The 71,579-nt window shown below is 33.2% G+C and overlaps 7 protein-coding genes across 7 annotated transcripts in view; 6 read left to right on the top strand and 1 right to left on the bottom strand.

Annotated features, from left to right (window-relative positions):
- Positions 1-865: 865 nt before the first annotated feature.
- Positions 866-4,336, top strand: LOC115991136 (cysteine-rich receptor-like protein kinase 10). Its single transcript, XM_031114878.1, has 7 exons — positions 866-1,643; positions 1,738-1,845; positions 2,354-2,559; positions 2,853-3,063; positions 3,211-3,448; positions 3,644-3,794; positions 3,885-4,336. The coding sequence occupies exons 1-7, from the start codon at positions 866-868 to the stop codon at positions 4,182-4,184; spliced, it is 1,992 nt and encodes a 663-aa protein (XP_030970738.1). The 3' UTR covers positions 4,185-4,336.
- A 6,845-nt stretch (positions 4,337-11,181) lies between these two features.
- LOC115992883 (cysteine-rich receptor-like protein kinase 15) lies at positions 11,182-14,881 on the top strand. Its single transcript, XM_031117126.1, has 7 exons — positions 11,182-11,956; positions 12,185-12,305; positions 12,369-12,573; positions 13,139-13,349; positions 13,465-13,702; positions 13,828-13,978; positions 14,582-14,881. The coding sequence occupies exons 1-7, from the start codon at positions 11,182-11,184 to the stop codon at positions 14,879-14,881; spliced, it is 2,001 nt and encodes a 666-aa protein (XP_030972986.1).
- Positions 14,882-19,326: 4,445 nt separating this feature from the next.
- Positions 19,327-22,454, top strand: LOC115991137 (putative receptor-like protein kinase At4g00960). Its single transcript, XM_031114879.1, has 7 exons — positions 19,327-20,092; positions 20,199-20,315; positions 20,411-20,532; positions 20,835-21,045; positions 21,187-21,424; positions 21,930-22,077; positions 22,158-22,454. The coding sequence occupies exons 1-7, from the start codon at positions 19,327-19,329 to the stop codon at positions 22,452-22,454; spliced, it is 1,899 nt and encodes a 632-aa protein (XP_030970739.1).
- A 5,442-nt stretch (positions 22,455-27,896) lies between these two features.
- On the top strand, positions 27,897-30,922 carry LOC115991138 (cysteine-rich receptor-like protein kinase 10). The gene is made up of 7 exons (XM_031114881.1): positions 27,897-28,703; positions 28,783-28,806; positions 28,965-29,173; positions 29,285-29,495; positions 29,603-29,840; positions 30,203-30,353; positions 30,446-30,922. The coding sequence occupies exons 1-7, from the start codon at positions 27,920-27,922 to the stop codon at positions 30,743-30,745; spliced, it is 1,917 nt and encodes a 638-aa protein (XP_030970741.1). The 5' UTR covers positions 27,897-27,919; the 3' UTR covers positions 30,746-30,922.
- Positions 30,923-31,744: 822 nt separating this feature from the next.
- LOC115992659 (cysteine-rich receptor-like protein kinase 15) lies at positions 31,745-35,576 on the top strand. Its single transcript, XM_031116885.1, has 7 exons — positions 31,745-32,554; positions 33,871-33,981; positions 34,055-34,245; positions 34,341-34,551; positions 34,681-34,917; positions 35,011-35,162; positions 35,261-35,576. Exons 1-7 carry the CDS (start codon positions 31,783-31,785, stop codon positions 35,555-35,557), a joined length of 1,971 nt encoding a protein of 656 aa, XP_030972745.1. The 5' UTR covers positions 31,745-31,782; the 3' UTR covers positions 35,558-35,576.
- Positions 35,577-51,398: 15,822 nt separating this feature from the next.
- LOC115992751 (putative receptor-like protein kinase At4g00960) lies at positions 51,399-57,439 on the top strand. Its single transcript, XM_031116972.1, has 7 exons — positions 51,399-52,158; positions 52,278-52,448; positions 53,843-53,964; positions 56,161-56,371; positions 56,489-56,726; positions 56,805-56,955; positions 57,052-57,439. Exons 1-7 carry the CDS (start codon positions 51,405-51,407, stop codon positions 57,334-57,336), a joined length of 1,932 nt encoding a protein of 643 aa, XP_030972832.1. The 5' UTR covers positions 51,399-51,404; the 3' UTR covers positions 57,337-57,439.
- A 12,254-nt stretch (positions 57,440-69,693) lies between these two features.
- LOC115991139 overlaps positions 69,694-71,579 on the bottom strand; it is a 2,366-nt gene continuing 480 nt past the window's right edge. Inside the window, exons 2-6 of the mRNA XM_031114882.1 lie at positions 71,533-71,579; positions 71,165-71,406; positions 70,863-71,084; positions 70,055-70,333; positions 69,694-69,799 (exon numbers count right to left, since the gene is read on the bottom strand). The exon at positions 71,533-71,579 is cut by the window's right edge and continues 113 nt beyond it. Of these exons, the coding sequence (XP_030970742.1) occupies positions 69,743-69,799; positions 70,055-70,333; positions 70,863-71,084; positions 71,165-71,406; positions 71,533-71,579 (847 nt within the window). The 3' untranslated portion in view covers positions 69,694-69,742. The remainder of the gene's footprint in view (positions 69,800-70,054; positions 70,334-70,862; positions 71,085-71,164; positions 71,407-71,532) is intronic.

Here is a 71,579-nt window from a genome sequence, read left to right on the forward strand (position 1 = left end):
CAGTCATTGGGATGAAAGATTACTCCACATCCTCTATGATGTGCTCTCGTCTCAATGGGAGGAAAAGAAAAATATAAAAATATTCTTGTAAATTATCCTTATATATGGAATCTATGCCTGTTTATTTCGGAAGCCAAAACAAACCAGTCACCCCTGGTTCTTTAATATATCGAGATCTATAAATCTTTATCAGGTTGTTAGCTTTGTAGAATTGAAATTTGTGTTTTTAACACACGATTTAATTCAAAAAGTAAGTATAATAGTGTGTATAATAAATACTATTTTTGTCCAATTGGTTTAGAACTTGAAAGTCTCGAAGTACTTATGCTTATTGCTTGATGTCAATGAAATGTTCTTCAAAGTCAGACCACCTATGGAACACTTAATTTATATTTTCAAACATGCACCTTCCTCGAAACTACAACTCCCTCCCATTTTCTATTCATATGGCTAAGATTGTTTTATACTAAGAGAAAATTTTCCCTTGACTGTCATTTTTAAAAACGATGACCTATCAACATCCCGTAGTTACATAACAAATACCGTAGAATAATATAAGAAATAAAAGTCCCATTGGATGCAAATCACAATTGTAGCCCACTAGCCCCTGGATTAGCTATCATTGAATATTTGCTTTCATAGGCCAATAATACATTTTTTATTTTTTCGCAATGCACTCCACAAATTGGCAAACGTTGAATTTAAAACAATGATTGACTTGATGTTGGCCTAAGAGCTCTAAGAAGAAATTGATCATTGATTAATTTTGAAAAAAAAAAAAAAAAAACCTTCAGCTACTATACATAGATAGCTAGAGAGATTTCAGATGCCATTATTTCTAAGTAAAACACTCAGAAAGTTAAATATGGCTCAATTCCATATTGTTCCACCAAAAGTCTTTCAATTGCATATGCTCTTTGTCTTCCTTGCCCTCCTATGGGATCTGGCCTATGCTGACCCTCCATTTTACAATTGTTCAAACACTGGTAACTATACAGTTACTAGTCCATTTCAGAATAATCTTAACAATATCCTCCTTTCTTTATCCTCGAATGCTTCCATTTCCAAATTCTACAATACCTCCACTGGCAATGACACAGATAGAGTTTATGGTCTCTACATGTGCCTCGACTATGTTACAAACGAAAGCTGTCACGACTGCATAACTACGGCTTCACAAGATATCTCGAAGCTTTGTCCAAGCACAACAGAAGCGGTGGTGTGGGAGGAGATATGTCAATTGCGCTACTCCAAAAAAAGTTTCTTTGGCATATTAGATGTCACAGGAAATATTCCCTTAGATAACCAGAAGAATAATTCACAACCAGAATTGTTCAAATCTATTGTGAACGTGACATTGAATACGCTTGCTTATCAGGCAGCTTTCAATCTTTCAGCTAACATGTATGCTACCGGAGAAGCAGCCTTTCAAGACAAAACAATCTATGCTTTAGTGCAGTGCACTAGAGACCTGTCTGCCATTGACTGTAATTTATGCCTTCAGAGTGCTACAGCAGATATTTTGAGGGTCTACTATTACTCCGTTGGTGCAAGACTTCTCAGTCGTAGTTGCTACTTGAGATATGAATTATATTCCTTTTATGAAGGCACATCTAACTCTTCTGGTTCTTCACAAATAGGAGGTAAGTATTTGCAAAAAATAAAACCACTTTTGATTTTATAATATTCACAAGTGACAATCAATAACTAGCTGCAAATGATTACTTTCAAATGCAGGTGGTCAAATGAAATTGTGGATGATTGTAGTTGTTACTGTTGTATCAGCATGCTTGGTGATAGTCCTCCTGGGTTCCTATGTTTACTGTCGTATGATGAATAAAATGGGTAAGAAAAACATGTAATTATATACATTTAGAATAAATCATAGTTTTGGTGCCTGAAATTTGGAAAAGGTTCGATTTTGGTACAAAATATTTGGATTTGGCCCCAAATTTTTTACAGAAGGTAACAATTTTGTCCCATGTCCGTGGGCTCCATTCAATTTCAGTCTCTCAATTAACATTTGGTTAGTTCAATTTTGGTCACTAAATATGGGATTGATTTGATTATAGTCCTTTAAATACGTGATTGATTTGACATGATCTTTTAAAAATATTGGGTATCCTATATCCCATTAGTCACCCAAATTGAAAAGTAGATGAAATGACCAAATTTTTCCCCTTTTGAAATTTTTGGGACCAAATTTGATTGTTTTAGATTTGAGAGGTCAAAATCAAACCTACACCAAATTTCAAGGACCGAAATATGTAACTCATATATATATATATATATATATATAGCTCAATAATTTTCTACTTTTTCTTTTATCTTATGATACTGCCATTCAATTCAGGCAAGAAGAAAATTTTAGAACATGGAATAATTCAAAACATTGGTAGTTCCAGTAACTTAGACATCCATCACCTGCATTTTCAAGGAAGATATGAATCGAAATCTCAGGAGTTCCCCTATTTTAATTTGGCATCTTTGCAAGCAGCTACCAACAACTTTGGTGATTCAAATAAGCTTGGGCAAGGTGGCTTTGGTCCTGTTTACAAGGTTATAGCATTTCTTAGGGCTCATTTAGAAAAGTTTATTTTCAACTTATTGACTTATGTACAATTTTTAAAGCTTTATTTTTATAGATACAATTGTATTTTTGTCTCCTTTTTTTTAAGCATGATCTAAGTCAATAAAAATAATCTCTCTTAAACTAGCACTAAACAAAGCAATACCAATGATGATTATAATAAAAGGGAAAAGTCCATCCTTGATTTCTAATTTTACAATTTGAAGAATTATCCATTTCACTTTTATGTTATCTAGTTGAAACAACCAATGATCTTTTGTAGGGCATACTTAGTGATGGAAAGGTAGTAGCAATTAAGAGGCTCTCATGCTACTCAGAGCAGGGTTCAGAGGAATTCACAAATGAAGTTCTACTAATAATGAAACTTCAACACAAAAATCTTGTCAGGCTTCTGGGGTTTTGCATAGATGGAGAGGAAAAGCTACTTGTCTATGAATTCATGCCCAACAGTAGCCTAGATGTCATTCTCTTTGGTTTGTTAATTTCCTCGCAACTTTTTATTTTCTTAGCTCTTGAATTGACTTTGTACATATTCAGGAATAACTACTAAATACATTTCATTAACTTCAATAATGACTTCTTTGAAGCTATTGATTTTCTTTTGACTTTTGATGGTTAAGATCCAAGGAATCGTGCAAAACTCAACTGGAGCAGACGTCTTAATATAATAGCTGGAATTGCACGTGGAATTCTTTATCTTCATGAGGATTCTCGACTTAGAATTATTCATAGGGACCTAAAAGCTAGTAATGTATTGTTGGACTATGAAATGAACCCTAAGATCTCAGACTTTGGAATGGCAAGGATCTTTGCAGGAAATGAAGGCACAACTAATACTACTACAATAGTGGGGACATAGTAAGTACATTTAAAAAAAAACAATTTTCAATTATATTCCTTATAGTCAATTAGATGCTTAAAAATGATGTACTCTTTTTGAAAGAAATTCATACTATGCCATATAGTAAATGAATGAAGGAGCTGAAAAGATTAGAGTTATAGGTATTAATCATGAAGAATAAAAATGTTTTACTAATTATTTCTTTTGTATAGTGGATACATGGCTCCAGAATATGCTATGGAAGGAATATATTCTATTAAGTCTGACGTGTTTAGTTTTGGAGTACTCTTGCTTGAGATCATATCTGGGAAGGGAAATGCTGGCTTCCATCAATCAAAACGTGCTTCTAGCCTCCTAGCATATGTAAGTTTATTTGTCTTAAGTCAAGACCATACTTCTGAGGTTCACATTGCAGTAAAAAATAATCTATAAACGCATTGAATCATGATGCAGGCATGGAAACTATGGAATGAAGGAAAGGCATTGGAGCTAATGGATCCTTTATTGATTGACTCGTTCAATAGAGATGAATTTCTAAGATACGTACATATTGGACTTTTGTGCGTTCAAGAAGATGCATCTGATAGGCCAACAATGTCAGCTGTGGTTGTAATGTTGAAAAGTGAAACTGTGAGTCTTAGCCCACCTGAACGACCTGCCTTTTCGATGGGTAGATTCACTGATAACAACGAAACTGATCCTAATTGTCTCTCTGTTTCCGGCTTATCTATTTCCAGTATTAGGCCACGGTGAAGGATCCATAAATGGATTTGAAACTTCATTAATGTCTTATATGATTATATCATTCGTGTGTGCTGTACAGAAACAAATGTCTGTATTCGCTTGTAATTTACAATTGACCTTATAATGCATGTCATTATAAATGTATCCTATATTCCCCATGTCATGTGACATCGTTTGAAAAATGTTAATAACTTTTAACATTCTAGCAGCACTTGCATGTGGCATCAGTAATTGTATAATAGAAAAAGTAACTCATTTTAGCGCACCAAACTCAAAATTTGCCTACATCATGCCATGTAAAATTGTGAAAAATTACATGACTATTTAAATTTATACTAAAACTATTCATTTTGTAACTTATTTTTTTATTATTTCTTTATGTATCCTGTGGATGAAGAAAAAAAATGGATGATAGTTGTTATGTGTGAAAAAAGTGAAGCAATTAAAAACATCAAGAAAAATTGATATTTTAAATTTTTAATAAAATATTGTGCAAAATAAATAATCTAATGTGAAGTATTTTAAAAAGTGAATATGTAAATAGAAAAAGTAAGTTATACTGCTAAAATAGACAAATAATTTGCAAGGAATTGATATGAATGCTCTAATTATAATAAACAAGAAAGTAGTGGACAAGCCAATGATGACCCTTTAGTTTGATCGGAAGATTCCTCCTTGCCTTCTCTCTATACTACAAAAGGGCTTACTAAGTTAATAAAAATTAAAAAAAAAAAGTAGCTTTTATCCTTGACTAAAAAAATTCAATTGTTTAAAGTCAGTCCCTAGGTTTTTGGAATTGTTATCCAATTTTACCATTGTCATTATCTCACTAACCGAAAACCCCTAATTAGGATCTATTTGGGATCTGTTTATTTTGTTGAAACTGAAAATTTTTTGCTGAAAATACTATAGATAAGGTAAAATTTAGCTGATATCATTATCTCACTAACCGAAAACTCCTAATTAAAGTCTATTTGAGATTCATTTATTTTGCTGAAACTAAAAACTTTATACTAAAAATACTGTTGATGAAGTTAAAAGTTAGCTAAAATAGTACAATGAGACCTATTAATAGTTCCAAAAAGTGCAGTAAGACTTATAAATAATAGCAAAAATAAGTTGAATAATAAAATAAGCTGACCTTTTAATTTTTGCCAAACATATACCTAATGACCTTTGAATTACAGCTTAATATTAGAATTTGACCTATATGAGATGGGTGTGTCCAAATTAATGTTTGGTAACACTAACCTCTTCTCTCAAGAGGTCTTCTTTTAATCCCTCAAAAAAAAAAAAAATAAATAAATAAAAGAAGGTCTTCTTTTACAAAAAAAAAAATTGTGTATTATTTATATATTTATTTATTTATCCTCCATCTAAATATTTTAAAGTTGACAAAAAACCTTAGAAATTGGTGAAATTACTTAGTCTTTTTACGAAGAGTATTAAAGTTTGAATCCTCATTGTAACAGTTGTTTAAAAATACAAGTTATGTTGAGGATGGAAAATCTATTTTAAATTTTAAATGTTGCCGTCACCTAAAGTTTAGCTGTTTGAATATATTATCATTTTATTTGGCCTTATTATTTAAACTTATTTTGATTAATGTGTCAGGATATGTATGAAAATATTTTGTACCATTTCAAAATAGAATAATAGATACAAAAATGTTGTATTTGTGCTAATAATATGTAGGGTGAAATTATCCCAATCACTTCTAACGTTAAAAAAAAATGAAACTTCCTCAAACTTTTTATGAAATGACACTTACACCCTTAAGATAGTCTCATTAAATGAAAGTTAAATGAAATATTTTGGACCATTTAATTATGCCAATCATAAATAAATCCATTAATTTTTATATAGATAGTCTCATTAAATGAAATATTTTGTTAGAAAAGTGAGGATAAACTTATTTGTTACATTTTAAAATTTTCAAGAGGGTGTAATTTATCTTAGTAGATGACTATGAAAACGGATCTGGATTCGATTTGCACTGTGCTACTGCTGTTTTGATGTGAGAAAAAAAAAAGAAAAAAAAAGTTAACAATGTGAAAAAGTAGAATGGCAAAATATTTTTTAAGTTAAAAATAAGAGTGAATTTTTCAAATTTTAACCTTAGCTATTAAAAGCACAATCTGATTTAGATATGAGGCAATAAAAATGTGTAATTACTCATTACAATCGGAGGAAAATAGTTAACAAAGTGAAATATGTATATGTGTGTGTATATGGGGGGGGGGGGGGGGGGGGGGAGGATGCCATGGCTGTCACAAGTGGCTTCACCAAATTAATTGCAACAAGTGGTTTTACCAAATTACAACAACTTTTTTTTTTCCTATCAATTTCTTTAGATAAAATAACAATAAGTTTTTTTAACAAAACATGCAACATACATTTTAGATAAAATAACATTAAGTGTTTTAACTGAAGATGCAACATGTATTTAAGTTTCAGTTTATAGAGACAACAACTTATTTGTCTTTATTAATTTATTTACATTAAGTAACAATAAGTATTTAAAAAAAAAAAACATATAACATGCATTTTAAATAAAAAAATAATAAGTATTTTAACAAAACATGCAATATTAATTTAAATTTCAGTTGATAGAAACAACAACTTATTTGTTCTTATCAATTTCTTTAAATAATATAATAATAAGTATTTTAACAAAACATGCAACATGTTGCATCCATCTAAATTTTAGTTGGTAGAGACAACAACTTATTTGATCTTATCGATTTCTTTAGATAAAGTAACAATAAGTGTTTTAACAAAACATGGAACACGGATCTAACTTTTAGAAATTTAAATCCTACTCTAAATAAAAATTTATTATCAAAATTTAAAAACTTATATATATTCACCAATGACTTTTCCATAGAATCTCTGTTGCACCCTATATTTTTGTTTTTGTTTTTTTTTGTTTTTTTGAGTTTCAACATACGTATATGTGTGTGTATTGGAAGGATATACATGTTATATAGATTCATAGGAATTAATAAATTTATATGATACCTCTCTCTCTCTCTCACACACACACAATTGTTTTTCTAAAAAACAACTACTCTCATTAATTATTATTAATTGTTAGGATATATCTCCTCATACTAAGGGATAAAATTAACAATATTTTAATTTACATAAAACTTTATCATTTAAATTTTAATAAATTTAAATTCTATTCAAACAAAAAGTCTATTATAATTTTTTTATCTTCCTTCCTTGAGAAAAAAAAAAAAAAAAAGAATCTAAATTGAAATCCGAAATCCCACACAACACCCCACGCTTTTTTTCCCCACAAGTGGCATCTTACGTTTTATTAATTATTTTAAACATTATTTTATCAATTGTTAGGATATATTTCAACGAATCAAGGGATAAGATTTAATTATAATTTAATTTAGTTAAAATTTTATCATCTAAGTTTCTAAAATTCAAATCCTACTCCATCTAAAAATCTATTATTAAAATTTCAAAACGCACACACACACACACACACACACACACACACACACACACACATATTCACCAATGGTCTTTCCATAGAATCCTTCTTGAACCCCATGTTTTTGGTTTTTATGTTTTGCAAGTTCTAACTTATGCATATGTATTAATATATGATAATTTTGATTAAATAAATTCATTTTACTTATTATTATTTGTTTCTAAATTTTCATGTATAGATATTAAGTCAAAAGAAGTCTTTTATAAAGAAGCAAAACAAGGGACACTCATTTAAGTTCTTAGTTTCTCTTAATTAAGTTTTTTATTTTTATTTTTAAATTCTCAACATTTGAACTGTTTCGTGTGTTTTAGATTTTGGTTATTTTATGTATTTATTAGTTTGCAAGTATTTTAATTTTTACAGTTGACTATCACTATGAAAAATTTGGTTCAAAACATGTCTTTCATGTGCTGTATATGATTCCAAGTTACTTTTACTAATTGATTGTTAAGACTTTATCAATGTTTATCTATTTTTATATTTATAATTTTCATTGTGCTTTGTGTTAATTTCTTATTATGTGAAATTCTTCTCATATCCTTTTAGATCATAAAATATAAGGTCCTTGTGAACTTATTAATGACTGTATTTTTTCGAAAGTCTAACTAAATTCAATTTAAAATTCCTCCTATAACCTTTTAGTTCATAGATAATATTTGGCTAAATTAGATCCATCGGTCCAAAATCCTATGTAAGACTATCTTTACTTAACTTCTTTTTCAATTTATTAAAAATGTTCGTAAATTTGGATTGTTTTTCTTTAATGATTTGAGATTTTGGCCTTTTTTGTTAGTGTATTTTATAGCAATGATGCCACTTTGTTGCTTGTCTTGCTGCTTGGATTTGCTATTAAGGTTTAGGGTTGATATTTATGGAATTTGGGGAAAATGTTTGTTTTGTTGCTATCTTTCTTTCCTTATATGTTTTTGTTTGTTCTTTTATTCCTTGTTCAGATTCTTGGCATAAGTGCTTGGGTTCAAGTCTCACCAATATATGTGGGATTGGACAAACATAAGTTTGGGGATTAAAACATCATCATCTTTAGTTCATGTCTACATTGGAAACACCCACACATAACACAACGTTGTAGGAGATACCACCATTTTTTGTTTAAAGTTCTTTTTTTTTTAACCAAAAAAAAAAAAAAAATGGAACTTTTTCTTGTTTTTGTAAAGTGTTGAATTATTTTTTCATCTTAATTTCCTCTAACATGTCCTTGGCCATTCCTCATCAAGACCAAATAGTCCACCCTTGTTATTTCCAACCCTTCACTCATATATTCTAATTTAAGGTGGGTCGGGTTCAAGTTATACTTGATGCAATTTTGATCAATGTTATACTATTTTGTAACTTTTCATTAAGAGAGTATTTTGATGAATCAATGGTTGAATTACATTACCTCTTTATATTTTCTGTATTTGATGAAAATGATCATACATTAATAGTTATCTCATCGGATTCAACAAAACAAAAGAAATTTAAATTTTAAGTTTCATTTACTTAAAATTATACACAAAACATGAGTTTGTGGATTAGGTTATAAATAATATCTAATTGACTCAAGATATAACATGCATATTAGCATATAAAAAAAAAATTAGCGTGCATAATAAGAATAATGAAAATATTTAATTTAATGATGAATTTTTAAAATATGAAATAAAAAGTTATTCATTGATGTAACATCACAAAAAGTTACATTACGTGTAACTTGATCCTACCTAAGGTCATTTGAACAATAGGATTCAATCAACCGAATATGCCCTTAACAGGGAGTTTCATGCATTTATATATATATATATATATATATATATATATATGTATTAAAGATTTGAAATTCTTATCAACTGAATATGCCCTTAACTACAACCTTTCAAATATAAAATGTCAGCATAATAGTGAAGTTCAAGAAATATTCCAAAAATTCCCTCATAATATTACTAGTCTTTGAGCACGCGTTTATGAGCATACTTAGTGATTTTTTTTTTTTTTTTTTTTTGGTAAAGGTTAATAAATTGCATCTATTATAATTTAGAAATATATATATATATATATATATATTTATTTATTTTTCAAACAAATAAAAAGGATAAACTTTAAAGATAAAATATGTAAACAAAATAAAGAAACTAAAATATTGTAACAAGCGAGGGTTTAAAGGATTTTTATTATTATTTTTATTTGGAAGTCAGCGAAACCCTTGTTGATTAAATTATTGCACAAGTTTATGCATCATTATATTCTTGACAGCCATTCATTAGTTTAATAAAGAGTAAATCTCTTTTAGTTAGGATTTCTATAAAAATATATATAAAAAAAAAAAGGTAAAGTTTTTTTCTTATTCATTTTCTAGGGTAGGTAAAGAATTGCAAAGTTAATAAGTCAGAATACAACTGTTAGGTAAAATAGACTATTTATAGTTTATAAGGCCATTCTACTGACCTTGATCCATCGTATAATTGACCTAGAGCAGTCACCATGAGAAGGTTTTAACATTCAAAGTTGACTGGGAAGCCATCCGTAGCCTCTTGCTGATTGTACCATTTCATAGTTCACACGTCTGAAATGTAGCAGAATTGGATAAATAACTTGTTACCCAATCCATAATATCAAATTAATAGAATGGTCATACATAATTAAGCTCGTTCACTTGATTTAACCTCTTAACAACTAAGCCACTTGTTTAACTAGTCCTTAGATGGTATCAACCATCACTTTTAGTATTTAATAGAAAGCAGTATTAATTAAATCCTATTGGACATAGTCACATAGATTAAAAACTACTGCGGGCAATTTATAATTATGCCTAGTATGATGTCAATTTTTTTTTAATCGAGTCTTGTCAGGGTGTACTCCATTGACTTTTGATAAGGAAAAAAAAAAAGAAAAGTAATTATAGTACTAGTTGCCCCCGGTCAAGATTCAAAATAATAATTATAATAAAATGGAAAATTTGTCCTGATCACTTCATGGAATAGTCTGTCCTAAATCTTTTCCGGTCATTAATAGTCCGTTTGGTAGAATTGTTAAATAATGCATTTTCAGTTTTTAAACAATATTATACATTTTTTCATTCACACGTATTTCAAAAAATTATAAACAACACTACTCAAACTCCTCTACTAAACATACCCTAATTATCTAGCTTAAGCATGAAAGTTTTTCGGCAATTTTCAACAGCTTAATATTATCCAAGTATTTTTACACACTTTTTCATTTATGCGTATTTCAAAAAATTATAAACAATATTACTCAAATTCTTCTGCCAAACAGATCCTAATTATCCGGCTTAAGCATGAAAGTTTCTCGGCAATTTTCAACAGCTTAATATTATCCAAGTATTTTCCTAAATCTAATTCCTAAATGTCGAAGTATGACTTTTCATGCATGACATTCTGAGGCATTGTGTGCTTGAGGTGTCAGCTTCTACCCTATCCATCTCTACTTATTCCTTCTATCTAAAGTAGTTATCCTGTGTGCTATCATATTTGGAAGATGGAAAAAGATGTACTTTTAACTATGCTCTTCTCAATTATACAACTGTTTTTGCTCCCTATCATTGCCAGTGCAGACCCTCTCTCTATCTTTTGCCCGAATGATTCCAGAAATTACACTCACAACAGCCCATTTGAAAACAACCTCAAGCAACTTCTTGAGTTATTGCCTTCCAATACTTCAGTAACAGGTTTCTACAACACCTCTATTGGGGATAACCCAGATACTGTCTATGGCCAAGCACTTTGTAGAGGGGATGTCAATTCCACAGTTTGTCAGAATTGCATACAGAATGCAAGTCAGGAAATCTTAACACTGTGTACAAGTGAAGATGCAATGATATGGTTTGAACTTTGTCAAGTTCGCTACTCATATCAGATGTTCTTTTTCTTGATGGTTTATACCGGAAAGTATCCAGATGATCAGAATAATCTGGAGCTGAATGTATCAGACCCTGTTCAGTTTGATGTTGTTCTAAAATACTTATTGAATAACATCTCAAATGAGGCTACGTATGATCCTTCTAAACGAATGTTTGCTACTGGGGAAATTAAGTTTTCAAAGGAGGACACAATTTATGGTCTTGTTCAATGTACTAGGGACATGTCTGGAGGTAACTGTAATAGTTGTTTGCTGTCTGCAATTGGAGATCTTGAGACATGCTGCTTTTCTCGTCAAGGTGGAATAGTCCTAAGTAGAAATTGTAATGTGAGGTTTGAGATGAACCAATTCTACAACTCCTCAAGTTTGGTATTGACCTACCCATATTCCAAAGGTAAGTAAAAATTATCTTTGATTAATTGTCTGTCAATGCCTTGTAATGCAATAAGGCTGTTATACACTTTAGAAAAGGGGGGAAAAAAATAGAAACTTCTATAAAAGAACATATTAATGTTGCAGGTGGGCTTTGTTCAATCCTCAAGCAAATATGTTTTATAATTTTCTACTTATCCTAAAAGTTTAAGCTATTAAAAAAACTGTGAAAAACGTTATTATAACACAGGGGCTAAATGGAAGACTTGGATGGTGGTGGTGATCACGTGTGTACCACTGTTAGCTCTAGCAATTCTCAGTGGGTCTTGTGCTGTTTATCATAGGCGGAAGAAGAGATCACAACCAGGTCAGTGTTATCTAAATGGATAACCATTATAAATGTACTTCAGAATTACCAACAACCAGGTTTCAAGTTCATTTGCAGATGATGAGAAAAGCCAAAACGCACTATTACATGAGTTGGCACGCCCCACTGGAGTTGAGATTACAGAAGATGGTGAATTAGTACCAGGTTCTGAAGATCTTCATTTTATGAATCTATTGACTATAAGGGCGGCTACAGACGACTTTTCAGAGTCAAATAAACTCGGTCAAGGTGGGTTCGGCACCGTCTACAAGGTAACCAAAGAAGGAAGTTATTTAGCTAACCTTTTTACTGCTTTTACCATTCCACCTATTTTGTTGTAAGCTATAGAGCCAAAAGCACGTTTGGATAATCATCGTGGTTAATGTAAAAAATTTAGCAATTTAACATTATAAAAAAATTATTTTATCTATTTTACTATTTTATTTTTAAAAATATCTAATATCAGTAATTTTATTTTAATATTCAATATAGTAAAATAATATAAATAACATAATAAAATAATATAGTAATTTTTAATAATATATATACATACATACATATATATATATATATAGCGCATATTTATCTTAGTTAATTTTTTTGGCTTTTCCTTTAACATTGCAGTATACTTTTTAGTATTGGTGGTGCTAAAAATAGCAATATGACTTTTTAGCATCACCAATACTAATGCTCTAATATATTTGTTGAAAGTCGGTAAAAATACAATTGTAGCTAAAACAAATGTGAGATTTTAAAGAACTACACACAAATCAACTAAAATTACTATTGTAAGCCACTTGGCCTGAATTTATGCTTGATTATGGATATTCTTATTAGGGTGTCCTGCCAGATGGTAAGGAAGTAGCAGTTAAAAGGTTGTCAAGGAGGTCATGGCAAGGCTTACAGGAATTAAAAAATGAGGTCATACTCATTGCAAAGCTTCAACATAGAAACCTCGTGAAGCTCTTGGGATGTGGCATAGAGGGAGAGGAAAAGTTGCTTGTGTACGAATTCATGCCCAACAGAAGTCTTGATTTCTTTATCTTTGGTTTGTTTCTTCCACTCTCCTTCTTATTAGCTTTATTATATTCCAAATTGGTCATACAAATTGCCTTTAAACATGATGACATACATTAACTCTCTATTCTAGTACTAAATTTCAGATTCAGAAAGACGCACTCAGCTTGATTGGAAGACATGCTATAACATTATTGTTGGCATTACTAGAGGACTTCTTTATCTTCATGAGGACTCCCGGCTTAAAATCATTCACAGGGATCTAAAACCTAGCAATGTATTGTTGGACAATGAAATGGTTGCCAAAATATCAGATTTTGGAATGGCAAGGATCTTTGGTGAAAACCAAAACATAGCTAATACTAGGAGAGTCGTTGGAACATAGTGAGTCTTTTTTTTTTTTTTAATTATTATTATTATTATTTTTTTTTTTATCTTTGTCAAAATTTCCCCAAACATTTTCTTATTTCATTTGAGAAGAATATGTTGTATTGTGTGGCTCAAAACAGCGGATATATGGCTCCCGAGTATGCAATGGAAGGCGTATTTTCTGTAAAATCCGACGTTTTTAGCTTTGGCGTGATCTTGCTTGAGATTATAAGTGGGAAGAAAAATAATGGCTTCTACCTCACAGGACATGCCCAAACACTTCTTGCATATGTATGTTTCTTTTGTTTGCTTGAACTAGATATTATTAAGTTGGAAAAAGATGGTTCTGTTTTGGTAAAATTTGTGATATTTATGAAATAAAATTTTATTTAACTTGCATGAATTTTGATACTATGATAAATTCCATCTCTCCCAAAATTTTAAGTTTTTTGAAATTCTGAATTTACCTTATGTTTGGAAGGTGAGAGAAATGGAGAGGAGAGAAGACTATCAATAGAATGTACTAAATATTAGTATATTCTAGTCTAGTCACTTTCCCCTTATCCCTCATTCTCCTTATGTTCAAAACATACCTTGAATCATTTAACTATAATGCTCTAACACATTGACCTTCCACAAAAAAAAAAAGGAAAAAAAGAAGGTACTCCAACACATTACACACTTTTTGAAAATAAAAATATACTCGTAAATAATTCATTGGTTTGCTTGCATAAATTTATAATGATTGTTTGTCTTTTTCTTAATATTTATGCACAATTTTACTTTTCTTTTTTGTAAATTATGTAAAATCATTATTTAATACAGTATTAAAGGCACATTAACAAGGCCTAAATAAATAAATAAAATCTTTTATTATTTAATGTGCATGGACAGGCATGGAGGCTGTGGAACGAAGGGAAAGAATTGGAATTTGTAGATCCTTTGTTGATGGTGTCTGGCCAGACAATAGAAGTATTAAAATGTATGCATATTGGGCTTTTGTGTGTGCAAGAGGATCCAGCAGACAGACCCACAATGACATCTGTGGTAGTTCTTTTAGGAAATGATTCAGTAGCTCTTCCTCAGCCAAAACATCCTGCATTAGCTATAGCTAGAGTAATTCAGAATGATCAGCTTTCAGCAACAAATCCTTCTATAAATGAGCTTACTTTATCCAATGTTTCTCCACGTTGATAACTGACAGGATTAATGCCTCTCTTCGTGGTTTCAGCATCATTGTAAATGTGAAACAAAATCTAACATCAGAATGTAAATAAAAAGAAAAAAGAAAAAAGAGAAAGTGTAAATATTTCTGTAACTATGCATGGTAGGCTTGTGGACCAATCAAATTTGTGTTGCCGTTGGTGAAAGATTCTTGTTAATATTATTGTTATTTTTTATATTCATATGTAGTTGCCCTCTGGCAGTATGTTATTTAAGTGTGCACATGAGTTGTTAATTTGACTTTGTGATATTTTAATTTGGAAGTGATCTTCTTGTGGAATTTGAGTCATTTGACAGGTTAAGTAAGAAAACTTAGGATCCTAAATTTTCTTACTTAACCTCTCCCCTGTTTTCTGTACATCAAATGGGCTTAGATCCCCATGGATGAAAGTGCAAGTATGTGATGTGTAAGTGAAGGAAATATTCATGAAAGTGCGAGTATGTGATGTATAAGTGCGTTCTTAAAAAATTACTATAAACATAATTTTAAAAAATATATAAATTAAATTTTTTATAACCTAATATGTGTACTACAAAAAGTATATTTATTAAACTACAAATTGTACTAATATTGACAAAAAGTTTTAAACTTTTTTTTAACTTAGATAATTTAATCAACAATCCCTTAAACACTAGACAAGCTGTGGGGGATTCAGTTTTAGATTAGGGCTTCAAAATGAGGATTTGAATTGGAGAGACCTATCTAACAATGGGTAATGTAAGGTGTGGTCATATTTAATTCTTTAATATTAAAATTGATGACATATTATTTAAATGTTGTCAGGCCATTGCTCCGTTAGCTAGTAGGCATTAATTAAGGCTAACAACTATTAACAAAAGAACCAATTGCACTCTTTTTTTTTTTTTTTTTTTTTTTTTTTTTTTTTTTTTTTTTTTAATTTGAAAGATCAACAACACTCATTTAAAACTCAAGAAACTAATAGCATTGAGTAGCCAAACTTTAGGAACCAAGATTAATTGTATTATACAATAGACTTTACTTATTAATAGAAAGAATATTATACATGGATTTAAAAAAAAAAAAAAAAGTTTTTAAGCATATGCATAATGCATGCATGAGGTATAGTATCTATTACAGGATCATTAATTTTATGAACTACACAATTTGACAATAACACAATAGATTCTGGTTATCCTCTCTGATTTTTCAAATCTCCTCTTCCCTTGGACTGCAAATCAAAATTAGATGCGACAAATTTAAAGTATATACTATATATTATTTGGTTATCAAACATGATTTAGCGATAATTCCTATTTTGGAATAGGAGTATAGGACACTCAATATTCATCTAAAAAAATATGTTGAACTTGTCTTACTTTTAATAAAAATTCATTGCCCACATGCATACAAAAAATAAGTAGAAATGAGACGACTTTCCTGAATTTTTACACCTGTGAAAAGAAAAAAAGAATAAAAAAATTGTCATTTGCTTATATAGATGTTACTAGTTACATATGTCTCACGAGGTTCACGACTTAGATCTCTAACTTGGAACTTACGAAGGCTTTATTTATTTATTTATTTTTTTTTAACGAAGTTAATTATTAGTAAGACTTTTGGGTCAGAAATCAATGAATCATTTCTTATTTAAAATTCGAGCCACCTCCAAAGTAGACTTGGAGACACGCATTCATGCCGATGAGCCAGTAGACAAGCATTTTCTTTAACATAAATATAATTACAATTAACAACCTTCTCTTTCTTTGATTTCAATTTTCTTATTTTTTTAGTTCATTTTTTGAACTCTATCTATATGTCTTATCTCAAATAAACCTAGCGTGTAGTTTAACACATAATTGACTTCCTCCATATCATGTCGATATCTTGATCTTGCATACATTATTGTTAGCCCAAAAACCAAATGACATTGTCTTTATTATATGATTAAGTAAGCAATGATGATATGGTTCTATCCGGTATTTTCATTACCGTGGACGGGTCATAAAATCAAATGGATTGGAAATCTCACCTGGTAATTAATTGTGTTATTAGAGAAGACAAACTTCTTTGCCATTAAAATAATTTTCAACTTCCATATAAGGTGGGGAATATTCCAAGGTGTTAATTAGTTTATTATGTGTGTTAAAAATTAATTGGCGCCCATAAAATATAGGATTAATATGATGTAAACATAATGATGTAATTAAGTTTGTCTATATGCTCTTGTTAAAGAGATGCTCAGAACATTGGTGTTTCTAATTGGATCCACAATGTCATTTTTCTTTTTTCTTTTTTACCTCCATGAACTATTTACAATTAAATATGGGAATATTCGGAAATCGTCTAAATATTCTCAAAAACCCTAAAAGCATTGTTGCGGATCAAACTACTAGTGAAAAGAATTTGACCCTAATCATATTTGCCCTTCCAACATAGAGGGATGTGTCAATTGACCTAAAGACCTTAGCTTTCTATTGATGTAAATTTCTTTTGGATAATTCAAAGAGAATATTGACAAAATTAAAAACTGTACCTTCCTAAAGGGCTTGACTTTATTTGCTGCTGCTGACACACCTGATAATAAGATTTTAGGAAGGAATTGCTCTTGGATATATTATAAAGCATATAACAACTGTTAGGTTCTAAAAGTTTAGAACAATTGGCAAACTGTAAGTACAAACTTATTTAGATATAGATTCCTAGATTTATAGGTTTGATTAGACAATGTTCAAAGTGTTACAAGTCAGAACACAAGAACATACAAGACGCAGAAAGAAGAATTCAAATTCTGTGAAATCCGACCGATCGAAAATCGTAGAAAATCAAATTCTACAAAATTTTAATTAAGCCCAACAGCCCATTGTCCCATTATGTGATTAGGGTTTCAAATCTATTTTACATAATATATAAAGGAAACCCCAAGGCACATTTTGAAGAAACTTTGGAGGTGCTCTTGTGAGATCTAAAAAGTATTATACCTTCCTCTATTAAAGGCACTATCAGAAATTATTCTCATATCATTAGATTCGGTAGATCTAAAGTTATTGTAACAAGACCAACAACTACTAATGATCTAAACCTTTAAGGGTGGTATTAGAGTCACAAACTAGAGAGTTTGTGTTGCAGTAAATCCAAGGAGAGAAGGAGTCTATGGATTTGAAACTTGCACGTGGTCGTATCAATAAGTTACTACATGAGGTAGCAATAGATTTAGAGTTAAATCTTTTGTAAAAACTTCAATTCTCTTATAGTGAATTTACTTTACCTTGAGAATAGTTAGGTCAAATCCTCCTTAGATTTTTACCTTAAAACGATTCATTTCATCAGTTTTCTTGAGTCATCATATCGTGGTGTTATTTACTTTTCTGCTACTGTGCATGATATGATACATGCTTGTTTAACCTAGATCTGAATAATAAATCTAATAATCAACTTGGTTAGTTAATTAGGTTAAACAACCTGTTTTAAGGGGGTCTAAACAAACAAACAACAACTACCTTTGTGCTTGATGAGTCAAAGGGAACAATTTGGGGGAGAGAGAGGAGGGGAACTCATATACTAAAGAACATAAACACATGTAAATTCTAGCAAACCATGTACTTATAATGGTATTTTTACAAATCTTAATAAGGTGAATCTTTGGGTTCCAATGGTCATTGCTGTGGGCATTTTTGGGTAATTAGTTGCTAGTTACTGGACAAAATCAAATGCACATCCCAACATTGGGCAAATGGATAAACTGCCATGATAATTAGCTACAGTTTATCTTAAAAGCTTAAATAAATGTAGAATTTTAACCATTCAATGTAGTCTATGCTAATAGGTCATGTATATATTTGGACAAAACAGCATGTGACAAAATCTACTATGCTTCCATTGTGTGCATGGCCTAAAAATTTAAGAAATAAATCTCGAGTTGGTCTACAAAATGTCAAGAATTAGGCTCAGTATATTTTATATTTATTGCAAATATTACACCTTCTAGGAATCCCGAAAACAACTAGTTAAGAAGCTACCAAAGTATTTTTTTTTTTCTTATTTTCCTATGGTCTTCTTCTTCTCCCCTTATTATTATTATTTTTAAATGAAGGATATTAGAAAATCCCAACGTTCCAAAAGCTACATAATGCTTGTACCTTTTTAATTAGACAGCAATAAATTAAAATGACCTATAACCTTGAAAACATAACACCATTACGCGTATTATTATATCTTGCCAATAATTAAATATTTATTAAAAAAAAAAAAGTCATAACAAAACCTTACCGTGTTTCTGACTAAAATCTTTTGACAGTGATTGATTTAAGTAGATTTTCGAAGTCTTCCAAGAAATTTAGAGATTATTTGAATGGTTAATATTTAATAGAGATTACTCCCACGAGTGCATGTTATGTACATAGCTACAAAGTAGGACTTCACCATCATCATTGTGCTAGGGCAAAGAAACCAAGATATGGTTCATTCCCACGTTGATTGCTTTTGCTTTACTCGAATTCTTTTGCTCTATTCTCTCTTCGTCCTAGCTTTTGCTGAACCTCCTTATAACTTTTGTTCAAACACTACTATTGGCAGTCCAATTCAATACAATCTCAATAATCTCTTCCTTTCTTTGCACTCAAATGCTTCAGTTTCAAATTTCTATTATACGTCTATTGGAAATGGCCCAGATAGACTATTTGGCCTCTACATGTGCCTCGACTATGTCACAAATGTAAGCTGTCAGGATTGCATAACAATGGCTTCAACTGACCTCACGAAACTTTGTCCGGAAGCAAGGGAAGCGGTTATGTGGGAAGAATTATGTGAAGTTCGTTACTCATATAAAGATTTCTACGGCCAGTACATGTTAAATGTCACAGGAAATCTTTTTACAGATATAAACAAGATGAATATATCGGAACCAGAGCAATATAGATCCATTGTGAATGACACACTAGATGATCTTACAAAGCAGGCAGCTTTTGGCTCTTTGGCCAACATGTATGCTACTGGTGAAGTTCCCTTCATAGATAGAACCATCTATGCTTTAGTGCAGTGCTCAGGAAATTTATCTGCAGAAGATTGCAATTCATGCCTTCACATTGCTATTACAGAAATTCTAACTTGCTGCTATTCTGCTATTGGTGCTAGAGTTATGGGTACTAGTTGCTATTTACGGTATGAGGTATATCCTTTCTATGGTGATGCACTAGCACCACCAAAAAATTTGATAGCTGGAAGTAAGTATTTGTAACTATTTATTTCGTTTAACACGATTTGTTTATATTATAATTTTATGTAATTGATTGTCAATCATAAACTTCAAATGATTGGTTTAAAATCCAGGTGGTGGAAGGAAAAAATGGATGATCATAATCCTTACAATTGTATCAGTATGCCTGGCAATAGCACTTTTAGGTTATTGTGTCTACTGTCATGTAAACAATAAAAGAACTCAAAAGAGTAAGGTTATTGTGTTTGCTTTCTCTTTCTTTCCTGTTAATTTTATTGTTCAGGAAAGAACAAAATTATGATTACTCCAATAACACATGTTCCAGGAAGAAAAGACATGAAAGATCAGGAATCCCCTAATATTAGTTTGACATCTATATGTGAAGCTACTAACAACTTCTCTGAATCAAATAAGCTTGGACAAGGTGGCTTTGGTTCTGTTTACAAGGTAATAGTTTCTCTGACAAAGTATGCCATTGGTATTTGAGTACAAAACATTAAATAATATATTAGGAACTCTACAAAATTTGCTACATTAAATTTATAAATTCATATCACTAATCATAAGAATATAATTACTTCAAATGTTTATTTATAATATTATTAAAGTGGTACCAAACACATTCATTGTTATGTATATTTGTAAGTATTTTGTAGTAAAATTATTAATAATTTTAACATTTTTCTTATCTATTATTGTATAAGTTGATGAGATTTTTTTATATATAATTTTTTTTTGTTACTTTATAGGGTTTATTAAGTGATGGAAAGGAAGTAGCTGTCAAAAGGCTTTCAAGAAGTTCTGAACAAGGTTTGAGGGAATTCACCACTGAAGTTCAACTAATTATGAAACTTCAACACAAAAATCTTGTCAGGCTTTGGGGTTTTTGTGTAAAAGGAGATGAAAAGTTGCTTGTCTACGAGTATATGCCTAATAACAGCCTTGATGTCTTTCTCTTTGGTTTGTTTCCTGCATTTCCTTCTAAATTTCTTTTGCCTTAAGAACTTAGATCCAATTATGTTCAAATTGAACGTTTAAAAGTAAGCAATACCGAGGTGCTTATATTACACTTTGAACTTTATGTCTATTTGCAATGGATAGATCCAAAGAAACGTGTGCAGCTCAATTGGAGTAGACGTCTTAGTATTATTAGTGGAATTGCACGAGGGGTTTTATACCTTCACGAGGATTCTCGACTTAGAGTCATTCATAGGGACCTTAAAGCTAGCAATGTGTTGTTGGATCATGACATGAATCCAAAGATCTCAGATTTTGGAATGGCAAGAATATTTGAAGGAAATCAAAGTGAATCCACCACAGGAATAATTGTTGGGACATAGTAAGTTAAAGGTTTTTCCAATTTTTAGTTCAATTTCCTCAATATTATCCCAAGAATGAGTAGGACAAAAATAAAACAAAATTATTACCATGACATATGTTTCAATATCAATAATATTAAAAAATTCTAAAAAAAATCAATTATATTAAAAGGTACAAAATCATGTGTTAAATGATAAATTTTTTTTTTTTTCATTTGTTTTTCAACGTATGCCTATATTGTTATGTATAAGTAGGTTAGAAAATGTGCCAAAAATTACTTTAAATTTTATATTTATGCTTGAGTGTGCTACAAACTACTACAAATTTTACAATATAAGCCATATAAATCGATATGTAACTTTTAAACACAAAACAAAAGAGTTAAAAGTTATTTATTGTTTATTTCATTTATTGTTAATGTGACATCAAGCATATTTATTGTCATGTCAATTTTAAGTTTTTATTGTAAAATTACATGTTATGTAGTAGCATAGATTGCTCATTAATTGATTCATTTTGAATAGTGGATACATTGCTCCTGAGTATGCTATGGAGGGAATATATTCCGTAAAGTCAGATGTTTTTAGCTATGGAGTTCTCTTACTTGAAATCATAACTGGAAGAAGGAACGGCTCGAATTGGTCAAATCATGGTCCAGGTCTCCTAACATGTGTAAGTCATTATCTAGGTAAATTTCTAAGGGTCACTGCACCTACTAGAATGTAGTTGATGTTGTAAAATGATGCATGTAGGCATGGCAGTCATGGAATGAAGGGAAAGTGTTGGAGTTAATGGATCCTTTATTGACTGATTCATGTGATCCAGAAGAATTTTTAAGACATGTCCATATTGGTTTACTTTGTGTTCAAGAAGATGCATCTCATAGGCCGACCATGTCTTCTGTTGTTCTTATGTTGAATAGACAGACCGTGACTTTTCGCCCGCCGCAGCGACCTGCTTTCTCTGGGGGACGATTTTCTGATTACAAAGAAACCAATGTCATTTGCTCTATCAATGTTGTTACAATTTCTAGTATTTTGCCTCGCTGATGGAAGCAAGAAATGGGTTAATTTCAAACTTCAAATGTGTGCCTTGTCGTTAGACCTGGTTTCAAAATTCTGTTTGGACCGTAGTTTTGTTTTATTTAATAGTTAAAGGTGACAAAATTTTATGCAAGGGGATGCAAGAGAGGGCAAGGAAAACATAGGGGAACCTCCTGCCCAAGGGAATACAGAATGTTCACAAGACCAAAAATTTAGTCAAGGATGTAGTTACCTATACAATGTATGTGCCTTTTCAATTTCATTTGTGGACTTGTGTTCGTGATTCCAAATTTTACAATGCCCATCTTTAATTCCAACGGAAGATGTTCCTCATTTCTACATATTTCTAAAAAAAAAAAAAAAAAAGACTAAGACGTATGGGGGCAAAAAAGGACATTAGATTATCATATGATAAAAATCCACTCGTCTCACTCAGAGCAATTCACTTCATGTTCTACTAACCGTAACTTGTAGGTAAAAATACAAAACTCACATTCTAAGTTTTATCATTTTTCATTTTAGTCCTATAAGCTCGAGTTTTGTCATTTTAGTCTTCTAAGTTTTGTTTCTTTCCAATTAAGTCTTCCGTTAATGTACAGTCAGTTCGTACAGTTAGTTCTGCCGTTAACTTGTATATTTTTTTATTTAATTTTTAATTTTTTTAAATTTCTTAATTTTATAAAAATGTTAATTAAAAAAAAGCCGATTATAGGAACATTCTGGGAAACCAAGAATGAGAGAGGAAAAGAGAGAGAGCGAGAGATCGAGAGGGGGAAAGAGGGAGAGGAAGACCCGTCCACGAGCTCGGGTCCGAGCTCCAGAGAAGGATCAGATCAGAGCTGCGACGCTGCTAAGCTTGGGAGGTCATCAAATCTATTTGGTGAGGATAAGGATGAAGTTTCAGCGGAGACATTGTAACCCGAGCTCATGGCTAATATCCTGGCGGCTTTGTTAGGATCGCCGTTGGCTTGGCGGAAGGCTGAAACGACGTCGTCTAGAGAAGCCAAAAAAAAAGGCCTACGCTAAGGCTTTGAAGATCTTACTCTGTTCTTCTTCTTCGCCAGCCGGAACACGCCGCCTTTGTCGCCGGCGACAAGATTGGAGACTTGAGGCGTCCTCTTCTTCTTCAAGTGCTTCAAATTCGGCTGCCAGCAAGTGCTTCCTCAGATGGGTCTTTCCATTCGTCAATTTTGCAAAGTGAAAATCAATTATGCTTCACTATGATAGATAGAGAGAGTGACTTACACGGGCTACACCTAACCATAACGAAGGTCGAAAAGGCATTTGGAGGGTCATTTTGAGAAGTCTGCCAAGTGCTTTTGTCTATTGTCATTCACTTTGTCGCTAACATGTCTCCTTGATTTCATTTGGCTTTTTTAAATTTAATTTTATTATTATTATCTTTTTTTCTAAAATTAATAAATAAACGAAAATATTAAAAAAAAAAAAATTAACTGTAGAAACTAACAGCATATTAACGGAAGACTTAATTAGAAATGAATGAAACTTAAAGGACTAAAATAACAAAACTCAAACTTAAAGGATTGAAATAAAAAATGGTAAAACTTAGAGGGTGAATATTGGATTTTAGCCTAACTTGTAATATGTCCCATTTTTTTATTTATAAAGTAACCAAAGTTTAAAATGAACAATAAAGGGAGAGTGGACAATATGTAATTCGTATTTTTACAGCTATCTAATTTAAATTTGACAAAGACAGGAAAGGCAATTGACATGTAATATTATTTGTTGACTTTGAAGCACAAATACATACAACTAAAATGACCTACACCTAGTATTCTTAAATACTGCAATAAATAATAAAAAAAGACTTTGCATTAAATTATGAAAATATTAAAGAAATATTTATATAAAAATAACGGTCCGACCATGTGTACTAGGCTACTAATCATATAAAACCATTATTTATATATTTATTTTTTGGTAGAAAAATATGACCAATATTTACTGTCATCTCATAGTTACTAACATGAAATCTTGTAAAGATTCGTTGACTTTTGTTAGGAGGGCAATTTCCCTTTCATTCTTTATTTTAGTTCATTTTCTGGTTGGCTAGAGAGACAGCAAGAGTTGCTAAACGAAGGTGAACTATTTTAGCATAATTATTGGATGGGGAAAAGCTCCTAAGTTTTATGATGGGGCAAACCGCACAAGCAGATCTGAAAGGCTCTATCTAAAACTAGGCCATTCTGATCCGGCCAGCTCAATTGGGCTGGGCCTAAAACCATGGACCCACGTTGATTTAAAGTTATCTGCAAGCTCGAGGCTTGAACAAGCTAGCTATTAAGCACGATCCTTTGAGCGAGACAATTACGTATCTGTTTGAGAATTGTTTATTTTGGATTGAGTTGATAAAAAAATATAATTTCTAGTCATTTTTAATTTTTTATGTTAAATGTGTTACAAAAATTGAAAAGCTAATTTATATATATATTTTTATAAGAAAAAGCTAATTTATTCAAAACTACTAAAATATAGATTATTTGCTAAAAATTTGAGATAAAAAGCAAAAAACAAAGCCTTTTTAAAAATTTACTAAGTGAAACACAACAAGTCTTTTCCTTTTTGTTGTATTACCAAATATTATCTAGGCCCACCTCGGGGAAAAATATACCCTACACTTGGTATATGTTTTCTCTCTCACAATTGGTGGGTTCCACTAAAGAGTGAGATTCATCAATTGTGAGAGAGGAGAAGTATATACCCGATGCAAGGTATAACTTCTCCCATCTAAGTGGATGGTATGCCCACATATTGGCCCGTTACTTAAGAATTGCAATATGATTAAATGTAACATTAACTTGCTTAATAAGCACGATAGATGGACCAGCGTTTCATAGCAAATGAACAAGATAATGATTTATACCTACTCTTCTCAGGATTCCTTCATAATTATGAGATGTTTCTTTGTTTTTAGTCACTTTCAATTGTGACTCTAATTCTCTTCTTTGCGTCTGTGTTTGTTTCTATATGTACTTGAGCTTTTTAGCCAATCAATGAAGTTAAAAAAAAAAATTAAAAAAAAGTTCATTTGATCGACCGATGGAGTGGAATCATTGATCTTTCTTTCAAATCATAAAGCATTTGAATTTTGAAAACCAACGTCCTTCTGGAAACTCCTTTTACGGTCTGCAAGTGTTTGGACTTGGCAAATCATGTTATCCACAATCCCACAATCCCACAAGCTACAAAATACAAATTCTAATATCCCTTTGAATTCCTCAGTCAAACAAAAAATATTCCCACAATGTGCTCTGTGGAAAAATCTAGGAAATTGATTGATACAGAAATTTTGGCCTAAGAATTCTTCCAAGAAATTATGTATCAACAATAGTGACTCCATGATCTGAGAGACTTGGCCATTTTCATTTTGGTAGTACTAAGAATGCAAAGTCTGCTTTCAAGAATGATTCTTTGTTAAATGTGTTACAAAAATTTAAAAGCTAATTTATATTTTTTTATAAGAAAAAGATAATCTATTTAAAAATACTAAAATATAGATTATTTGCTAAAAGGTTGAGAAAAAAAGCAAAAAAACAAAACTTTTTCAAAAATTACTAAATTCATACTAGGTAAGGTTGAATAGTTCCTCCAGCGGAGCTGCAGGCATGAGGTACATTGAAGCAAACTCAAATTAACCTATTTTTTAATGGTTGACAGTTGAGCACCACTACCTAAAAATGAGTGCCTACAGAAAGCCCTCCCCTTTGATATCAGTATTTATTACTTCCTATCAATCATTGTTTGCATTTAGCGAACAAGACTTTTCCTTTGTTGTACTGGTGAATGTTCACTAGGTCCAAGAAGAGCAACCACGTCAGTTTATGTATTTTACACATTTATTTTTATATTAAAAATCTATTTTTTTTTTTTACATATTTATTTTTACAAAACACCTACATCAGTTCATCTATTCTATTACCTTTTTTATTTAAATAATCAATTTTTTCAATTTTTATTATTATTTCCCTCAACTAACTCCTATACACACTCTCTCTCTACCCATTTTTTTTGATTTGTTGCTCTCTCTGTATATCCATCTCTCTACCTCTATACCCATTTCTAAATCAACTCTCCCTCTTGGTCTAAATCCACACCATCTCGGTCACAAGCTCCGATCCACATCTCCGATCAGGCAAGCACCGATCTCCCTAGCTCCGATCCACAAGCATCGATCAGTTAGTGTATCTCCCTAGCTCCGATCAGGCAAGACCCATACCCACGAGCTCCGATCAGGCGAGACCCACGAGCTCCGATCGTTCCAGTTAAATACTGATCTGTCTCTTTGTTGTTTGTCCATTTGGGTTTGTTTGTGTATCTTTGTTTTTTTTTTTTTTTTTTTTTTTTTTTTTTTTTTTTTTTTTTTTGAGCAAGTGTATCTGTATATTGATTTGTCTGTGTGGATGTGTTTATGTGCATCTGAGGAAAAAGAAGAAGATGAGAAGTTACTAAGTTTGTTGAGCTCGGAGAAGAGAGAGAAAAAAAGGAGCAAACGAAAAATTAGTAAAATAATAAATGGATGAGCTACAGTAACTGTGTAAATATACACATTTTTACACAATTTTAAAAGCACTGATGTGGAGCATTTTTGAGGCAAAATGTGTAAAAGTTGTGTTTTACATGTCAGTGGATGCTCTTAGGGAAAAATATACCTTACGTTATGTATATGTTTCCTCTCTCTCTCTCTCACAATTAGTGGGTTCTACTAAGAAGTGAGACCCACCAATTGTGAGAGAAAAGAAGCATATACTTGATATAGGGTATAACTTTTCCCATCTCAGTGGATGGTATGCTCCCATATTGGCCCATTATTTAAGAATTGCAATATGATTAAGGTTGCATTTAGTATTAGCTTAAAAAGCTTTTTTTTTTTTTTTTTTTTACTATTTAACTTATTTTTGTTACTATTTATGCGTCCTATTATACTATGTGAGCTACGTTTTAGTTTTATTTACGGTTCTTTCATCAAATTTTTTTTAATTTCAACTAAATAAGTTGTTCTTAAACATGCTCTAAATGTAAAATTAACTTGCTTAATAAGTACAATAGATGGACCGGGGTTTCATAGCAAATGAACGAGATAATGAATTATACCTGTTCTTATCAGGATTCCTTCATAAGTACGAGATGTTTCTTTGTTTTTAGTCACTTTCAATTATGGCTCTAATTCTCTCCCTTGAGTCTTTCCCTACTTGAGCAGGTGAGCTCTAATATTTCTTTGAATTTCTCAGTCAAACAAAAATTATTTCCACAATGTGCTCAGTGGAAAAATCTAGGAAATGATTCATACAGAAATTTTGAAAATTCTTCCAAGAAATTATGTATCAATTTTAGTGACTCCATGATTTTTCGTGTAAAATAATGACAAAATTATATCGTAAGGCCTAAGGTGAAACAGGACAGAGTCCTTTTCGAGAGACTCGGCCATTTTCATTTTGGTAGTAGTAAGAATGCAAAGTTTGCTCTCAAGAATGATTCAATTGCTTAAGCTTTGTTCTTTTCTAGCTCTCATTTATGAACTTGCTTGTGCTGACCCTCTTAATGATCCTCCTGATGAGCTTTGTTCAAGCACTAGTAATTACACGGCGGGTAGTCCTTTTGAAAAAAACCTCAAAGAAGATCTCTTCTTTTCTTTATCTTCAAATTCTTCTTTTACTAAGTTCTACAACACTTCTTCTGGAAACGACCCAGATAGAGTTTATGGACTGTATATGTGCTTCAACTACGTAAATGGAAACGACTGTCAGAGCTGTGTAAGCCTTGCAACAACAGATATTGTGAAGCTCTGTCCAAACAGTAAGGAAGCATTTGTAGGGGAGGAACTTTGCCAATTTCGCTACTCGAATCAAAATTTCTTTGGCCAATTGGATGTTACGGGAAACATTCCCAAACAAAATGAAAAGAACATTTCAGAGCCACAATTGTTCAAACGTGTTGTAAACAATGTATTGAGTAACCTTGCGCAAAAGGCAGCTTTTGATCCTCTGGCTAACATGTATGCTACTCGAGAAGAACCCTTTAAAGATGATACAATCTATGCTCTAGTGCAGTGCGGTACTGACTTGTCTGCAAATCAATGTAACTCATGCCTACAGAAGGCTATATCAGATATTCAAACATGCTGCTATTTCTCTGTTGGTGCAAGACTTTTTAGTCGTAGTTGCTATTTGCGCTATGAGTTATACAACTTCTATCAAGTTCTACCTTCTTCCACAAATAATATCAATGGGGAAAGTAAGTATCCATAAACACTTTTTGACATATTATTTACGTTTTTATGAAGTGACAATGATCAATAATTAATTGAATGCAGGTAGTGTAAGGAAAATATGGATGATCATAATCTGACGGTTGTACCAGTATGCCTTGTGGTAGTACTGATTGCTTTCGTTTACTGGCTTGCAACGAATAACAAAAGCAAAAAAAGTAAGGTGATTGATACAAAGTTGCTTGAAATCTACTCTCTCATTTTTGTCTAATTATATTTCTGTTCAGGGAAGAATGAAATTGCAACTCAAGGACCTATTTTTCGTAACGTTCATGACCAACATAACACTGACTTTCAGCACCAAAATTTTCAAGGAAGAAATAACCAGCAAGATCAAGAACTCCCTTACTTTGATTTTGCATCCATAAGTGCAGCTACTGACAACTTCAGTGATTCAAATAAGCTAGGAGAAGGGGGCTTTGGCACTGTTTACAAGGTAATAACAGCTTAATTTCTGAAAATAGAGGGAATGTTTGAAGTCTGAATTGTACAAGCTTTCTATTTCTCCATTAAGTGAATTGGGACTAAAAGAAATCGTCTTTTGTAGGGTATACTGAGTGATGGAAAGCAAATAGCAGTGAAAAGGCTTTCCGGTTGTTCTGAACAAGGTTCAACGGAATTCACCACTGAAGTTCTGCTCATTATGAAAGTTCAACACAAAAATCTTGTCAGGCTTTTAGGTTTCTGCATAGAAAGGGAGGAAAAGCTGCTTATCTATGAATACATGCCGAATAGCAGCCTAGATTTCTCTCTCTTTGGTTTGTTTCCTTCAATTAAGTTCACAGTCAACTCAAAAAAATAAAAATCTATAAACCTAATGTGATTTTTCAATCTTTGAGTATTTTCTCTACATTTCTATGGTTAGATGCAAATAGACGAGAGCAACTCAATTGGAGCAGACGAATTAATATCATAAATGGAATTGCTCGGGGATTACTTTATCTTCACGAAGATTCTCGACTTAGAATAATTCATAGGGACCTAAAACCTAGCAATGTGTTGTTGGATAATGACATGAACCCAAAGATTTCAGATTTTGGGATGGCAAGAATCATTGAAGGAAATGAACATGAAGCTAATACTGCTAAAATAGTTGGGACTTAGTAAGTAGTCCTTTATTCTCCTGATCTTCAGTCTTTTTTTGGGTTGTGGATAAATCTTGAATGATGGAGAAAGGGGATGGAAAAATGAAGGATTTTTATTTATTTATTTATTTCTGTTGTGGAAATATAGGACAGAAAGGGAAAATGCCTGGTGAAATTTTGTTAGCGAATAATTTTCTGAACAAAACCATCCATTCAAATTAGAACTTGGTAGTTGGTAGGAAAACTTTAAAAAGAGAAAAGTATTCTTTCAAGAAATTTACTATTTAATTTTATGTGTTTTTATAAGATGTAATTGTCTTTTATTTAAGCTCATCATATATATATTTTTATTGACTCAATTATTTAATTACATTGATCAGTGGATACATGGCTCCAGAGTATGCTATGGAAGGATTATATTCCATAAAGTCTGATGTTTATAGCTTTGGAGTTCTCTTGCTTGAGATCATAACTGGGATAAGGAATGCTGGCTTCCATCAATCGAAACGTGCTCCCAGCCTCCTAGCATATGTAAGTTTGTCTGGCATGTATTGTTAATACGTTCATCAAGATTACTGGTGTTGCCGCAATTGCTGATCCTGTTAGATGATGATTCATGACAGGCATGGAAATTATGGAATGAAGGAAAAGGATTGGAGTTGATGGATCCTTTGTTGACTAATTCATTTTCTTCAGATGAATTTTTGAGATACATTCATATTGGTTTACTATGTGTTCAAGAAGATGCATATTACAGGCCAACAATGTTCTCTGTTGTCCAAATGCTTAAAGGTCAAACTATGACACTTTGTCGACCTGAACGACCCGCTTTCTCTGTGGGGAGATTCACAGATCACTATGAAACAAATCCTAACAGCTGTTCAGTCAATGGCTTAACAAGTTCAGGCGTTTTGCCTCGATGATGGAGATGAGGGATCCGTTTGATATCTCACAATGCCGACATTTGTTTTGTGTGTTTCCAGACTGGTCATGACATTGAAGACCTTACAAACTCAAGGTTATACCTTAAGTTTATGGGGGTATTAGAGATAATATGGCCTTAGAAGCCCAAACCTGCTATAGGCCCATTTACTTGTAGAAGAAAGCAAACTAATTCAAGTGTTAGTCTACAATTTTCTAGTATATAAACCCTATTTTTGATCATTGTAATATATAAGTCTTATGCTAAAGATGTAAACAACAATTGCTTTCTGCTATAAACATATACTATTAGGCTGAACCTTGATTCTGGTTTTCTCATTTTCCTGACTCAACTACTTTACAAGAAATAAATTTACTATGTTAAGCCAACAAATGCATGCGGAGATATTGTCCTAGAAACTTGCTTAAGAACTACCATGAATGGAGCATGAATTCTCTCTTTTTGGAGCATGGCCTATAGAAAGAAAATTAATAAATAACTTATAGCTAGTCCTATATAATGTCATTGTTAATTTTATTTTAAAATTGAACTTGATTATATTACTTTGACATATAAAGAATGTTCACAGAAAGTACGTTTGATCTGCATATTTAACTCTGATATATATTGACATACCATATAGACTATACAAGCACACCACATAGACTATTGGTGTCTTCACGGTCACTATCAACAACTTGCATACAATTTAGTACGCCCAAGACCCAACTGCTTTGATTCTTCAAAACATAAATAAGAAAAAACAAAAAAGACCCAACTATTTTCCAGTCAAGATTCCCTCTTTGAGCACGGCAGCTTCTGAGTGATGGTTAATACTTTAACCGCATAGAAAATTCTGCCAACACATTGTTGTCAATCATGGAATGTCACGCAGCCTTTTTGGACCACACATTGATTGTTGTCAAACATGGAAAGTCATGCAACATTATAGGACCTCGTAAGCTAGAAATCTCTGCACATTTCTTTTTTCCATCTTTAGTGTCTTCAGCTGATCCAATTTGTTATCAAATTAGGAAGATGGACAAAGGTGCACTTTCAGCTATACTTTTCTTCATTATACCACTGTACATGCCCAAAATTGTTGCTGCTGAAGATTGTCTCTTTCTTTTTTGTTCAAATGATTTCCAAAATTACACACAGAACAGCCCATTTGAAAACAACCTCAGGCACCTTCTTGGGTTATTGCCTTCCAGAACTTCAGTAACAGGTTTCAACAGCACCTCTTTTGGAGATACTAACAAAGTCTATGGTGAAGCACTTTGTAGAGGGGATATCAACTCCACAGCTTGTAAAACTTGTATTGAGACTGCTAGCAAAGAAATCTTGCAGTGCAAGAACGAAGAAGTGGTAATATATCTAGAACTTTGTCAAGTTCGCTATTCCTACCAGCCATTCCCAATTATGGTTTATGCTGGGAAGTATCCTGACAGGAATAACAGGGAGAAAACTATATCAAATGAGGACCCGGTTCATTTTAATAAGGTTTTGAAGCATTTAATGGATCTCCTTTCAAATGAGGCAGCGCTCAATCCTTCTAATAAGCGCATGTTTGCAACTGGGGAAATTCAATTTTCTAAGAACAGAACAATTTATGGTTTAGTACAGTGTACTAGGGACATTTCTGATGTATTCTGTTCTAATTGTCTGGAATCTGCTATAGGCGATTTGAAGGCTTGCTGCTATTCTCGTGAAGGTGGAATTGTTGTTAGTAGGAATTGTAATGTGAGGTATCAGCTGTACAGATTCTATAGTTCCTCGAGCGTTCTAGTAACTTACCCAAGTTCCAAAGGTAAGGTCATTCAATCTTTGATAATTTATTTTCTATCAGTGCATTACATTAACACATTTTTTTTGGTTAAGTGGAATATGCATTTAAACTAGGAAGAAAATAGAGGTTCAGGACAAAGCCTGTTAGAGTACAACCCTTGACTATCAGCCTCAAACACATTCAAAAGGTCCACAGGCGGACTAGAGAACAAAATAAAGTCCGAAACTTGTAAACATCCTAAATTAGCTAAGCGATCCGCGCAGCTGTTGGCCTCGAGGTAGACGTGTCTGATGTGGTGCTGGGAGAAACTAGTAACCAATTACCTGCAGTCATCAAAGAGGGCAGAAACAATAGAGGTAGAGTAGGTCGGGTTAGTAAGCGCATCAACTATGGTTTTAGCATCTAGTTCTATAATAATAGCAGTCAAATTCATCTGTTGGCACAACAACAATCCGTCCCTGAGTGCCCAAAGCTCAGCCAAGAAGCTATCTGCTTTCCCAATTTTCCTGGCAAAACCCACAACCCATTTCCCTGCGTCATCTCTTAACAGACCCCCTCCCCCTGCTATGCCCAGCAAAGAATTGGAGGTTCCATCTGTGTTAAGGTTCATCCATCCCGGATCAGGTTTCTCCCAACAAACTTTCCTGGTAATCATGTTTTTGAAATTCTTAAATTGGTCAGCACAATGAAAGAATTCCGTCACTTGTCTGACAATTTCCTTTTTACATTAACACTTTGAGAACAATAAATCTACTAACACAACAAATTTCACTACATTTTTCACAACTGCAAGTCTGTGAAGATGACATGTTGTGATTGATGTATAATAAAAATGATGTCAATGCTCATCCCATGTGAAAGTGATGTTACATTAATCATAGTTTGCCACCTTAACAAGTTGTGAAAAACGTTATGAAATTCGTCATGTATCATTGTTGCTTCGAGAAAAAGCCTATATATGTCTTTTGTGCAATGCATATTTGACATTACACACATAACTACTAGATGACATTGATTGGAATATGTTGAGAATCTGTTATCCTTACCCCTGCTATTAAGACAAAAACACAGTCTAGTACTAGTTTTGGAATTGATATGTCAGCTTGAACTTAATAAAATGTAAAAGGTTGTAAATGATTCTAATTTCCATGATTCCTGACTTGAAAGACTGATGTGTCATACAATAAAATCATAGCTATACCTCTGGGTGAACCTGAATTGAAAGGTAGGTCAGGGGAAAAAATGGTAAAAGAAAGAAAAGAACTGAATGCTAGAAAATTTAGTACTGTGTTTTTTCTTTTAATAGATATTGAGAAAGTCTTTCCATTGAAAAACAGGGAAAAAACTGAAAATTTGGATGGTTGGAATGTTTACATGTATATCAATACTAGTGGTTCTACTTGGTTCTTGTGCTGTTTGTTGCCGATTGAAAAAGGGAACAAAACAAGGTAAATTTATATATCTTTCTAAATAAACATCCTAATTATCTGATTTACTAATAACCAAGACTGTCTTTGGTAGATGAGGAGAGAAGCCAGCATGCATTATTGCACGAGTTAGCAAGCCCCACTGCAGTTGCAGTCACACGAGAAGGTGAATTGGTGATCTCTGAGGAACTACCTTTTATCGATCTAGCTACAATTAGATCAGCTACAGATGAATTTTCAGACTCAAACAAGCTTGGGCAAGGTAGATTTGGCACCGTGTACAAGGTAAGACACTTTGTGCTTCAAATTTTTGTGCTTACTTCCATGTAGCTGTATTGCTTCATTAGCCCCATTTGCATCTGACTCTGGAATTCTTTCAGGGTACGCTACCAGATGGGAAGGAAGTGGCAGTGAAAAGTCTGTCGAGAAAGTCATGGCAAGGCTTAGAGGAATTTAAGAATGAAATCATGCTAATTGCTAAACTTCAACACAGGAATCTTGTGAAGCTATTGGGATGTGGCATAGAGGGAGAGGAAAAGGTCCTCATATATGAATACATGCCCAACAGAAGTCTTGATATCTTTATTTTTGGTTCGTTCTTTTCTTTCTACATTCTGTTTCATAAGCTTGCTAATATTTTCAATTGCTTTTAAGTTTTCTACAATTCAATTTTACACATGATGTCAATGCACTAAACATTAGTTTAGTACTGAATTTTAGATTCAAAAAGAAGCTTGCAACTTGATTGGGAGACATGCTATAACATTATTGGTGGGATTGCTAGAGGACTGCTATATCTTCATGAGGACTCCCGACTTAAAATCGTTCATAGGGACTTGAAACCTAGCAATATTTTGTTGGACCATGACATGATTGCCAAAATATCAGATTTTGGCATGGCAAGGATCTTTTGTGAAAACCAGAATACAGCTAACACAAGAAGAGTTGTAGGAACATAGTAAGTTGCTTCTTCCTATATCTTTTTCCCCCCTTGTAGCTGTTTTGTTATTGATAATAATAATGGCAATCATAATTTTGGGACACAAAACAATGGATACATGGCTCCAGAGTATGCAATGGAGGGACTATTCTCTATAAAGTCAGATGTTTTCAGCTTTGGTGTGATCTTGCTTGAGATTATTAGCAGGAAAAGGAATAACCACTTTTACCTTACACAGCATGCCTCAACACTCCTTGCATATGTACATTACTTTATTCTCTAATTGACAATTTTACTTCATATAATTTCAACCGGGAAACAAAAATTTCTATAAAATACTACGGATCAAACAATTAACAAGCATGGAGACTATGGAATGAAGGAAAAGATTTGGAAATTGTGGACCCTTCGTTGATGGAATCATGCCGGACATCTGAAGTCCAAAGATGCATTCAAATCGGACTTTTGTGTGTGCAAGAAGATCCTACAGACAGGCCTACCATGTCCACTGTGGTGGCTCTTCTAGCAAGTGAATCAATGGAACTTTCACCACCAAGACAACCTGCACTTACTGTTGGTAATGTGGTTCCAAGTGGTCTATCTTCAACAGCTCCTTCTGTAAATGAACTTACTATTTCTATTATTTCACCACGATGAAGAATGAGCTTGAGTTTGTGCAGCAAGATCTGGCTAGCAATTTTTTTTATTTATTTATGGATAAATTGTTAGTTGGGATTAGAGAATTTAAAACTTAAGGGCTTGTTTGGTTTGAGCCAAAAAGGGGTGTATTTTGTATTCATTTTCAGCCTTTTTTTCTTTTTTTGGGTGAGATTCACCACTAAAAAACTTGTTTGACTTTGTATTTGTATTCAATTTTCATTAGAAGTATCCAAAAAAAAAAAAAAGGATTTGAATACAAAAACTAAATACAACTTTGTGGTGTTTTCATTTTCTTGAAAATGAATATAATGGCATTTTTGTTAAAAAAAAAAAAAAAAATCAAATCTATTGGTTCCTACTATTACTGACTTGTCACAATGGTGTGCTGTTGTAGGCAACCAAAAATAAAACCTATACTCCTAAAAATATATGTAGTAGTGCGAGTAAGGATCATTCCCATGGAGAGTATTAGGAACAACTCAAATTAAAATATCGAATTCAATCAAAAGAACAAACATTGGTCTAAGTCAACATCCACCATCGAAATATTATAACTAATCATCGATGCAAGCATATATCAATTCACACTTTGAATATTCGTTGTTGGAACTATTTTCCTATCTCTCCTTAGTCGTAGTTAGTAGAAAACAAGCGATCTAATAAACCCTAACTACTAAACGACCTAAGACAATTTAGTAGCAACCATAAGAATTAGAGAGACCAATGAAGCTAAACAACACAAGCACAAGTGGTTGTATTTAATTTAGTCGAGCGTTCTTCTTAAGATTTAATAATTTCTGACGCAACAAATCATTAAATCTTGGTTGCTTAACAAATTAGAGGGATCAAACAATTACGGATTTGATATCTAACCTAGCAGTAGATTACAACGAATAGTAAACTAGTAGGCCTTCTAGTAATTAAATGAGACAATCATGAAAATAGGCACAAAAGAACATCCGATATTCAAAGCATAAATTGAACAATAAAAAAAAATTAGATCTCATAGTTTTATTTATTCCGAAGCTTCAGTTTCCTTTGACCAAGTATAAAAGTTTAGCCAAGTAGGGCCATGATGAAAACTTGAAGGATAAATTAGAGAAGAGGGCAGAGAGAAACGTGTCTCAAGTCTGATTTTTACTCCCCCTTTATACATGTTAATTCTCCATTTTCCAAGCCTATCGGATCTCCTAAAAATATTCTAAATATTATCCTAAAATAACAACATCCAAATCTGACTAATTAAAGAAAAATATAAAATAAGTATAATAGAGTCCTAATATAACTAGGAAAGTGGTGCTTTCAGCTAGAAATTTCGTGCGCCAGATCTAGAAACTTCCGAAAATAAATCACATCAGATCTGCGTATTAGAATTTCAAGCAAAGGAACATTCCAAAATGTCAGCAGGTGCAGCAAGTTCAAGCCCGATTTCGACCTTGATGCAGCCTGTATTTCTCAAAACGTAAAACATAAAAGTTGTAGAGCTTTGACTTGGCGTTCCATAGTATCTTGAATCATATCAATCAGAGCTCGGATGAGAGAGTTATACCCAGATTACGAAGCAATGTTGAAACTGTCCAAAATTGCCCAATTAGCTACGTTTTGCACTTAATGCCTCCATTTGCATCCTAAATCAAAATATAAGAATAATGAGTACATTTAGGCACCAAATAAGTATAATAGACTAAACATTAAGGGAGAAAAATATGACAATTTGCATTCTCATCACACAACAAAGAACACTCTCTCGTGTGGAAATTTCTACAAAAAAACACATAAGCTATCACCCAAGTATCCCCACTTGGCCATTCTATCTCGTGTGGAAAACTTGTTGATTACAACTAACCAACCAATAAATGAATGCCTCAGGATAGTTAAATGGAACCAAAGCAGCTTCCACCACTTAACTTTGCTAGAGTTATCTCTAATCTCGACATGTATTGCAGCACAAGAAAACTTCCCAGATTTAGTAGCTTGTCAACAGGCTTTATTCTCATCTTTAAGTTCAACAATGAATAGTTGACTCTAAATAGTTATGAAAGTTCAAAAACGTGTATAAACACCTTTGAACAATTAGACCCCCAAATTACAACTTAACCAATTCAAGTAATATGTCAAACAACTAGTGTGCGGAAACTTAACATAAGCTATAATATGGAATTGGTAAAAACTATCTAAGCCAAAAAAAAACACAATCCACAGCAGATAATAAAAAAGGCAAAGATAGAGAGGAAGGAAGATGCAAATACAAAGACAACACGCGATGTGTTATCGAAGAGGAAACCGAAACCCTCGGCGTAAAACCTCTCCGCCGCCCTCCAAGCGGTAAACAATCCACTAGAAAATACAGTTGGGATACATGGACAGCAATAGACCCTCCAAGCCTAATCTACCCAGTGCACCTAAGCCCTCCAAGCTTCTTGCTCCAACGAGGTTGCGCCGAACCTTTTTCTTTTCTAGCTTCCCGGATTCCGCTACTAGACCGTAGCATCAACCAATGAAGATTGGTTCCTTCCTAACTGCTTCCCAGAAATCCAAACAGCTCTCTCACAGTAATGATAATGGTGAGAATCAGGTTTGGTATAATGCCTCTCAAGGATTTGACAATGGAGAGGAAGAGAGTTGAGGAATTTGAAGAGACTCTAATGTATAGATTGTGGGTGAATCAATCTTGTTTTTCTTTAGGGTTTCTCTCTCAAAATTCTCTCTAGAAGCTCTCTTACAATGGTGGGTAAAAGGGGTATTTATACTGAAGTGGTAGAGGAATGTGAAACGTCAGGTTTTACAAAACAGGGGTGGCTCGCGGCTTGACTAAGTCGCGAGATCCAGTCGCGAGATAACCATATGGCCAGTTGTCCTGTTTTGTCCTGTAGTGCTCCAGCTTGCATGACTGTTCACCTTCTAGCATGCTTGGCACGTGTGCTGCATCTGGCGGCTTGCAGCCACGAGTCACCCGCGAGGCCAAGCCGCGAGTCTCTGTTTTCTTGCACACTCTTGAGCAATCTTCACTCTATCTCACTCATTACCCTTACATCAAACCCACCTAAATACAGGGTTACTAAATGCTGAATTACAAACAAATTTGGCACGGAATAAAGCCAATTAGATGGTTGAATAAATTCAACCTTACAAGTTATAAAGGCATTAGATCTAGCAGACCTCCAATTCCATGTCTTATCTTTCAGTTCATAATCAACTTTACCTTTAGGATTACTTGCAGCATCATAAATGAAAAAGGAAGAAAAGAAAAATTCAATTGTGGGTTGCAATAAACTCAAATCAAAATTCAGTTGTAGTAAAAAAAAAATAGTGATTTTTGGGGAGAATTTTCTATTGTAGTTAAAAAACAAATGACCGTTTTTTTTTCCCCTCAAACCTTGTAATCCTAATCTCACCCCGACCATAAAAGAGCAAAACAATCTTCTGTTCCAAAAATAAGTTAAGACGATCTATACTTCAAAGTTTCAATGACCAGGTCGGCCTCGTTGTGGGCTCGGCTTCTCATAGAGCGTTTGATCCGTAGGCCATTAAAGAAAAAAGGGACCTTTGGACAAAATAGACAAGAGACCCGGACATTTAAGCCTAGTATATCTTTTAGTCATATCTCATGGATGGGCCTGCAGAATGTCTTGGACACTCCAGAACTTGAATCCAATCAATACTCAGTGTTGTTACCCATAAGAAAATTTGTACTTGGGGTCTGCACTAGACCTGTTGCGATGATGACATATAGTAAAAACTGGGTACATGTCATGACCATAATAGATTTATTGCACTAGAACAATAGACTCAATTCAAGTCCCTCATAGGATTAGCCACGTTGTATTGACTAAGCTTATCAAACTAACCTCCAATAAGGGGTAGCCAACTTTCTTCCAACCCAATCAACACTTATCATTTTCTTCAGTTTTTGTGTCGCCTCCTTACCAAATTTAAAACAAAATGAAAACAAAAATAATAGTGCTATTTTCTTTAGTCAAATCTCATATGGGAATTACATATTTAAGCATAAAATAATCTTTTACATTTTTTATTACATATAATTAAATTTGCTTTTATCTTTTATATTTTTTTATTACAAATATTTTTTCCTACTAATTTAAGCATACAACTATTTTTAATAATTTTTATATCATGTGTTACTAAATTTGTTTTTACCATTTGATGGTTTTGTGCCAAAACAACTAAACATGGAAAAAAAATGTCATATTACAATTCAATTGTTAATTTTATATAAAATTTATCAAAATAGCAATATAAATTCATTTGATATAAATAATTAGTGCACCATCTATGAATAATTAATATATGAAAATCAATGCATTTAGTATTTACCCAACTAATTGATATATATCAATGCAATATTACACAACTCAATATTTTTTAAATGGATGCGAATTTTGACAAATCCACCGTTAGATTATATTATCTTTATATATTCTTTATGCTTGCAAATTTTCATGGTGATCAAAGATTAATAGTCATGTCATTAATCAATTGTTTAAATTCAAATTTTTGTAGTTTAAAATAATGCATAAAAGATGAGTTTATGAATCGAATAGTAAATAACATTTAATTGACATGAAAATTGGCAAGAATGTTAAAAACATATAAAACATGTAATTCAACGGTAAGATTTTCAAAATATGAATTCTATAACAAGTTATTGGGTGGTGTAACATTACTTAGAGTTACATGTACCAAGTGTAACTTGAACCCAACCCTATATATATATATATATATATATATATTCTCAAGCTGTTTTCTTATAGATAATAATCATAACAACAATAATTTTGGCACACAAAATAGTGGATACATGGCTCCAATGTACACAATCGAGGGACTATTCTATTGGGGATACTATACAAAGTAATAATGGAAGAACAATGTTAACACAAAAGACAAATAGAAAATAAATAACTTGGAGGCACAATATCGTTTTCCTTAGACAATATTTGCCCTCCACACTATTGTTGCTAAAAAGTTATCGCAAATTTGTCTCCAGAATACAACCAAGATATTAGGTTCTACAGATAGCAATTCTAGAGAATAACCACAGGATTTTTTGTGTTTCTCTCTAACTTACTATTTTTCAATTGAACATAAGCCTCTATTTATACTCATAAGGTTATATTTCATCAAAAGGCAAGTATAGAGAGTTAAAATGTTTCATACAAGCGTTCAGAAGGCTTGAAACCTCTTCAACCTTTCCAAAGAGTCACCAGAAAAATTATGTAGAAAATTCACTTTTTGAGTTTCGATTGATTGAGAGGTTCTTTCGATCGATCGTATGCTCTTTTCGATCGATCGAACAAGAATCAAATAGAGATCGAACCATCTAGAAACTCCAGGATTTTTTCTTTTCCATTTCGATTGATCGGGCCAAAGTTTCGATCGATCGAAATGCTTAACTTCGAATTTTCACCTAGAAAACTCCAGAACTTGAATTTCCACTTTAACAACTTTATGAAACAATATTTTCAAACTCAAACATCATCATCATTACAACCTATCCTTGTATATACCTATATATACAACAATCCCCCACTAGGTTGTAATAATATATGTTTCACTTGATTGATATTCTATCATGCATAATGGAAGGTGTCTTTCAACTTAAACCCTCCCTTAGTGTAATTGCTTAAGAAATCAACAAAATTAATGGTGGCTTGGTGCTTAAACCAAAACTCTTATATGTTGAAAACGGAAACAACACATACATGAGAACATCTACAACACATTTAGAAATCCACTATTGTTAGCACTATCATGGCCTTGTGCTCTTCCCGATTTAGTGAACATTTACAAGAGAAAACCCATTACTCTTGCTAGAAGTGGCACCACTTCTATGTTCACAAAGGTGAAGTTCCTTCCTATGTCCATATTACACAGACATTTACACTTTATGAACTTCATTAAGAGTGTAAAACTCATCCTCAATTTCACCATAATAGTCTGCACTAATCAATTCTGAATGAGACACAAAATTAGTGCTCTTACTAACCACTTATCAATAGCTTGTTGTTACCCTTTAAACTTTTGAGAATAAATCAATTTGAGGTTGGGTTCCAACTATTGGTGATTCTTTTAAAAGAAGGGTTTTAGTCTAATTCCAATGGATGTTACCCCAACCATATCTTGAGACACTGCTTTGGTTAAAGGGTCTGCTAAATTACTATTTGACCTTATATAGACAATTGAAATGGTATCAGATTCTATTAATTGTGTTATGTAATCATGTCTTAGACCTATATGTCTAGACTTTCCATTATACATTTTATTGTATGCTTTGCCTAAGGTGGCTTCACTTTCGCAGTACACTGAAATGACTAGTATTGGTTGTGGCCATAACTCTATGTCTATTAACATATTTCTTAGCCATTCTACATCCTTGCCTGTTGCCACCAAGGCTATATACTCTGATTCCATGGTGGAGTAAAAAATACACGTTTGTTTCTTTGATGCCCAAGAGATGGCACCCCCACCAAGAGTGAATATGCAACCAGGCGTGGATTTGTTATCACTCACACTATTAATCCAATTAGCATCTGAATAACCTTCCAACACAGTTGGAAATTCAGAATAAAGGAGTCCCAAACTTATGGTTTTCTTTAAATAACCAAGAACTCTACCAATTGCTTTCCAGTGATCCACACTTGGATTACTTGTGAATCTAGAAAGTTTGTCCACTAAAAATGATATGTCTGGTCTTGCACAATGCATAGCATACATCATGCTACCAATAGCACTAGCATACTCGAGTTGTGCAATTGTTCTTCCAGTTTTCTCACCCAACTTTATGCTCCGATTGAAAGGTGTATTTGTTTCCTTTATATTAAGATATTCAAATCTTTGAAGTACTTTCTCAACATAATGAGATTGACACAATGAAAATCCTTCACTATGTATTTTAATTTTGATTCCCAAAATAATATCCACTTCGTTTAAATCTTTCATTTTAAACACAGAAGATAGATACTTTTTAGTTTCACATAAACCTTTCATAATTGTACCAAATATAAGCATATCATCTACATAAAGGCATACAATGACTCTATATTCCTTTGTGGATTTGGAATACATACATTTGTCGGAACTATTATGCACAAAGTCATCCGACAAAATTGCTGAGTCAAACTTCTCATGCCATTGTTTTGGAGCTTGTTTCAAGCCATACAAAGACTTGACTAGCTTGCAAACTTTCTTTCATTTCTAGGAAGTACAAAACCCTCAGGTTGTTCCATGTAAACTTCCTCATCAAGATCATCATTTAGTAAAGTTGTCTTAGCATCCATTTGATGTACAATCAACTTATATATGGATGCAAGAGCTAATAACACACGAATAGACATGATCCTAGCCACCAGTGCATAGGTATCAAAATAGTCCACTCCTTCCCTTTATTTAAAGCCTTTGGCCACTAACCTTGCTTTAAAGGTTTGTATTGATCCATTAGTATTATATTTTCTTCTAAATACCCATTTACAACCAATTGGTTTAGAACCAATAGGTAGATCCACTAGGACCCAAGTATTATTGGATAATATTGAGTTCATCTCATCATTTACAGTTTCTTTCCAAAAAGTTGAATCTCTAGAAGCCATAGCTTCCCCATATGATTTAGGATCATCATCTGTATTAAACACTATAGGTATTTTATTTAGGACCACTTGTCTATTTTCTTCAACAAGAAACAATTGAGCTTGATAAGAAATGAAGTCTAGACCAAAGTCTTTTACTTTTCTTATCCTTTGACTCTTTCTTTGTTCACTTGGTGAACCACTTTCAATCCTCTTAGTACCATCCAAAGTAGTATTAGGATTATAGTCACCGTGTTGCGTTTGAGTAGATATCAAAGCATCTATGGAATCGTTACTGAATTTATCCTCAATAAACTCAACATCTCTTAATTCCACCATTATATTAGAGCTTAAGTCTAATAACCTATATGCCTTTGAATTTTAAGCATAACCTACAAACACACTTTTTATAGCTCTTGGTCATAACTTTGTTCTTTTTGGATCAACCACTCTATAAAAGGCTAAACACCCCTACACTTTGATATAATCAAGGTTTGGTTTCCTTCTATTCCATAACTCATATGGAGATGCTTTAATCTTCTTGGAAGGTACTCTATTATGTACATGACATGCTGTAAGCAATTCCTCTGCTCTTAAAATCATGGCATTTACCATATCTACAAGAGTCTTATTTTTCCTTTTCAACCAAACCATTTTGTTGGGTTGTACAAGGGGCTGAACTTTGGTGTATTATACCATGTTCCTCACAAAACATAGAAATATCATTAGGAAAATATTCACCACATCTATCACTTCGTAGGATCTTTATTTTCCTATCCTTTTAATTTTCTACTTCAGTTTTATAACGTTTGAAAATGTCAAAAGATTCATCTTTATTTCTCATTAAATAAACATATGTAAATCTAGAGAAATCATCAATGAATGTAATGAAGTATCTTTTACCTATTCTAGTAAATACACCATTCAACTCACATACATCAGAATGTACAAGTTCAAGCATAATAGAATTTCTATTCGACTTAGAAAAAGGTTTCTTTGTCATCTTTGCTTGAATACAAATTTCATATTTCTTTTCATCATCATGCTTATATGAAATCATACCATGCTTTGACATAAATTTCAAGTATTTGAAATTTAAATATCCTAATTTAGCATGCCACAAATATAAAGAATCAACAAAATAAGCATAACCAGAAACTTCTTTATTAATAATACTTATTTTGTACATGCCATCAGTAGCATATCCTTTTCCTACAAATCTCCCATTCTTGGACAAGATTAACTTGTTCGATTCAAGTACAACTATTACACTACTCTTACATAACAAATTGGCAAATACTAGATTCTTCTTGATATCGGGTACATGAAAAACATTGGTCAAGATCAGCATCTTGCCAGAACTTATTTTCACTTCAACGGTGCCTTTTCCAAGAACCTTTGCTTTATTGTGGTTGCCCATCAGCACTTGTTGTTTTATGGAAGACTCATTATAAGTCCTGAATTACTCTTTGTTGTTGCACACATACACCGTTGCACCCGAATCAAACTACTAATCAAAAGGATTTGCAATCACAGCCATATGAACTTCAGTGATCATATCAATATGTATGCCACTCACCATAGCAATAATGTCCTCAATGACATTCGTTTCAACGGTATTGTCGTCTTCATCCTTTTTCTTGTTCTTTAAGAGTTTACATTCGCAAATGTAATGACCTTTCGTTCCACAATGAAAACATGCCCGGTTCTTCTTGTCCTTGTTGGGATTCTTGGAGTTGTTCTTCTTGAAACCACTCCCACTTTTGTTCACTTTCAAGTACTTATCAGTCTTACTCAAACTCCCACTTTGAACATTGCTCCCATTGTTCACATTCACTTTAGAATCGATGTTAGTCCCATCTCTAACCCGACTTTCCTCTTCAATTCAAAGATGTTGTCCAAATTGTTCTAAAGTAAGATCTTCCAACATATGTAGAAGCTTCTTCCTAAAATTATTCCAACTTGGTGGGAGTTTCGCAATGATTGCACCCACTTCAAATGATTCAGGAATATTGATTGACAAATCACAAAATTTATTGACCAAAATTTGTAATTCATGTACTTGATCTAAAACTGAGATATTATCAAGCATTTTATAATCAAAATACTTTTGAATAATAAACTTATTCGTACCTATTGTCTCAGTTTTGTATTTTGCTTCCAAAGCATTCCAAATCTCCCTTGATGACTTCATTGATGTGTAGAGATCATAGAGACGATTCGAAAGAGCATTGAGAATGTGCCCTCTACAAATCAGTTCGTCTTCATCCCGTTTCTTTATTTGTGTCTTTATCTCATTAGTGTCTTCATCACTCACAGTAGGAAAAGGTATCAAATTCTGGTCCCAGACATAGAAGAGTTTGAGTGCAGTAAGTAGGAATTTCATCTTGTCTTTCCATTGTGGGAAATTGGTTTTGTCAAAGCGATTCAATTTCACCAACTTATGATTCAACATCTTCAACGCTAAAACATCACTTGTTCCTTCCATCACAGGAAATATTGTCTAAGATTGTTGGGGATATTATACAAATTAATAATAGAAGAACAAGGTTAACACAAAAGACAAATAGAAAATAGATAACTTGGAGGTGCAATGTTGTTTTCCTTAGACAATATTTGGCCCCCCACACTATTGTTGCTAAAGGGTTATTGCAAAATTTTCCCCAAGATACAACTAAGATGTTGGGTTCTACAGATAGCAATTCTGGAAAATAATCACAGGAGTTCTTGTGTTTCTCTTTAACTTACTATTTTTCAAGTGAACATAAACCTCTATTTATACCCATAGGGTTATATTTCATCAAAAGGCACATATAAAGAGTTAAAATGTTTCATAAAACCGTTCATAAGCCTAAAAACCTCTTCAACATTTCCGAATAGTCACCAGAAAAATTTTGCAGAAAATTCATTTTTCGAGTTTCGATCAATTGAGAGGTTCTTTCGATCGATCAAATGCTCTTTTCGATCGATCATACAGGAATTGAATAGTGATTGAACCATCTAGAAACTCTAGGATTTTTTCTTTACCATTTCGAACAATCAAGCCAAAGCTTCGACCGATCGAAAATGCTTAACTTCGAATTTTCACTTAGAAAATTCCAGAACTTGAATTTTCACTTTAACAACTTTATGAAACAATATTTTCAAACTCAAACATCATCATTATTACAACCTATCCTTGTATATACCTATATATATATATATATATATATAACATATTCTTTGTAAAATTAGATGTTTTTAGCTTTGGTGTAATCTAGCTCGAAATTATTAGCAGGAAAAGTAATATTGGCTTCTACCTTGCAAAGCATGCCCCTACACTCCTTGCATATGTTCATTTCTTTATCCTCTTGAATTGACAATTTTCCTACATATACTTTCAATTGGAAAACAAAAATTTCTAAAAAACATTACTGTTTAAAATATTAACAGGCACGAAGACTATGGAATGAAGGAAATGATTTGGAAATTGTGGACCCTTAATTTCTTGATGGAATCATGCCAGCAATTGGAAGTCCAAAGACTCATTCAAATCAGACTTTTGTGCATGTACGAAGATCCTGCCGACAGACCTACCATGTCCACTGTGGTGGTTCTTCTAGGAAATGAATCAATGGAACTTCCACGGCCAAGAAATGCAACCTGCACTTTATGTTGGTAAAGTGGTTCCAAGTGGTCTGTCTTCAACAGCTCCTCCAGTAAATGAACTTGTTGTTTCTATTATTTCACCATGGTGAACATTGACAAAGATGGGAACTGGATGCCATTCTACTTAATGTACAAAAATTTAAGGGAGATAGGGAGGGGGACATCTAACCTAGAACTTAATTTACTGTTTTGCCCACCTATAAAAGCCAATAACAACCTATCATTTAATTTTTTTTTTTTTTTTTGTAAAAATATTATGAACATAGTATTTCTCATAATTGAATGGTTGGTTGTTCCATCATGTGGCCTTTCATTAATTTTTTTCAAAATCTACATTTTGTGTGTTTTGCTACTAAAAGTTGATTTTTTTTACTAAAAATTTAACAAATAAGTAAAAAAGTAAGGATAAATTGGGAAATAAGAGGCTAGGATCCTTTAAAAATATTGCTCTTTTTTATTCTAAGTTAGTTCCCTGCTTTTCTATATGCATGCGTGTGCTTCATTCTTTTATTAGTGTATTTTTTTCCCCTAAAAAATTTGATGGGGGTGATAGTAGATCCAAAGTAAGCATATGTTTTGCTCATAATCTTTTTTCTTTTTCTTTTTCTTTTTTTCTGAATTTTTCCAAAAGGTTGATAAGGACTCATAGATTCAATACGTTGAAAGAGAAATTATTGCAAACTTTAGTACATAATCAATCATAAATGATTTTTAAAAGTTAAAATAATGTCTATTTATATTTTGATAGATAATTGATTTGAAATATATTAAGCAACTATTATTTTGTGCCTTTTTAAAACCAAATTGCAAATTGCATCCTTTAACTTTGGGTCATTTTGATTTTGTTCCTTAAAATTTAAAATTTTGGATTTTGAGCCTTGACATCATTTACAACATTTTGATTTGAGTCCTTCCATGAATACTCATTACCAAGGAAACTCAAAATCAGGGCCCACCCCAACCACTAAGGTAGTTAGTGTGGTTTTGAATACCGTTCAATTTGATAGAAACAAACAAAAAATTGTGTACCAATCACGGTTTTGAAATCTGGACTAGACCGTACGGTTCGACCCGGTTAACCAGAAAATGCCCGACGGTTCTTTTAACCCCAAAACCCACTTCACACAAAAAAATCCAATGGACCATGCGAACCGAGGTCAAACCGCCTGGGTTTGAGAACCGTGACCGAGTCTCACAGTTCAGGCTAAAGCTTTAAAAAAAAAAGACTTCAGTTCATCCCCGGTGAAACTAAGTTATTTGTGCCATTTTCTATGCCTTCTCAACCCCAAATTTGAAATTGCAGTCCCAAAACACACTAAATCGGAAAATCCACGTACAATGAGATGAAAAACACAAACCTTTTCTTAGTGTCTGTTTGGCAAAAATTATTTTTGTCAACTTAGTGTGCATTTGACACCAGTTTAAAAAGCCAGCTTATTTTACGATTCAACTTATTTTTTACTACTATTCATGGGCCCCACTACATTTTTTGATACTATTCATGAGTTCTACTATACTATTTTAGCTAACTTTTACCTTTCTTTACAGTACTTTTAGTAAAAAGTTTTCAGTTTCAATAAAATAAGCGGATCCCAAACAGACCCTTATTTTACTATTCAGCTTATTTTTATTATTATTTATGAGTCTCACTACACGTTTTGATACTATTTATAGGTCTCACTGTACTATTTTAGCTAACTTTTACCTTTATCTATAGTACATTCAGCAAAAAAATTTCAATTTCAGCAAAATAAGCAGATCTCAAATGGACCCTTAGGTACCGTTTGGGTATCAATTATTGTGTCCATGTTTTGTGTCAAAATGCATTTCAGGCCCTTTTTATTTTATTTTATTTTAAACCAGCGCCTATTGCATTGTTCATGTCTCATAGGCATATCTACAGTAACCCTTTGGAGAACAGTAACTTTTTTTATTATTTTTTCATTATTTTCAGTTTTCAGCAAAATAAATGGTATCCAAACTTATCCTTAATCTTCCACATTTGCATTTTCCTTCTACTTTCTTCTTCTGTTGCCAGTTACTAGTACCCAAAAGCCAAGAGTTTTTTTTTTTCAATGAGCTGTCTACCAGTACCACTATGGTCTATAGCATTGACAAGCACTACCCTTCCCCATGTGAAAAGTTGGACATGTGGCTATGTCTCTGCCTTTCATTTTGGTTTGTAATTTTTAAAAAACTTTTTTATTTTATTTGAATGACACATCATAACAGCTTACTACAAACCCATCAATTCCCACCAATTGGTAATTTTGTATATTAATTTATTTATTACTTTTGTACTGTCAATGTAATTGTAGATTAAAAAAATGCTTAAAACATTGTATATATTTATAATGAGTCTACAATATTATACATTTTTGTATAAAAGTGTATAATATTGTGCTCATTTATTTAATCTACAATGTAAATCTTACCTTGATAGTATATTGTAAATAAATAATTTTTCTTTTATTATTATTATTATTATTAACAATTGATAATATTGCGTATATTTTTGAACACTATAATAGAAGTTGTGATATGAAAAATACATTTGAAAGATGGTCTTTATATTTATTTTTTTAAATTTTATTCAAATTTTATATTTATACTAATTTAATATATTAATTTATATTTTAAATCATTATTAAATTAATTATGACGTCATCACGGTTTTACCTTGGTTGAACCTCGATCCGACCTCAAAAACCTTAAACCTCTTCCTTTTACAGTTCGATGAACGATCCGGGTTTCAAAACCATGATACCAATATGCAAACCAAAATGGTAACCCCCAATTCTACCACGGGTAAAATTACGGCCAATTCCAAACATTTCAATTTGTTTGAGCCAATGTTGGCCAAAATTAGATTCAGTCGAACAGTAGAAGAAAATTTTTGGCTATTAATTATCTTCTAGAGTATTAATTAAGCATCAAAATTTAGCCAATGCATGAAAAACTCCATCTTAATAGGCATGCAATTTGTCTCCCTCTCTTTCAACAGTTGGAATTCCTCTATCCATGTGCCACATAAAATAGTTCTATATACAAACATAATAATAATTAATATGTTATGATAAAATATATAGTTACATATACAAACACAATATTCATAATAGATAACTATTAATAATAGCAATGAAATTTTATATTTAGAACATTTTTATAAAAAAAAATCACATTATGTTACTTTTTTTTTTCATTGCATTAGTTACAAAATAGTATTAATAAATTTGGGATTCAAGTGATTGTTGAACGCAAAACACTAATACCATATTTTGTGATAGCCCTTATCCAAATCTCACATTCCCCTCTCCCACTATTTATCTATCAAAAAGAAAATAAATAAATAAAAACATGTAAATTTATTATTCACGAATCACAAATTGTGGAAAGAGAAGTCTACGATGACCAGGGGTAGAACCATAAACTTTTGTATGGGGAGGCTAAGACTAAACAATCACTTTGAATCTCCATACAAGTAAAAACTCAAAACACTATGAGAGCATCATATCTTTCTAAATCCTTTTGAGTATACAAAAATTTCTAGTTTTCAAAACACATGTATAAAAAAAATAAAAAGCACTCAACATCTTGACCGTAGTGTGGCAATGTGGCATTATGCTATAAGAGTAAAACATTTGGCATCCAATTTAGCTCTTCTTTAAATAATTGAATGATTAAACTTACAAACATTGAAAATGTATTCATCAATGGATACTCAATTGGATTTATAAATAAAAGAAAGAAAAAGAAAAACCAAAAATCATAAGCCACAATATAAGTAAATTGAAATATAAATGAAAAGGAGAAGAAAGATCTTGTTTCTCTCATTATTTTAAAGCCATTTTCCCTTAACTTAAGAAAACTATTTTTTAAGCAAAAAAAAAAAAAAAAGTTGATTAAGAAAGTGAATGTGACTGTGAGAAAAATCGCACCAGGATGAGAATCTTTTAGAATTGAGTGGTTCATGACTCAAAAGTAGAGTGTACTCGGAAAGGGACATGGACAGGTGGGGCTTTGCCGTCATAGGTGTTGAGTGGGAGAAAATACATGGTGTTTCCGATGCATGTATCTTCCTTCTCACATGTGGGGTCCACCCTCATGTGAGAGGAAGGATGCATGTACCGGAAACACCATATACCACCTCATTGGGTGGCTAGGGGGGGATCAATTTCGGTGGGACCAGCTCTTTAAAAAAATGGTACTGATCTACACACTACTTTTATATTTTTCCTTCATTCATTCCTCGGGTCAAAAATTGTAAATGTTGTTAAAAAAATACATTTCTATCTACTTTGTACCTACAGTAAATTGTTTTGTAAAATTTTTATTGGCCATTGCTGTTTTACATATCATTGACTGACTTTAATTTTCCAAATGCGGTATTATTTTGAAGGTAGGTGGCTTGGCTTTCTTCATAGACCTCATTGGATAAAAACCTCATTGGATCTCAGTATAACTGACAGAAATTTTCTAAGAATAAAAGAATAAAAAAGTTTTATTAACAAAACCTTATCCATGGTCCTGACTCATGATATATACCTGAGTCTGAGCAGTACAAGCACAAGACTGATCATATAAATATGGGCATCCCTTCTTTCAGTTTCTCCATGCACCTAGTGCTCCTTTCCATACTCACCTCTCTAAGCCTTACGAGTGAAGCAGCCCAATACCGCTACCATTTCTGTTCAAACCAAACCACTTTCTCCCCCAATAGCACCTACCAGTCTAACCTCAACAACCTCCTCTCTTTCCTTAACGCAAATTCCGCTCGTGAAACCGATTTCTACAACACCACCGTGGGTCAAACTCAAACCCCAGAGAATACAGTTTACGGCCTCTTCCTATGCCGTGGTGACCTCGCCACCATTGAGTGCCAAGACTGCGTCTCAACATCAACCAAAGAGATTGTTCAGCTGTACTGCCCAGAAGAAAAAGAGGCCGTGATATGGTATGATGAATGCATGTTACGCTACTCAAATCGATCGTTCTTCTCCATCATGGAAGACGAGCCGAGTAAGATTCTGTGGAACTTTTTGGATATAACAGAGCCAGATAGCTTGCTTCAGCTAACATTAGGTGACTTGGTGCCAGTGGCCGCAAATGCTTCGTCCGGTGCTAAAAAGTTTGCTACCAAGGAAACCAAATTTATGGAATCGGAAACGCTATACAACCTTGTACAGTGCACCCCTGACCTATCCAGCTTTGATTGCAGAAGGTGTCTTTGGGGAGCCATAACAAACTTGTCCAATTCTTATGGTGGAAAGAGAGGGGGAAGAGTTTTGTATCCTAGTTGTAACATTAGGTATGAAGTTTTCTCGTTTTACCATATACAAGCTCAAGCTGTTGCCGCACCACCAAAAGGTACATATCCACTAAGTTTCACCCTCATCTGTACTGATGAAACTTAATTACTTTACTAGGCCGCACTTCTTGTAACTGGCCATCAACTGTTGTCAATAAAACATATATTGTTTTTGCAGGGAAAGGCAAGATCTCAACCGCAATAGCTATCGTTATTGCTGTTACCATTGCTGCTGCTGTGGTGCTAGTCATTCTGCTCTACTGCTTCCGAAGGAGGAAAGCAAGTAAGAAGTCCAATTCTATAAACCAAGTGAATTCTGGGATATCTGACGGCGTACTAAATTATCATGGTATGCAAGTGGTTTCAAAGTTCACATCATATATTCATATGTCACTCTCCTTATTTTCAAAAGTCCAGGTGAGGGAATCATTTCATTAAGGATGTGTTAAATATTAGCATTGATACACTATGTTGAATATGCTAGTATAGATGCGAAAGTGAAATCATAAAATATATAACATAAGAGGGATATGTGATTTAGCATAATGGCCTACATCCATAGATGGAACCTTAAAAGGCTACATCAATATTAATATTAATATACTATGTTGAATATGTTAGAATAGATGCAGAATCAGAAGCATAAAATATATAACACAAGAGAGTTACGTGGTTTAGCCTAACAATTTACATCCACGGAGAAAATCCTAAATGGATACATGTCAATAATATATTAGAGTGTAGCACAAATCATATATTACAATAAATCATAATATGTGTATATATAGTAGGTTAAACTCTAGACTAGAAAGATTAGGTTTAGGCCTATTACATTTGGCTAACATATCTTTCACAGGATATATTTTAAAAACTAAATAAATTAGAAATAATAAATTCCCTGCTATTTGTAGGTTAGACTTCTAGTAGAATTTGGAAGAGTGTTAAGTAAGTATTGGGGCAGCCAAAATTCCATAAGGGATGATAGGAATCATATTTTGACTGAGTAGAAAAACAATGTAAAAGAAAACCTTGAAATGTGCCTGTAGTAAACTGGGGCTTAGTGTTGCTGTTTAACACATTTGGAGTCATAGAAATGCAATCATTTTTCAAAGATTTATTAAACAGAAGATTAGATTGTGGGGCTCATCAGAAAGCAAGTCAAGATTCGAATTGAAGGGGGTAGCATGTTCCCTAGATCCGCTGTAGATGGGGATTCACTAATTTTGTTCTTCAGAGAGCCTCGATTTAGATTAAGGATGCTACCTAGGCCTCCATTCTAGATTGATGAAGTTGTTTGTTGTTTGGTTTGCTGGCTATCTGTTGTTGAGTGTATTGGTTGTATTTTGTTTTGATTGTGCTTCAATTTGTTTGCTGATTTTTTTTTTTTTTTTTTTTTTTTTTTTTTTTTTTCATTTTGGTGTTGTAGTTCTGTTATGGTTCTGCAGGTTAGAAGGTGGTGTTGCTTTGAGTTGAGGTTCTTGTTGTTGGTTTGTTGTTATTAGTCTTGCTTTAAGGAACCTAGTCTAATTTGTTGCTATTTTGGGTTGTCTGTGGTTCTGTGTTTTTGCTGGTTCAACTGTTTCAATAAAGGTTCCGGATTATCAAAAATAAAAAACATCTACGATGGTTAATAATTTATCAAAATTGATAAAGATTAAGTTGATTATGTACAAACTCTCACCTCATCATATTTGCAAACAATGCAGTGTAATCTCTTACGTTTATTTATTTTTGGATGTTTAGCTGCAAGTGAAGTAACAACTCTTGAATCCTTGCAATTTGATTTTGGGACGATTGAAGCGGCCACAAACAAATTCTCAGATGACAACATGATTGGTGAAGGTGGATTTGGTAAAGTTTACAAGGTACGTAGAATCAATATAATCTTGACCATTTCTGACATAGAGAATGAATATGAGATGGAAAACTAAAGGAAAACATTTTGAATGGAAAAGCCACTATTAAAAGAAGGATTATATAGTTAGTGACTTACAAAACCTTTGTCTCGCCTAGACTTGTGCAACCTTTGAAAACGCTCAGCTTGCCTTCCTATCATTATAATCCCACAATATTTGGAATTCTTATGTACTGATCTTCTCTAAACCAAAACCTTAACCACTTCAAGAACCTCTTGACGATTTAGTCAGTGAACCTCACTGAATTTTGGACCGTGGTTTCAACCTCACCCTTGCTTACAATGGGATTGAAATATAAGTGGAGTAGAAAAAGTTGGTTCTTTGATCTTGCCTTAATCAATGAAATGTAAAATCAATGCAAGATCAGAACTCAATACAACGATGGTGTGGAAAAATTTTCAGTTCGCTCTTAACTGCTCTCTCTTTTTCCCTCATATAAATGGCTAGGGGCTGTGTATTTTATTAACTAGTAAGTTGCCTGTGCGATGCACGGATAATTTTGTGATATTTTATATAAAACAATTTTAAAGAATGTTGTACATATATATATATATATATGTGTGTGTGTGTGTGTGTGTGTGTGTATTATGAATAAAAAGTGAATTGTTTAGTAGTTTCATTAAACATTTGTAGTCTTCCCAATGTAAGATTATTTTTTTTTTAAAATATAAAAATCATGAAACTAAAAATAAATGCAAGAGGACCATGAAAATCGATTAATTTGTGTTATGTTTACAAATTACATACCATGAAATGAAAGTATGTCCAACTCGCTCACCGTCTTCCACTCATTGATAATGCGACATTAAAACATGGTGTGGGCAAGTGCATATATATGTGTCTAATAGATGATTCAAAATCATGGTAGAATATGACTTTACATTACGCATCAAATATTCTCTTTACTTACATATCTAAAACAAAAACTATCAACCAAATTACCCACACCAAAATCATATTTAAGCCCCTAATTTAAAAATAAATAAATAAATAACCGTAGAGGTTTGGCAGTTTGATAATGGTGGAAGGCTAGTATGACGGAGGTGGCAGCCCTATAGATTCTTTTTTCTCTCTCTTACAAATGATTTGTCAATCTTAGTTCTTTTATTTTGGTAATAGTGAAACAATATATATATATATATATATATATTTTTTTTTTTTGAGAATACGAAGTATTTTAACACACATACACATAAGGGGAGAGAGAAGAAGGTTTTAAAGAAATTAACAGTGATGTATATCCAAAATAGTCTAACTCTTGGATACACAGTATAGGCATTAAACCTCTATAAATCACATTCATTTTTCAATTTGGGATTAACCTACTGTTTTTTCTTTTTAGTGAAACAATATTTCATTTAACAATTTATAACATTTTTTGTCCTTTATCTCTCTCCAGTGCCTTATTTGGTTAGTTATTACTATTAGTCTTTAATTTTTATTTCATTTTATTTTTTTGCTTTTGTTTTTAATACTAAAACATGGGTATGCTAAAATACATGAAGAAGAGAAAAAAGTGTGGTGTAAGTTCAGGCAATTAATGAGAGATTAATGAGATAATCAAATAACAATAAAAATAAGTTAATATGAATTTTAGGTTAACAGTAAAATAACTTAATGAAAAAATGTTAAAAAATGCTAAATGCAAAATTAGAATACCCTCATGGCAGGATCTCATGGACTATTACATGAGGTTTCTGCTTTTATATGTATATATTGATTTAAAATAGTAGACCTTAAGTCTGCTAGGATCCTTTAAATTTGTTATGCTGAACTCCAAAACCGAGTAGTGAAAGAGCTTCCGAAAGAATTTGGCATTTCCTTATTTGTTTTTTAATTTTTTTCTTTTTGTCTTAGTTTTTTGGCAAATAATCTAAACTTCAGTTTTTCCTTATTTAAGTTAATTATTTTTTGAAACGATTTAAGTTAACTATTAGCTTTTTGTCATACATGTAACATAAACTTTACCAAAGATTATATCTTTTGATAAAGATGCAAATAAACTGTTCCCAAACACATGAATCAAAGTGGGCTAATATTATTTTTGTTGCACATGCAAAAAGGCTTCAAATGGTAATCTAATACAATCCACACCAGTTAACAATTTGGTCCTAAATTTTTCTGTTTGGACGTTATTTCATTCAGGGTGTGCTACATGAAGGGAAGGAAGTAGCAGTTAAAAGGTTCTCAATGAAGTCATCGCAAGGATTAGAGGAATTCAAAAATGAGGTCATACTTATTGCAAAACTTCAACACAAAAATCTTGTGAGGTTATTGGGATGTGGCATAGAAAGAGAGGAAAAGTTGCTTGTATACGAGTTCATGCCTAACAAAAGCCTTGATATTTTTATTTTTGGTTTGTTTCTTCCTACATTCTACATTATAAGCTTGCTAGTATTTTAGATTTCTTGAAGATTTCTAAAATTCACATTTATACATGATGTCATAACTTAAAATTAAAATTGAATTTCAGATCCAAGAAGGCGCTCGCAACTTGATTGGAAGACTTTCTATAACATTATTAGTGGGATTGCCAGAGGACTACTATATCTTCATGAAGACTCCCGACTTAAAATCATTCACAGGGACTTGAAGCCTAGTAATGTGTTGTTGGACCATGACATGGTTGCCAAAATATCGGATTTTGGAATGGCGAGGATCTTTTGTGAAAACCAGAATATAGCTAAAACCAAAAGAGTTGTAGGAACATAGTAAGCTACTTCTTCTTTTATTTCTATTCTTATTGGCTTTTTTAATGAAAAATAATATTAATGTTGGTATCCAAAAAGTGGATACATGGCTCCAGAATATGCAATGGCAGGAGTATTCTCTGTGAAGTCTGATGTATTCAGCTTTGGCGTAATGTTGCTTGAGATTATTAGTGGGAAAAGGAATAGTGGCTTCTACCTTACAGAACATGCACAGACACTTCTTGCATATGTATGTTAACTTTTTTCTACTTGAATTAGAATTAGACAAAATGAAAATGGGATAACATATATGAAATATAACTCCATTTGCAATCTAAATTAATAGGCATGGAGACTATGGTGTGAAGATAAAGTGTTAGAGGTCGTGGACAACTTCTTGATGGAATCGTGTTGGACATCAGAAATTGTAAGGTGCATACATATTGGACTTTTGTGCGTGCAGGAAAATCCACAAGACAGACCCACCATGTCAAATGTCGTAGCTCTGTTGGGAAGTGAATCAATAGCCCTTCCTAAACCAAAACACCCTGCATTCTCTGTGGATAAATTCATTCAGATTGATAAATTCTCTATAAATGAGGCTAGCATTTCTAGCATGGTACCACGATGAACACATACAGTTGTATAAGATTGCTATTGGGTCTTGCAAGATGGTGAACTTAATATTGTAGCCTAAATTTCTACAAAATAGGAATAGGATACGTATTGGGAAGGTCCATTTCATTGAGAAAATGATTGTTTGTGTGAAGTTATTAGATAAGATTGTATGTTGTTAACTTGAGTTTCAATTAGCTCAAATAAAATTAAATCGTAATTAAAAAAATGTGATTTTTTTTTTTTGGTTTTTGGTGGGTTTTCATTTGTATAGCTAAAAAGCAAAATGACCCTTTCTTTTCCTCTCAAACCTTGTAATCCTAATCCCACTCGGCCACTTTCACCCCGACCATAAGGACAATCTTCGGTGCCAAAAATGAGTTAATGTCCATGTTGGTCTCTTTGTCGGCTCGGCTTCTCATAGTGCATTTGATACGTAGACCGCTGATGAACAAACGGACCTTAATTTGCACAAAATAAACAAGAGACCTGGACATTTAGGCCCAGTATATCTTTCAGTCATATCTCATGAGTGGGCCTACGGGATGACATGGACAGTCCAGACTTTGGATTCAAACAATACTCAGGGTGGGTTTGACATCAGCTTCAAGTTTTAGCTTTTAGCTTTTATGTACAGCTTTTTAAAATTTCATTTTTTTTTTCTTAGTTTTTCAAAAAATTTCAAAGTACAAAGTATACTTTAGCATATTTTCATAAAAACCTTTTCGACAAAAAGTTAGATAAACTATTCCCAAATGGACCATCAGTGCTATTACCCAGAATAAGATTTATGGTGGGGGTCTACACTAGACCAGTTGAGATAATGACACAGCAAAAAATGGGCATGTGTCATGACCACAACGGTTAGGGAGTGCACTAGGGCAGTAAGCCCAAGTCAAGTCCCTCATAGGATTAGCCACATTGTAATGACTAAGCTTATCAAACTAACCTCCAATGAAGGTAGTCGATTTGCTTCCAGCCCAATTGGCACCTATCACTGTCTTCAATTTTTGTGTTGCCTACTTACCAAATTAAAAAAAAAAAAAAAAATCATGAGTGCTGTTTTCTTCCATCAAATCCCTTTTTGGAATCACATATTTTCACGTACAATTATCTTTTATATTTTTTATTGCATATAATTAAATTTGCTTTTATCTTTTATATTTTTGATTACGTATATTTTTTATTACTAATTTGAGCATACAACTATTTTTAATATTTTTTATATCATGTGTTACTAAATTTGATTTTACCTTTTGATGGTTTTGTGCCAAATCAACTAAACATGAATTCAAAAAGAATGTTATATTACAAATCAATTGTTATTTTTATATAAAATTTATGAAAATAGCCATATAAATTCATTTGATATAAATAACTGGTGCACCATATATGGATAATTAATATATGAAAATCAATGCATTTAGTATTTACCCAATTAATTAACACATTGACATAAATATATATATATATATATATATAGAGAGAGAGAGAGAGAGAGAGAGAGAGAGAGAGAGAGAGAGAGAGAGAGAGAGAGATGGGTTCAAGTTACACCTGATGTAACTCTTTAGAGTTACACATTTTTTAAACCATTAGATTTAAGTAGATCCAACAGTTAAAAAAAACTCTCATTATTATAAATATTTTTATTAGAATCTCATTAATTACCTTTATTTATTACATTCTAAACCTATCTCTAAGCCCAACATAATACAGAATATATTTTTATTACTCACTCTCTCCCTCCGTTTGTCTCTTTCTCTCCGTTTGTCTCTCCAATTCTCTTTTAAATATTACGTTATGTTTGATTGCATTTTTTTCCTTTTGATGTGATTTCTTTTGGGACTGTATGTAATCTATGGATTCATTTGCGGAGTTCTGTTTTGGACACTAGAGGAAATTAAGCAATTTAATGGGTCTGTGTCTTTGAGCAAAATTCAAATACCATGGGAAGTAAGGCACCAGGCTGGGGTGAGCAATGGAGCGCAGAAGGTTATGGTGGCAATGATGATGATGACAAGCTCATGAACAAGGTAGGAAACAGCAGTGGCAGCAAGATGGGAGATGTGAAAGCAGCAGCATCGGCAAGCCTCGACAAGGCCAAGGCAGCTGCATCAGTGAGCGCCCAAAAGGTTAAGAGCGGAACCTCGGTGGGATTCAAATGGGTCAAGAATCAGTACCAGAAAAAGGTCTCTAAATGAACAAAGATTTGCTCCTCTGATTGGATGAATGAAAATTTGTATTTGTTCCAAAAAAATAACCAAGAACATTTTACATGAAACTTTATACATACAAGGTGGACAATGTGAACAGCTCTCTTTGTTGGCTTGGTAGTTAGTTGCTCACTTGTCTTATCCCAAGCCCGAAGGTGGACAATTTGATTTAGTTTTGCTGTTCCTCACCCTCTATAATATATTAATATTGTTGTGCTTTATGATGTACATTCTGAAGATTTTGTAAAATCCTTTTAGTGACATAATGCCATGGCAGTGCTAGCAAGCTCTCCCATAGTAGCAGATAGCTCCCACAGGACAGCGATGGCAGAATTAAGACTATGATCTCAGTTTCGACTTAAAATTTCAATCATAGATGACTATTTCTGTCTCCCAGAATGGTCTGTATAACAGAGGAGTCCATAAATTTATTGGAACTTTTCGTAATAATCTCATAGGAAAACACTTTTTAGTTTTTAATAGTAAGGGTTACCATTAAACCATAGAAAAATAGAAAACAATACACATTACAACACCTCTAAACATGAGACAATCACCAAACTAAGAATTGTCGTCAAATCCCTCTAGGGGGTCTGGGAAGACATATTTTGCAATAGTAAAGCTACTACGTTTGGCAAATACATTTGCTTCTCACGCAAATGTGAAGACAGATTTTGCATAGTAAAACAACCTCGGTTGACAAGTACATTTGCTTCTCACGCAAATCTGCTTCCCATGTAGAGGATCAGGCCTTCCCCACTCAACTTCACAATATTGATACATGTATTAATATCACCTCCAAATCGACATGCAAATCCACATGTTTAAGTGTGAAGTTGTGACTGATGTGCTTAATTTTTTTATTCAGCAAGTACTCACGGTGGTCTCATGTACAATTGCTTAAAATCCAATCCCAGGATAACACTAAAGCATATTGTGAAGTTGTGTGTGGGTGTGTCAATAGGCAGACTAGTCGCTGACCACAGCTTGTAAAATTCTATCATTAGATGTGCCATTATTTATTAACGATGCCAATAACAATTCTGCACCAGGTCTAACTTCTAAAACTATTATCTCACACTAGACGACTAGATGGAGGCCATCCTTTACCAGTGGCGCTCAAGAAACCAGTCCATGTGCCATTATCATCCCTGTTTTGCTTTCAACCCTCCACTTATATCAATTGATTCAATGCCTCCTCCCACATCCCCTTTTTTTTCCCACATACCCATCGGTGTTGAGCTTATGCCAACCCCAGAACTCTAAAATACAGAGTCAAGCGTGCGCACATCCATAAAGCTGCACAAACAATTCATTTACTTAAAATAGTCATTCACCCTAACCATAAAAAAGGTAGTCAAACTGGCAAAATTAGACATTGATCCAAACCATCTGGAATTTAAAAAGAACATAATACTAAACAGTTGACGAACTAAAAAATATAGTCATTGATCCAAACCATAGTGTTCTGCCTAGAACATCAATCTAATGAACTACAGAGAATTTACATCTAATCTAATTCCATCATTTTCTTAGTTTTATTTGCAACTCCTATTCACATAGATGCAGCTTAATCACGATTCAGCAAATCCCAAAGATGTTCTCGCCACTGTAGGTCATATACAGGAAACCATCTTCTTCCTTATTTTCCTCATAAATTGCAGACATCATAGCCGCTGCAATAAATTGAAACCATCTTCTTCCTTTTTTTCCTGCCGCCAAACTGTGGAGATGGAACAATGGTGGAGGAGCAATGGAGGAGGACATAGAGAGAGAAACGTAGGTTTAGAATGTAGAGGGAGAGACAAACGGAGAGGAAGAGAAACGTAGAGAGAGAGAGAGTCAAACGTCAAATTTTGTTGGGTTTAGAGATAGGTTTAGAATGCAATAAATAATGGTAATTAATGAGATTCTAATAAAAATGTTTGTAATAATAAGGGTTTTTTTTTAACCGTTAGATCTACTTAAATCTAATGGTTTAAAAAATGTGTAACTCTTTAGAGTTACACCAGGTGTAGCTTGAACCCATCTCATCTATATATATATATAAAACCGAAGCTTTTGAAGCTTCCACAATTTTCCACATCAACACAATATTAAAAAAAATATTAAAAAAATAATAATAATAAAACTTTTTAAAAACTCAAACCCGATATAAAACCTTTCTAAAACTCAAACCCAATGCTCTGCCTTCTCTTTCACAACTCAAACCGGATATAAAACCTTTCTAAAACACCTACCCACCATACCCACATATTAACAGAGATCTCCTTCCTCAGACCCTATTGCTCCCGTTCCCCTTCTCCTTTCCCGTTCCACCCACAACCACCAAAACTCAGCAGGCAGTAGCAGCAGCACCACCACCACCCACAACAACCGCAACCTATAAACCACCATAATCAGACCATATCAAATCCACAACCCAAAAGCAAAAAACGATTTTGAAGATCTGTGATTTTGGGGATGTATACTAAATCGATTTTGAAGATCTGCGATTTTAGGGATGTATAGGCAGCAGCACCACCACCACCACCACCCACAAAAACCGCAACCCACAAACCACCATAATCAAACCATATCAAACCCACAACCCAAAAGCAAAAAACGATTTTGAAGATCTGCGATTTTGGAGATGTATACTAAAACGATTTTGAAGATCTGCGATTTTGGGGATGTATACTAATCTGAAATAACAACTCATATGGTGTTCTTTTGGGCATGTAGGTTGTCAAGATAAAGTTTGTCAAAGAAGAAGATGACGAAGAAGCCGTAGTATAATCCAGTCATGGGTAACTTCTTCAAACTCTTCTTCTGCTTCGTCTTCATATTTTATTATAACTAAATATAGATTAATTATCCTACTTATCTCTCAAATTTTAAATGGTGGTTGTGCCTGTGAGGTGTTTGATGCTAGGTCTTAGTGGGATTCTGCATATGGGGAGCAATAATAAATTTGACAGAATTACAGAAATTTTTTATTTATTTTCTATTATCTAGAACAAAATTGAGCAGTTTAGGTTTGAAACAGCAATTGAACCCTAGAGCTAAGGAAGTTTAATTGCTATTTCTTACGGTTACTTTGCTGCCATCAACAGGATTTTGCTAGAAAATCCTTTAGAGTCATTCATTATATGTTGATTTATGCAAAAGGGCTACGCTGGGTTTTTATGCTATTTAATGCAAAATTTATATTGCTTGACATTACACGAAGTTGTCATGCATTGCAATTTGTATCTCATACACATGTGAGACTTGGCTTGATTATACCCTGTTTGAGTGTTTATCCTTGGTTATAAATTATGGATATTCTGCCTCCTTTTACCACCTCGGTTTGGACTATTGTAATCAAAAGCAAAAGGTGACCTTAAGTCACCAATGCCTGATTTCCCAAGGTGAGAGGCACCAAAATGAGGCCCCTAGGCACTAAAAGCGAGATCCTCACTGAAGGTGCTTTGCTCAAAGCCTTATATCAACATCCTAACCACCATTATATTAATTGAAAATAGGGCAGCCAAGTAGGTGAATTTATAGGACAAGTCTGGAACTTTGGTAGAAGAAAGGGTGGTGAAAATGGATTATCTATGTCATTGATTTTTTAAAAAGTTTGTTTAATGATTTATATATGCTTCATAATTGTTCATAAGTCACTGTTAAGAAAATTTTAGCTTCACTACTATGACATCTGGGTTTCATAATTAAATTTAGCCGAGCTTATTTTTCTTGAAATCTCATCTGGGTTGCTTTAAATGTTGATTCTTTATGTGTCTGATATAGTGATTTCTTATGCATGTGTCTATGAGGAAAGCTACTTTAAAAATTGAGCTATGGTGGTCTTTATTTCTTATTTAATTATTTTGAAGTTGATTCTCATATTGGTTGTCGTTAACTATCCTAAATTCTATTTGGGTAGAGCTTTGGATTATGGTCCTTTTGCCTATGGTAGGTGTAAAGCAATTTTTTTCCCCTTAAGAAAAGAGAGAAGAAGTTGACAGAATTGCCTGTTAATGATATTTTCTGAGTTTAAAGAACAGGTTTTGTTTAGTAATGGTGTTTCCACATTTCGTTATCTATTATATATGAAAATAACACCAATATGTTGTGGTTATCACACTTTCTCAAATACTATAATTCTTCTTCTATTCCGTGCCAAATTTGCTTGTAATTCAACATTTAGTAACCCTGTATTTAGGTGGGTTTGATGTAAGGGTAGTGAGTGAGATAAAGTGAAGATTGCTCGAGAGTGTGCAAGAAAACAGAGACTCGCGGCTGGGTCTCGCGGGTGACTCGCGGCTGCAAGTCGCCAGTCGCAGCACACGTGCCAAGCATGATGGGTATGGCTTGTTATGTTTGCTATTGTTCTCATATGTTTTCATGTTGAGTGGTCACAATGTGCTTTTTCATTGTTCTGATATTTGCCTGTTGTTGAGACTGAAAACCTTTTAGTAAATGGGTTTGGTACTTATTTGACTTGCTCATTTCACTTGCTTGAGTGTTGATGTTGGATTTCGGTATTGGGCTACTGAGTTTTTATGATAACATAATGTGTGTCTCTCAACCATGTGCTCTAGTTTGGATGCTTTGTGACTTCATTTTGAAATATTTTCCCATGTTCATATCTCTTGTGGAATGTTTTATGATATCTGTTCTTAATGTTCAAATGCTGTATCTATTTGCATATCATGGTCATGGTAACCTGTCTCATTGACAGTTTTGTTAGTTGTTTTGTCTCTCTATGCCTCTGTGCACTATCACCATTTTGCTGCACCTATCATTTTGTGCTCCTTTGTATTGTTGGAAGTTTGGTTGGGTCTGCACTATCTTCAGTTTGTATTTATGTATTGAATTCTTTTTAGCACTGAATCTTGTTGACATTTATCTTGTGTGGTACTGTTGTTGGTTCTTTTCTGTGGGCTTGTTCTCTTGCAGATGTCTCGTCGATCTTCCAGGGGTAAAGACATTGTTGATGACGATCCAGCAACACCAGTTGCTAAAAGGACTCGACTATCATCACAGGCATCTCAAGACCCCAATGAGGATAGGTTCAGAACTCCGCTTACCTCACACGTCTACTCAAACATTTTTGAAAAGTCAACTACTATAGTGGAACGGGTGGTGGAGTTTAACACCTTAGGAACCACTTTTATCCCTCGAATATTTGAGAAACGAGATTGGGCAAACTTGTTCGGGAACTTTGATGATCCAATGGATGAGCTAGTCAAGAATGCTTCTCCAATGCAACTGATCTTGGAGTTCAACTCATTTTCTAGGTCAGAGGAAAAGAGTTTGGCATTTCCCCAGACTCCATCGCAGATCTTCTCGACATCACCAGACCTCAGAATGTGGATCTAACTCCTTACGATGAACGAACTCCAGAGGTTGAAGAAATTCTACAAATCCTAGGATCCGATCATGAAGTATCCAGTGCAGGAACATCCATCAGCACCGCAAAGTTTGCACCAGAGCTGACCACACTGAAGTTAATCATGTTCACCAATCTCTACCCACTGTCCAATACTACATTCATCAATCTTGGGAGAGCTCTATTCCTTTGTGATCTTATTACAGGAGCCCCCATTGATATATGTGCTCACATCTACTACACCTTGAGGAAGACCGCGTGTCAAACTGCAGCTCGAGGAATTATTCCATTTTGCAGTCTCATCATGAAGCTCATTCTTCGTGAAGGCATTATTCCTCCTGCAGATGGAAAAATGTTGACCCGTCAGCGTCCTATTTCCATGTTCACTCTTCAAGCTAGCAGAAGTCACTCCTCTAAATCACCAAGGAGTGCTCACATCTCTCCGGTTACTCCATCTGCCCCTGAATCAGAGACACCTGCACATACCACATCTACTTCGCGTGCTGTTCCTGAAGCTTCACAGGCTAGTATTCCGCAAGCACAGACTGCTCCTCATACTGATAAAATCGACAGTGTACTTGAGCATATTCAGAAACGCATTGATGAGATTGTGGCACTTCTCTACTCCACAAACAACCATGTCCAAATGCGTCTTGAAACTATGGAGAATCAGTTAGATGCTATTCAACAAAAGTTGGACGAGAGCCTTTAGCTATTTGTGCCAAAAAGGGGGAGAGCATTCAGTAAGGGGGAGAAAGTTCAAAGGGAAGTGTGCATAGTGATAGGGGGAGTACACACATACTTTTGTCATACTTTTGTTTTAAGTCTTATCCTCTAAACTTATAGGTTTAGGTTTATGTTTGTTGGATTTTTAGTGTTTTTATGGGTTTGATACACTGTGTTTCTGGTGTATAGTTGTTTCTAACTGTTAACCTATACTCTTGGTTTAAACTTTAATATATTTTGATGATGTTATTCAGGATGTTTTTGTGTTTGTATCCATGTGCTTTTGTAAGCTTTTAGGGTTAATGTTTTATGCATAGTTTGTAGGCTTTATGGTTTGTACCTTACTTAATGCAGCCTTTATGCTATGTTGAAATCAGTACTTTAATCTAAATGTCTTGCATTTTGATTTATGTACTGTCACTCTTGTGCCCTTGTAGGATTGTTCCTAGATGCATATACCTTGTGTATTATGCATTGATTGAGTGTTGAGCATACAAGTATCTTGCCTTGTGCTTGTTAACTTGTATGTCCTTGTGTTCATTCCAAGTGTGAATGAGCACTGTGATCACTACCTTGTGGTGTTCACTTGGTTGATCAAGCCATGGTTTGTTTCTTAACTCCATCTTTGCTTGATCACATATTGCCTGTTTCATATGCATTTTATAATTTTCTGCTTACAATGATCATGGTGTATTGTTGTGTTTCAGGAGTATTATGTTCATATGATTCAAGTGTTTCACAGCTTCTAGAGTTAGGTGTGAGTGAGTTTTGTTCAACTGTTCCCAACTCACATGTTAAGTCTAGAGTCTGTTTTAGGGTTTTGTCACGGAATAGCCAAAGGGGAAGATTGTAAGGTTGAATTTATTCAACCATCTAATTGGCTTTATTCCATGCCAAATTTGCTTGTAATTCAACATTTAGTAACCCTGTATTTAGGTGGGTTTGATGTAAGGGTAGTGAGTGAGATAAAGTGAAGATTGCTCGAGAGTGTGCAAGAAAACAGAGACTCGCGGCTGGGTCTCGCGGGTGACTCGCGGCTGCAAGTCGCCAGTCGCAGCACACGTGCCAAGCATGTTGGAAGGTGAACAGTCATGCAAGCTGGAGCACTACAGGACAAAACAGGACAACTGGCCATACGGTTATCTCGCGACTGGATCTCGCGACTTAGTCAAGCCGCGAGCCACCCCTGTTTTGTAAAACCTGACGTTTCACATTCCTCTCCCACTCTAGTATAAATACCCCTTTTACCCACGATTGTAAGAGAGCTTCCAAAAAGAATTTTGAGAGAGAAACCCTAAAGAAAAACAAGATTGATTCACCCACAATCTATACATTAGAGTCTCTTCAAATTCCTCAACTCTCTTCCTCTCCATTGTCAAATCCTTGAGAGGCATTATACCAAACCTGGTTCTCACCATCATCATCACTGTGAGACAGCTGTTTGGATTTCTGGGAAGCAGTTAGGAAGGAACCAATCTTCATTGGTTGATGCTACGGTCTAGTAGCGGAATCCGGGAAGCTAGAAAAGAAAAAGGTTCGGCGCAACCTCGTTGGAGCAAGAAGTTTGGAGGGCTTAGGTGCACTGGGTAGATTAGGCTTGGAGGGTCTATTGCTGTCCATGTATCCCAACTGTATTTTCTAGTGGATTGTTTATCGCTTGGAGGGCGGCGGAGAGGTTTTACGCCGAGGGCTTCGGTTTCCTCTTCGATAACACATCGCGTGTTGTCTTTGTGTTTGCATCTTCCTTCCTTTATATCTTTGCCTTTTTATTATCTGCTGTAGATTGTGTTTTGTTTTGGCTTAGATAGTTTTTAACCAATTCCATATTATAGCTTATGTTAAGTTTCCGCACACCTGTTGTTTGACATATTGCTTGAATTGGTTAAGTTGTAATTTGGGGGTCTAAACGTTCAAGGGTGTTTATACACATTTTTGAACTTTCAAAAGGGTTTGACATGGAGAAGGCTTTATTGGCAAAGTCTATTCATGATTTTGAAAAAGCAATATCTATGGTGTCTTAGCACAAGAGACGTGGTGGGGAATGTGAGCAAGCAAAGAAGATTTATAAAACTCAATGTTTTATGTTGAATAAATATATGATGTACTCTTCTATATAATGCAGATTTGTTGTATTATATTCTTTCTCTACTCTTTTTGAGTCATAGCAAAAGAATTTGACATTAGTAACTATATTCTATTTATTTATTATGAAAATAAGATTGCGATCATTATTGCAATTTGTTTATTTGTTTATTCATAGTATATATGTAACTATGAAAATAACTTCATTGCCAATGGACCTATGGTAGTGGTATTAATCTTTTGGCATGTATGTATTTTTATGGAGATGATAATTGCAATATTGTTTTTTTTTTTTTTTTTAAAGAATCCCGTGCATCGCACGGGTTAGCGACTAGTATATATATATATATATATATATATATATATATATATTATATGAGGTGGAAGGCTAAATGAAAATAATTCAAATTCCATCTTAAATTTTATGCATAAAAAAAAAAAAAAAAATTTATATGCCACTTGTCTAAGAGATTCATAACAAGTAGTGAGTATATAGCATGCTTGGGTTAATGTGAAGATGGCATATTGTGAATGACAATGTTGATCCCATGTGAAAGTGATATTGCACTAATCACAGTTTGCCACCTTAACAAGTTATGAGAAAAGCCATGAAATTTGTTGTGTATTTAGCATTATTGCTTTGAGAAAAAACCCATGATTTTAATTATGACTTAATTAATTTTACACATGATTTCTTGCACTAAACATTCCTCTAATACTTAATTTTAGATTAAAAAAGAAGCTTGTAACCTGATTGGAAGACATGCTATGGCATTATTGGCGCAATTTCCAGAGGTATAGGAAGCATGGACACGGACACGAGTAAGATACTACGACACAAAAAATTTTGAAAAATTAGAACACAATACAGCGAGGATATGCAAATTAATTAATTATTAAATATATTTTATTTTTATTTTAGAAACTAGAATACAAACCAACAAATAGGATCCAAAAGAATAAACAAAAGATAAGTATGTAATTATTCAAGATTGAAACCAAAAAGAAATAAATGATAAGTGTCCTGGCCATATCCAGAAATTTTAAAAAAGAAAAGAAAAAAGAAAGGACACAGCTGGAACACACATCCAAAAGTGTCCCAAACTTGTTCCATGTCCGATATGGATATGACACCTTAAATGAAGTGTTCGTGCTTCCTAGCCAAAAGACTTCTATATCTTCATGAGGTCCCCTGGATTAAATTCATTCATAGGGACCTGAAGCCTAGCAATGTGTTGTTGAACCATGACATGGTTGACAAAATACACTACAACAAAATGTATTTTTAGTGACGAAAAAATTCGTCACTAAAAGTCCAGTTTTTCGTCAATAAGGACTTTTAGTGACGAAATTGGACTTTTAGTGACGAAACTCATTTCGTCACTGTAGCCCCGTCACTAAAAGTCCTAGTGACGAAAAATTTCGTCACTAAAAGTTCGATTTGATTTTTTTTAAAAAAACTTTTAGTGACGAAAACATTTCGTCACTAAATGTTTTCCTCACTAAAAACACTATTCAGTGACGAAAATATTTCGTCACTAAAAACACTTTAGTTTACTAAATCATATTTAGTGACGAATAATTTCGTCACTAAAACTATGTTCGGGTACATATAGTGACGAAAAAATTCGTCACTAAAACTATTTTTAAGAAAATCCAAGCACATATAGTGACGAAAATTTTCGTCACTAAAACCATTTCTTACAAAATTTTGACATATTTAGTGACGAAATTTTCGTCACTAAAACAATTTTTTGGTGCTATATTTGTGACGAAAAAATTTGTCATTAAAACTTATTTTCTGTTTTTATTTTTTTCATGGTTTTGATATTAACCTGTAACCTGTCATTACATTATTAAAACCTCACATTTAAATAACACATTTATTTCAATAACACATTTATTTCAACAACACATTTATAAAAAAAGATCCATACATTCCACAAGTAAAAAATAAAATAAGTATCTAATTCAAACTTCTTCCATACAATACATACAATAACTCTACCTAAACCCTATTTTAGAACTAACGGAAGATGTTCTCATATGTCTTCAAGTAATGCCAAAAGTAAATCCCCTAAAAGCCACCAATAAGAAATCTGCACAAATATAAAAACAATAATTCGTTAAAACCGTAAAGTAAAAACATTAACTATGTTATAAGAAATATTTCTAATAATGCATTAAGAGTAACCACACCAATAAATTAAAATCACAACTCCTAATGTATAAATTGTAGAAAGCAAATAAAATACTAACCAAAAAGTGTTTTAACTTGAAGTTGAACCACCCTCATAAGTAAGAGCATCATCATAACCTTTGCTCCTTAAAAAGTTAAGAATATTCTTTTGGACCTCATCTTGTTTAGTTCGTGCATCTTGGTCCTTAGCTCGCTCCTCTTGATCTCTAACTCTTGCCTCTTTGAGCTCAATTATCTCATTTTCTAACCGTTGGATATACTCCACCGATGAATTAAAGGAGGCGGTGGTTACTAGAGAAGAGGAAGGTCTCATGCCAAGTCCTTTTACAATACCAGACTTGTTCTTAAACACCAAGTTTGAAATCTCCTCTTGTGTAAGGGGAATAGCATCAGGATCTTGACAATGATCCGCTTGCACTTTGAGAATATTTTCCTATCATTTAAAAGAGAGAAAGAAACAAACAATCACAACATTAATACTATATATGTTATAGCTTTACAAACATGATAGAGATGGAATGATAGACATACATATGTTGCTTCATCATTAGGGTGTATCCACATATTTGTATTTGGATTGAAATGAACATCTTTGAAGATTTTCGCCAATTCAGGAACTTGACCATCATTATTATTTGTCTAATTAATTAACATTCAAATGTTAGATAAATATACTTAATTAGTCACAACATGCAATATACTAAGGATTAAAAAAATGAAAAAATACGCACCTCCTCATCAACCTTAACAGCAAGTGCCTTTGTCCCACATCTATGTTTGCCTTTAGTTTTATTCCTATTTTCAGAGTTCTTTCTTGATTTTTTCTAATAAACAATATTTAAGTTATTTATTAGATTATGAATAAAGCAATATAATTTACTTCATCAAAATATTAATCTAATCAGTTGACAACATAATATAGTAAACATTGGATAATAATAATATACACATAAATAATTTACCAGCCAATCCTCATTGGTCCATCTCTCATCAATGAGTTCAGTCCATTGCTTCTCCGTGGCATTCATTTGCGGGTGGCTTCTTGCATAGTCAGCACCATGAGATTGTTTGAGCTTTTTATAAGCCTGATGCAACTTGTGGGAGTTGGAACTCAATAATCTTCCACATTTTGTATTTAATGTTTTCGTTACCAAATTGGAATCTCCTTCTAGCTCAAACTGATCCTGTAAAATGAAGTGTATATATATTATAAAAATATTATTATATGAATTAGACGAGTTAGACATTATCAATGTAAATTTACCGCGATATTTTGAAGCACTACATCTCTAGTAGCAGCATCAACATTTTTCCAATTTTTCACATTGTAACTGGACAAAATACTTCGCACTTGTACGCCAACGTGATTGACAAGCTTGCACGCATTCTTCCCAACAGGAGCATCATACTCTGCAGCTATACGTACTGGCAGCTTACCACTTTTTTCAACAAGTGCCCGTACTGCTATACCACGTGTTGCTCCACGGGTAGTTCTGCTAGCAGATCCTATTTAAACATTATTAATGTTAAAAAATTATATATTTCATGTACATTATAACTAAATTAAGTCAAGTATAATCTCAATAGTAAAAATAGAGTGCAGTTGTAATTAAGTATATTCTATGTAATTACCAGTCATGCTAGTTAATGTGCCGGTAGTTTGCGCCTCCGCACTAGAA

Source organism: Quercus lobata, chromosome 5 (assembly GCF_001633185.2).
Source record: "Quercus lobata isolate SW786 chromosome 5, ValleyOak3.0 Primary Assembly, whole genome shotgun sequence".
Classification (NCBI taxonomy): Eukaryota; Viridiplantae; Streptophyta; class Magnoliopsida; order Fagales; family Fagaceae; genus Quercus; species Quercus lobata.

Excerpts from the sequence above, each read along its gene's own strand:
- LOC115991136 (XM_031114878.1), top strand. The coding sequence starts at position 866 with ATGGCTCAATTCCATATTGTTCCACCAAAAGTCTTTCAATTGCATATG. Across the intron at positions 2,560-2,852 it reads GCTTTGGTCCTGTTTACAAG|GGCATACTTAGTGATGGAAA; the intron begins GTTATAGCATTT and ends GATCTTTTGTAG. Across the intron at positions 3,795-3,884 it reads CTTCTAGCCTCCTAGCATAT|GCATGGAAACTATGGAATGA; the intron begins GTAAGTTTATTT and ends ATCATGATGCAG.
- LOC115992883 (XM_031117126.1), top strand. The coding sequence starts at position 11,182 with ATGGAAAAAGATGTACTTTTAACTATGCTCTTCTCAATTATACAACTG. Across the intron at positions 13,350-13,464 it reads TCTTGATTTCTTTATCTTTG|ATTCAGAAAGACGCACTCAG; the intron begins GTTTGTTTCTTC and ends ACTAAATTTCAG. Across the intron at positions 13,979-14,581 it reads CCCAAACACTTCTTGCATAT|GCATGGAGGCTGTGGAACGA; the intron begins GTATGTTTCTTT and ends GTGCATGGACAG.
- LOC115991137 (XM_031114879.1), top strand. The coding sequence starts at position 19,327 with ATGGTTCATTCCCACGTTGATTGCTTTTGCTTTACTCGAATTCTTTTG. Across the intron at positions 21,046-21,186 it reads CCTTGATGTCTTTCTCTTTG|ATCCAAAGAAACGTGTGCAG; the intron begins GTTTGTTTCCTG and ends TGCAATGGATAG. Across the intron at positions 21,425-21,929 it reads GGAATAATTGTTGGGACATA|TGGATACATTGCTCCTGAGT; the intron begins GTAAGTTAAAGG and ends CATTTTGAATAG.
- LOC115991138 (XM_031114881.1), top strand. The coding sequence starts at position 27,920 with ATGCAAAGTTTGCTCTCAAGAATGATTCAATTGCTTAAGCTTTGTTCT. Across the intron at positions 28,704-28,782 it reads AAATAATATCAATGGGGAAA|GTAGTGTAAGGAAAATATGG; the intron begins GTAAGTATCCAT and ends AATTGAATGCAG. Across the intron at positions 29,496-29,602 it reads CCTAGATTTCTCTCTCTTTG|ATGCAAATAGACGAGAGCAA; the intron begins GTTTGTTTCCTT and ends TTCTATGGTTAG.
- LOC115992659 (XM_031116885.1), top strand. The coding sequence starts at position 31,783 with ATGGACAAAGGTGCACTTTCAGCTATACTTTTCTTCATTATACCACTG. Across the intron at positions 32,555-33,870 it reads AACTTACCCAAGTTCCAAAG|GGAAAAAACTGAAAATTTGG; the intron begins GTAAGGTCATTC and ends ATTGAAAAACAG. Across the intron at positions 34,246-34,340 it reads GATTTGGCACCGTGTACAAG|GGTACGCTACCAGATGGGAA; the intron begins GTAAGACACTTT and ends GAATTCTTTCAG.
- LOC115992751 (XM_031116972.1), top strand. The coding sequence starts at position 51,405 with ATGCACCTAGTGCTCCTTTCCATACTCACCTCTCTAAGCCTTACGAGT. Across the intron at positions 53,965-56,160 it reads GATTTGGTAAAGTTTACAAG|GGTGTGCTACATGAAGGGAA; the intron begins GTACGTAGAATC and ends TATTTCATTCAG. Across the intron at positions 56,727-56,804 it reads AAAAGAGTTGTAGGAACATA|TGGATACATGGCTCCAGAAT; the intron begins GTAAGCTACTTC and ends GTATCCAAAAAG.